Source organism: Oncorhynchus gorbuscha, linkage group LG01, assembly GCF_021184085.1.
Source record: "Oncorhynchus gorbuscha isolate QuinsamMale2020 ecotype Even-year linkage group LG01, OgorEven_v1.0, whole genome shotgun sequence".
NCBI classification, from domain to species: domain Eukaryota; kingdom Metazoa; phylum Chordata; class Actinopteri; order Salmoniformes; family Salmonidae; genus Oncorhynchus; species Oncorhynchus gorbuscha.
Genome location: NC_060173.1, coordinates 74,517,474 through 74,589,562, shown reverse-complemented (window position 1 = coordinate 74,589,562; position 72,089 = coordinate 74,517,474). Strand labels below are relative to the sequence as shown.

The 72,089-nt window shown below is 41.5% G+C and overlaps 1 protein-coding gene and 1 pseudogene across 2 annotated transcripts; one reads left to right on the top strand and one right to left on the bottom strand.

Moving 5' to 3' along the window:
- The first annotated feature begins 34,639 nt into the window (after window positions 1-34,639).
- On the top strand, window positions 34,640-44,900 carry LOC124046698 (annotated as a pseudogene).
- A 763-nt stretch (window positions 44,901-45,663) lies between these two features.
- LOC124042010 (mannose-1-phosphate guanyltransferase alpha-A) lies at window positions 45,664-53,348 on the bottom strand. Of its 2 annotated transcripts, XM_046360273.1 has the most exons (13): window positions 53,221-53,348; window positions 52,275-52,372; window positions 52,089-52,192; window positions 51,786-51,978; window positions 51,595-51,654; window positions 51,382-51,512; window positions 51,200-51,214; window positions 50,255-50,389; window positions 49,256-49,353; window positions 49,112-49,158; window positions 47,404-47,496; window positions 47,032-47,200; window positions 45,664-46,828 (listed from the first exon to the last, which is right to left on the bottom strand). In XM_046360273.1, the coding sequence occupies exons 1-13, from the start codon at window positions 53,258-53,260 to the stop codon at window positions 46,728-46,730; spliced, it is 1,284 nt and encodes a 427-aa protein (XP_046216229.1). In that variant the 5' UTR covers window positions 53,261-53,348; the 3' UTR covers window positions 45,664-46,727. The 2 variants fall into 2 exon arrangements, with proteins under 2 accessions (XP_046216229.1, XP_046216236.1); XM_046360280.1 differs by lacking the exon at window positions 51,200-51,214.
- Between the last annotated feature and the right edge of the window lie 18,741 nt (window positions 53,349-72,089).

Sequence of the window (72,089 nt, the reverse complement as noted above, 5' to 3'; positions counted from 1 at the left end):
CAAGGAAACTTGAGGAAGGCAAGTAAATATTAGTCGTATTCCAGTTAATACTATAGCGAATGGTTCGATTACTAACGTTAGCTCTTCCTTAGCTCTACCTGTCTGACCTTATTAGTCAGCTAATTTTCACACCATATTAATTATTTGATCAGTTATGTCATGCAGGTGAAAGAGGACCCAAAAGCGACTTAACAGAAACAGAGTTTATTAAAGTCCAAAACGGAATAACAGAATTCCTCTAGACTTGTAGAGGGGAAAACAACTGGAGAAGCGGCCACAGACTGCCGGTCGCTTCGGGTAGGCGCAGGCCGTAGTCGACTGAGACACCTGCTCACACGCAGCATCTGATGAAGGCACAAAACACGACAGGACAGGGTGATACACAATCACGGCAAAAACACGACAGGACAGGGCGAAACGCAATCACGGCATGGTGAATACAATACAAGGAACCGACGGGACAGGAACGGATCATAAAGGAATAAATAGGGACTCTAATCAGGGGAAAGGATCGGGAACAGGTGTGGGAAGACTAAATGATGATTAGGGGAATAGGAACAGCTGGGAGCAGGAACGGAACGACAGAGAGAAGAGAGAGCGAGAGAGTGAGAGAGGGAGGGGGAGAGAGAGGGATAGAACCAAACAAGACCAGCAGAGGGAAACGAATAGCATGGGGAGCACAGGGACAAGACATGACAATAAATGACAAACATGACAAGTTAAGTTGGCTAATGTTGCTCAACATTTCTCTGGCTAGATAACGGAGAATTCGATCCAGCTACTGTAGCAATACTTGTTCCACCACACTTTCTCCCTCACCTCAAACTTTCCAACTGCCAGTTGTTTTTCAGTTACAGCTCAGGAAGTAGGCTTCTCACCTACCTCTTCGTTATCGTTCAGGGGACGCGTTTCTGTAGCTGGTAAACTGCCGTTCCATGTTGTAACTGGCCCATTGGTTGTATCTTCTCTCCTCAGTTGAGTGCTGCATTCTGTTATGTGAACGATTGGAACAATACTGGCTCAGGCCTTGGATACAGCCAGTATTGCTCCAACGCGCTTCACTCGTTCGCATACAGCCAGTAGTGATCCAAAGCCCCCCCGCCCAAACTTTTCTCATCGGATCTACACAAATCACGTAGGTCACCTATGTTGGATTCAAAATGGTGAATTTCACAGAAAGGTGACTTGTTTGCGTCCCTGTTGTTGATGGTGGGTAAAGAGAGATTTGCACAACAATGTTTACAAGTCAAAGCCACAATTTCCTTTACCCAAAGTACCAATTCATGCAGGCCGATGTATTTTACAGGAAGTGAGCTATAATCATCAATGTCATGACACAAGCATAATGAAATAATAATAAGCTATAATATATGACAATCATAATGACTCAAAAAACAATACAAAAACAGTTCTACAAAATGATCCTGCAAAGGGCTACTATTGACAAGAATGATCTGTCAAAGTCAATGGGCTAAGAAGGTTTACAGACAGTAATTTGAGATGATGAAGGGGGTTTTGGTTGTGCTTATACAGTAAATGTATTGTTGTGTATGAGAGCAATGGAGGTGCTATTTCTCCTCAATCTCCCTTAAACAACAATTCATACTATGTAAGAACTGCCTTCCTAAGACTTTTCACACCTTCTTTAGCTCCCCCGGCCCAGTCACGTTGTTGACTGATTTTTTTTCCTCTCAAAAGCAGCTCCAAATGTCCCCTCATTGTCCTTAACAACACGCTAGCCGGTTCCATTCAGTTGATACCTTTACCAACAAAGGCATGTTGCCCTACGTCCCTTCCACAAAAAATAGTAAATTCTAACACCACAACCATGTCTTTCCAAGAGTCGTGCAGTACCAGCAAATCTTCTGCAAGAGGACCAAACAGTTGGTGGTTAAGAGGCCCTTACACCCCTTTCGTCAAAGTCTTATCCAGCTGGCCGTTCACCACAGACAGTACAAGCCCAACACCATAAGCACAAAGAGTCTCAGCTTCCCCAGCCCACCATTGCCAGTGCACCTAAGCCGAATAAAGAACTATGGCTGCATTTACTGAACGATCAGTTCTGAAAACAATCAGATGTGATTAAGACCAATTAGTGTAAAAACTGTCTGAATTTGGCTGCCTGTATAAATGCATCCAGTGTGACTCGGCATAAGACTATGTAGAACACACAGGAGAACACACAGGAGGCTGCTGAGGGGAGGACTGCTCATGTCCGTAACGGCGCAAATGGAATGGCATCAAACACATGGAAACAAAATCAAATCAACTTTTATTGGTCACATACACATGGTTAGCAGATGTTAATGCGGGTGTAGCGAAATCTTGGGATTCTAGTTCTGACAGTGCAGTAATATCTAACAAGTTATCTAACAATTCCCCAACAACTACCTAATACACACAATAATAAAGGGGTGAATGAGAATATGTACATATAACTATATGGGTGAGCGATGACCAAGCAGCATAGGCAAGGTGCAATAGATGGTCCTTCTGTAGCTCAGTTGGTAGAGCATGGCGCTTGTAACGCCAGGGTAGTGGGTTCGATTCCCGGGACCACCCATACGTAGAATGTTTGCACACATGACTGTAAGTCGCTTTGGATAAAAGCGTCTGCTAAATGGCATATATATTTATATATTATTATATATATTAGATGGTATAAGATACAGTATATACATATGACATGAGTAATGTAAGATATGTAAACATTATTGAATTGGCATTATTTAAAGTGCCATTGTTTAAAGTGACTAGTGATCCATTTATTAACGTGGCCAGTGATTGGGTCTTAATGTAGGCAGCATCCTCTTTGAGTTAGTGATTTCTGTTTAGCCGTCTGAAGGTCTTGAGATAGAAGCTGTTTTTCAGTCTCTTGGTCCCACCTTTGAGGCACCAGTACTGCCCTCACCTTCTGGATGGTAAGCGCTGTGAACAGGCACTAGGTTGGTTGGTTCTTGTCCTTGATGATCTTTTTTGGCCTTCCTGTGACATCAGGTGCTGTAGGTGTAATGGAGGGCAGGTAGTTTGCCCCCGGTGATGCATTGTGCAGACCGCACCACCCTCTGGAGAGCCTTGCGGTTGAGGGCGGTGCAGTTGCTGTACGAGGCTTTGATACAGCCCGACAGGATGCTCTCGATTGTGCATCTGTAAAAGTTTGTCAGGGTTTTGGGTGACAAGCCACATTTCTTCAGCCTCCTGAGGTTGAAGAGGCGCTGTTGCGCCTTCTTCACCACACTGTCTGTGTGGGTGGACCATTTCAGTTTGTCTGTGATGTGTACGCCAAGGAACTTAACTTTCCACCTTCTCCACTGCTGTCCCTTCGATGTGGATAGGGGGGGTGCTCCCTTTGCTGTTTCCTGAAGTCCACGATCATCTCCTTTGTTTTGTTGACGTTGAGTGAGAGGTTGTTTTCCTGACACCACACTCCAAGTTCCCCCACCTCCTCCCTGTAGGTTGTCTCGTCGTTGTTGGTAATTAAGCCCACTGCTGTTGTGTCGTCTGCAAACTTGATGAATGAGTTGGAGGCGTGCATGGCCACGCAGTCATGGGTGAACAGGGAGTACAGGAGGGGGCTGAGCACGCACCCTTCTGGGGCCCCAGTGTTGAGGGTCAGCGAAGTGGAGATGTTGTTTCCTACCTTCACCGTATTTAATATATGCTATACCATTCCATTAATTAAATTCCAGCCATCACCACGAGCCCGTCCTCCCCAATTAAGGTGCCACCAACCCCCTGTGTTATAACAGGGGTCTCCAAACTTGTTCCTGAAGAGCTACCCTCCAGTAGGTTTTCGCACCAAACCCCAGATAATTAACCAGCTAATTATTAGAATCACATGTGCTAGATTAGGGTTGGAGTGAAAACCTTGCAGGATGGTAGCTCTCCAGGAACAGGGTTGCAGAGCCCTAATTTAGAACCACCATAAAATAAATATGGATATTTTCTATCAGTCTTTGAAATATGTCTGCACTTACGGATTTACATAATATATTTATATAAGCTTTACAGGGCGCTGTAGCATCAAGCAGATGCTAGACATTCAGATAAACAAAAGTTCTTTGGCTATTTGTCAAATTCTAAAACACATGAGAGTGTACACTATTTAAAGCTAACTCAAGAGAACTGGGTATTCAAAATGTGTATATGGTAAAAGTAACTTAAAGATAAGTATGAACAGTGTCGTTCACTGTCCGAATGTGTCTCAGGTGTAGAGACACAAGTGCAGAGAACTGTAGCTACAGATTGTTACACCGCATAATGTGATTTAACCAAATACTTTTGCCAGCATCTTGTCTATTTCAAGAATTCCCTCATTGATCGAGACAGATGGGTGTCCACCCCATAGTGCTGCATGTCATGAAGACAAACCTGTCTCGATCAATGAGTGAAAAGACTTGAAATAGACACGATGGAGGAACACATTGTTGGATTGTTTCAAAGAGCATTTTATAAATTCCAACTTCCCCCAGCAACTGAACAAGGACATTTTCGAGGATGAAGGTGGCATCGCTAAGGTAGGTTCTCCACACAAAACAGTGTCTATCCTGTAAATCCCAGTAATGGATACCAAAAGTATTTTGTTAAATCTGGTGTAACGATCTGTAACTAACAGAACTGGTGTTCAGCAGATGATGGGAATGATGAAATTGCACTTCAAATAATAAACATACAGTAAGTTCAGAGAGTACTTGTAAAGCTGTGGGCGGAGTGTTGTCATGATCAAACTGCCATTCAGCTCCTCATGAGTCATCTGCAATCTGAAATCCAGCATAATATCTAATCCCTCTAGAAGGATACAGTTCACGGGATACAGTTCTGCTCCAATGACATACAAGCAATTCTGTATCTAGAATCCACTACAGGAAGAAGCCCAGGCATCACACATTATTTTCTTTAAGACAAAAAATATATACACTAAAGTTCAAAAGTTTCAGAACACCTACTCATTCAAGGGTTTATCTTTATTTGTACTATTGTAGAATAATAGTGAAGACATCAAAACACATGGAATCATGTAGTAACCAAAAAGTGTTAAACAAAACAAAATATATTTGAGATTCTTCAAATACCCACTCTGTCTTGATGACAGCTTTGCACACTCTTGGCATTCTCTCAACCAGCTTCATGAGGTAATGCATGTAATGCATTTCAATTAACAGGCGTGCCTACTTAAAAGTTCATTTGTGGCATTTCTTTCCTTCTTAATGCGTTTGAACAAATCAGTTGTGTTGTGACAAGGTAGGGGGTGGGTATACAGAAGTTTGGTAAAAGAGCAAGTCCATATTATGGCAAGAACAGCTCAAATAAGCAAAGACAAACAACAGTCCATCATTACTTTAAGATATGAAGTTCAGTCAATATTTAAAATGTCAAGGACTTGGAAAGTTTCATCAAGTGCAGTCGCAAAAACGATCAAGTGCTATGATAAAACTTGCTCTTATGAGGACCACCACAGGAATGGGAGACCCAGAGTCACCTCTGCAGCAGGGGATAAATTCATTAGAGTTAACAGCCTCAGAAATTGCAGCCCAAATAAATGCTTCACAGAGTTCAAGTAACAGACACATCTCAACATCAACTGTTCAGAAGGACACTGTGTGAATCAGGCCTTCAAGGTGGAATTGCTGCAAAGAAACCATTATTAAAGGACACCAATAAGAAGACACTCTCTTGGGCCAAGAAACACAGGCAATGGACATTAGACCGGTGGGAATTTGTCCTTTGGTCTGAAGTCCAAATTGGAGATTTCTGGTTCCAACCACTGTGTCTTTGTGAGACACAGTGGTTGGAAGGTGAACGGATGATCTCCGCGTGTGTATTTCCCAACGTAACGCATTGAGAAGGAGGTGTTATGGTGTGGGGAAGCTTTGCTGGTGACACTGTCTTTGATTTATTTAGAATTCAAGGCACACTTGACCAGCTTGGCTACCACAGCATTCTGCAGCGATACGCCATCCTATCTGGTTTGGGCTTAGTTGGACTATGATTTGTTTTTCAACAGGACAATGACCAAACATACCTGCAGGTGGTGTAAGGGCTATTTGACCAAGAAGGAGAGTGATGGAGTGCTGCATCAGATGACCTGGCCTCCACAATCCCCCGACCTCAACCAAATTAAGATGGTTTGGGATGAGTCAGACCGCAGAGAGAAAGAGAAGCAGCCAACACATGCTCAGCATATGTGGGAACTCCTTCAAAACTGTTGGGAAAGCATTCCAGGTGAAGCTGGTTGAGAGAATGCAAATAAGAATGCAAAGCTGTCATCAAGGGTGGCTATTTGTAGAATCTCAAATCTATTTTAATTGTCAGCCATTTTTCCTGTTAATGCAAGTTATTGCTAGTTTGAACACCAGAGGGTATCTTTGAGAATCATTTGATAGTCTTCCATATTGTAGGCAGGTGGGAGACCGGGGTCCAATTCCCCGACGTGGAGGAAGGAGTAGGCTGTCCTTGTAAATAAGAATTTGTTCTCAACGGATTCCATACGTGTTATTCCATAGTTGTGATGTCTTCACTATTAATCTACAATGTAGAAAATAGTAAAGTATAGAAAAGTCCTGCAATGAGTAGGTGTGTCCAAACTTTTGACTGGTACTTGCTTAATTCATTTGATTAATATTATGGTGTTTCTATTCCATGAAAAACCCTCTGGGTAAATTCAGACCGTTCAGGCCGAGCAGTAGGATTGATTTGAGCGTTCTGGCCTTACAACGGCAGTCAAGCACCCACACTAATGTTGGCTAGCTTACTAGCTACTTCCTGACACAAATGAGACCGCTCTGACCATTTCACTCGCCCTAGCAGTTTTCGTGTTAACCAGAGCATTGGTGACTAACTGTGCCGCTGGAAACAATTTAATTAAGCTTTTTTGCTGACGTTTACTGACACCGGCCATATGAGAACGGTGTATCCATTGAAACGACTATACCATTTAGCTAAGCTAAGAATGATGGGAATAATCAAGTCAATAAACGTTGGGTAGTTAGATATCCTATAGTTAATATACTGTCAAGTTTGATGTATAACTACTAAAGTTAGGTAGATAGCTAACATACCGTTACATACTGCTGTAATGATATGCTATGTGGTTCGTAAGAACAGCGTAGCTAACAGATTGTCGGCCAACATAACGTGTAAGGTACCTTATTTGAAAAGTCATTACTTTATGACATTGAGTAGCAAGCTACCGCGAGGACGCTCTCTATCGACTCTGCGACTTGAGCATGCTTTTGGTGCACAGTCGATAGCACGCTGGACAAGAAGGTTGAGGGTTCGAAACCTGCTCCCTGCTTGTTTCATTTGAAGTTGTGCACAATTATCAGTTTATTATTTGGTTTATATTGCCCATTCATTGTCAGTTAGAAACACAGTAGTGCATTGGGCCCCAAAAGCATAATGAGTGCTCTAACTTCCCTCCCCCTTGGTCGTTAGGGAAAATCTGGTCTGTGATAGGACGGGTGGTTTTCACACCTAGCTCTGCTATTAGACTATTCTTTAGTAAAGGTTGAATAGTCTATAGTTCAGCTATTAGCCCCCCCTCCCCAACTTGCAGCAACTGGATGTCTTTTTGTCTAGAGTGAAACGTTTTTATTTTCCATCAAAAATAATTGTTCTGAAAGCAAAAACGAGGCTTCACAGTACAAAATCGAATATTTTGTAATAGAGTGTAAAACTTTATGCATTTTATTCCCCCAAAATATTATTTGAAAACAAAACTCCCATTTAAATTTTGCTATCAACCACCCTCCATTTTGGCAATTTTTTGAGTGTCAGCCTTTCTTTCCAAAACAAAGGAAGTCATAGCAAACACCTACAAAGAAGGACTGTGTGATGATGGCAACTCAGGTAAGCAGCACTGGGTGTTCTTCCGTCCAACTTCTACATAGCTAGTAGTTATAAACCGAAACTGAATCATAGGAGCTAACATTCTACTATATTACATAGATACATGCATACTGTAGAATTATAAATCATGCAATTATTATTCTCAAACTAACCAAAAACGTTTAGCTATGAACGCCTGTTCTCACCATTTTCAGTTGAATTCATCTTACTTTCTTTCATGGCAACTCATACGCAGGCCATGTCCCATTTGTTTCGTAGTCGATATATAATCATATTTCATGACAGTGTAACGGTTAGCTTTTTTTTACAGAAGGATGAAAGAACACAATATGTCTGTCAGGGAATGCTATTCTGATAGGTCAGATGAAGAGTCAAACCAGAAAGTCAGGGCCATTAATGCAAGGATGCCCCATGGGGGCTTTAGAATGGTCAAAGGAAGTCTCCAAGCAATGGGCCATCGTCTACAATGGCGAGAGTTAGGGAGTCTTTGCAGCATGTAGATGGTGCAGGTATCATTGCCAGAATGATCCAGCTTCTTTGCATTGCTCGGCAAAAATACTCTGTTCTTGCTCCCTTGTTTCTCGTCCACATTGATACAAATCATATATTGATAAGGTACTAAGATGTGTCCATCAAATCTAAGTTACTTCAACTTTTTTATTCTTACATATTCATAGACAAATTTTCAATGAAATATGTATGAAATTGGAGTTGTTCTTCATCAACTGGTAATACAAAAATAATGAAGCAGGTTAATAGGTTAAACATTTCACTTTTAATTCCAATGCTTTTTTTCAAGATACAACATTGTCATCTTTGGTGGTATAGATGGATTTTCAAGGAAGGTAAGTATGTTATTTTGTATGCATATTCCATCACCTAATGAACAACCACAATACCAGTCTGGTGTTAAGATTTCTGTGCTTTATTGATGTATCCTGAAAATGACATCTGCTGCTTTAGATTGAACGGTCATATCTCAGTTATTGATTTCATATCTACAAAAAATAAGTTATTTTCTTTACTTTCAGAGAGCAAGCTGATCAAGGGGTCGGAAATGTAGATATTGCCAGAGGTTCACTGTCCGAGGAACAGGCCGTGGAAGCTTTATTGCTGGCAAAAGTGTCCATAACCAGAGGTAATTAAACTGTTCTGTGTTCTTTTTCTCTCTTCGTCTCTGCCTGTCTTGTTGTACATGGAACCTGTCTCAGATGCATTAATTTAAAAAAAAATTAAGATGTCAGCTGCTAATTTTAAGGTTTACACCACATAAACACTCAGCCATTTTCACTGGACTACCAAGCCCCTGTTGCTGCCAAATGTATCATCACTAATACAGATTTGTTTCGTTTGAGCGTTCCAGATTCAGAGAAGGTGGAGAACCTGCTTTATCAGGAGGATAATCTGGAATCTGGAAACACTGACAATGGGGTCAATGTTCCTGACATCGCATGCCCCCTGTCTACTGAGAATCTTGCTGTACTGCAACGTCAAGTGAACCCTACCACTGACTCCTCTTTTGGTCAGGACATATACATGCATGCTCTTTGATTAGTTATGAGTCTCCAGTCTTTTTAGGTGCAACCCTCCCACACTATGTAGGATATTGTTTTAGCCCCAGTGCCACTCTTAATAATGGCAAACATTTGTATATTTTGGAGGAGGGTGAAAGGATTGCAGGGCCAGCTGTCAAAGTGAGAGAGTAGGCTATTCTGGATAAAGCAGGTACTTTTGTGTAGTCTATTTCTTGTGAGGTTTTCTGTACTCAGATACAGAGAGCTGTGAAAGCCTGTCTGCAGATTAACCTTTTACGACTAGGGGGCGATATTTTAATTTTTGGATGAAAAATGTTCCCGTTTTAAACGGGATATTTTGTCACGAAAAGATGCTCGACTATGCATATAATTGACAGCTATTGTCTGTGAGTGCAACAGAACTGATGCTACAGGCGAAACCCAGGTAAAAATCCAATCAGGATGTGCCACATTTTTTAAAACCGCCTCATGCCAATGACTCCTTATATGGCTGTGAATGAGCTACGAATGAGCTTACGTTTTCTACCTATTACCCAAGGTGTCTACAGCATTGTGACATCTTTTTACGCATTTCTGTTGAAGAATAGCCGTAAGGGACCACATTTTGCAAGTGGTAACCTGATGTCTCCCGCAGAAAATCTTGCGTAAAATACTGAGGTAGCCATTTTTCCAATCGCTTCTTATGAGAAACCAATTGCCTAGACTGATATATTATCAAATATATATGTTAAAAACACCTTGGGGGTTGATTCTAAACAGCGTTTGCCATGTTTCTGTCGATATTATGGAGCTAATTTAGAAAAAAGTTTGGCATTGTAGTGATAGCATTTTCCAGTCGATTTCTCAGCCAAGCATGATGAACAAACGGGAGATATTTCGCCTACATAAATCATCTTTTTTTGAAAAAAGGAACATTTGCTATCTAACTGGGAGTCTCCTGAGTGAAAACATCCGAAGTTCTTCAAAGGTAAATGATTTAATTTGATTGCTTTTCTTATTTTCGTGAAAATGTTGCCTGCTGCCAGCAGAGCCTAGCATAGCATTATGCCATGATAAACTTACACAAATGCTTGTCTAGCATTGGCTGTAACGCATATTTTGAAAATCTGAGGTGACAGTGTGATTAACAAAAGGCTAAGCTGTGTCTCAATATATTTCATTTGTGATTTTCATGAATAGGAACATTTTCTCGGGTTATTTATGTCCGCTGCGTTATGTTAATTTGTTTGAGTCAATGATTACGCTCCCGGATCCGGGATTGCTAGTCACAAGAGGTCCCAATGAAGAGCAGCGGCTCTCAGTCCTGGTCCTGGGGACACAAAGGGGTGCACATTTTTGTTTTTGCCTTAGCATTACACAGCTGATTCAAATGATCAAGTCATCATCAAGCTTCAAGTGGTATTTATGTATTAATTTCTGATGCTATACTTGATATGATCCTGCTATTGTCACATGCACATGTATGTATCTATTCAATGTTATCATGATTTGTTATAAGGGATATTATACAGGAAGTATTATTAAAGAGATGCTTTACATTGAAATCCAGATAGACATGTAGTAGTCCCCGAGTTAATGATCCAAGGTCAGTTTTGCATTCCACCTCCTGATGATTATGATGACTGACCGTGTTAGAATCAAATTTTAAAAAATCTTAATCATGCCCTCGCTCTATCCATCTGTCTCTCGTCTCCAGGTATGTTTTGATGTCCCATCATCGACACCTCACCTGCTCTTAAGATAACCAGACTTGGGCTCCCAGTCTGCCCAAAGTTTAGGAGACACCGCAAGAGACACTATGTAATTTTGATGAACTGAGAGAATACTGCTCCTCTGTTTCACCACTTTCCTTTTCTGTCTTCTACACCTCTCTCCCGACCTCTTCTTCCTATTTTTTTATAATGCACACCATATGTGCATTGAAGTACAGATTGAACTTGTATTTATAATATAATTTATAATTATAATATTTATAATGCATGTATTATGTATTTATAACACCTGGATAATGAACTTTCAATAAAGCTTTTCACATTCTCCACTGGTTGAAATGAAGTATCTCATTGGAATACTACACCTAACCTGTGTCCTCAGATGCAGATGAATGGTGTTAGATATGCATAGGTGTATTTCTGTATATACAGTTGAAGTCGGAAGTTTACATACACTTAGGTTGGAGTCATTAAATATTTTTTTTCAACCACTCCACAAATTTCTTTTTAACAAACTATAGTTTTGGCAAGTCGGTTAGGACATCTACTTTGTGCATGACACAAGTAATCTTTCCAACAATTGTTGACAAACAGATTATTCCACTGTTTCACAATTCCAGTGGGTCAGAAGTTTACATACACTAAGTTGAATGTGCATTTAAACAGCTTTGAGAATTCCAGAAAATTATGTCATATGTTTATAAGCTTTTGATGGGCTAATTGATGGGTCTTCCAAATGGACAATGACCCCAAGCATACTTCCAAAATTGTGGCAATGGCTTAAGGACAACAAAGTCAAGGTAGTGGAGTGGCCATCACAAAGCTCTGACCTCAATTCTATTGTGGGAAGCTTGTGGAAGGCTACCTAAACTGTTTGACCCAAGTTAAACAATTTAAAGGCAATGCTACCAAATACTAACCGAGTGTATGTAAACTTCTGAACCACTGGGAATGTGATGAAAGAAATACACACGGAAATAAGTAATTCTCTCTACTATTATTCTGACATTTCACATTACTAAAATAAAGTGGTGTTCCTAACTGACCTAAGACAGGAAATTCTTACTCTGATTAAATGTCAGGAATTGTGAAAAACTGAGTTTAAATGTATTTGGCGCAGGTGTATGTAAACTTCCGACTTCAACTATATGAATTACAAATCAGCCTTAACTTAAATAATGTTTCTAGTCCATTGCATAGTTACAATGTGTAATCATTGATGTCCCAGGAGCAGGAGTGGTAAACACTGTTGAAATGTATAATTGTAATACATACATGCAGACACAGCATCATTCAAATAATGGAGTTTGATACACCTGGTATTGGATATGACTGAAAAAGAATGACTCACAGAGATTCATACATGAACCACACCTTTATTTGCCAAGGAAGAGTACATCATCAGTGAATATATTCAATGTACAGGCTACAATGTGAGGATCTCATTAGTGGTAATAACTACAGTACTTGCATCCTTCGTACAATAAAGCTATTATATTCTACTCAATCCATTGGCTTCATTATTACCATTGAGACTTAAAAATCGATGCAACAACTATGATAGCTGAGGTTCAAATCAAATCAAATTGTATTAGTCACATGCGCCGAATACAACAGGTGTAGTGAAATGCAACAGGTACAGTGAAATACAACAGGTACAGTGAAATGCTTACTTATGAGTCCCTAGCCTACAGTGCAGTTAAAAAAAATATGGATAAGAATAAGAGATAAAAGTAAGAAGTAATTAAAGAGGAGAAGTAAAAAATAACTATATACAGGGGGGTGCCGGTACAGAGTCAATGTGCGGTGGCACAGGTTAGTTGAGGTAGTATGTACATGTAGGTAGAGTTAATTAATTAAGTAAATAAGTGGGTAGCCGTTTTACTAGATGTTCAGGAGGCTTATCGCTTGGGGTAGAAGCTGTTTAGAAGCCTCTTGGACCTAGACTTGGCACTCCGGTACAGCTTGCCGTGTGGTAGTAGAGAGGACAGTCTATGACTAGGGTGGCTACAGTCTTTGACAATTTTAGGACCTTCCTCTGACACTGCCTGGTATAGAGGTCCTGGATGGTAGGAAGCTTGGCCCAGTGATGTACTGGGCCGTACACACTACCCTCTGTAGTGCCTTGCGGTCGGAGGCAGAGCAGTTGCCATACCAGCCAGTGATGCAACCAGCAACCAACCATGCTCTCGGTGCTGCAGCTGTAGAACCTTTTGAGGATCTCAGGACCCATGCCAAATCTTTTCAGTCTCCTGAGGGGGAATAGGTTTAGTAGTGCCCGCTTCACAACTGTCATGGTGTGCATGGACCATGTTAGTTTGTTAGTGATGTGGACACCAAGAAACTTGAAGCTCTCAACCTGCTCCACTGCAGCCCTGTCGATGAGAATGGGGGCGTGCTCGGTCCTCTTTTTCCTGTAGTCCACAATCATCTCCTTTGTCTTAATCATGTTGAGGAAGAGGTTGTTGCCCTGGTCTCTGACCTCCTCCCTGTAGGCTGTCTCGTTGTTGTCTGTGATCAGGCCTACCACTGTTGTATCATCGGCAAACTTAATGATGGTATTGGAGTCGGGCCTAGCCATGCAGTCATGAGTAAACAGGGTGTATAGGAGGGGGCTGAGCACGCACCCCTGAGGGGCCCCTGTGTTACCGATCAGCGTGGTGGATGCGTTGTTACCTACCCTTACCACCTGGGGGGCGGCCCGTCAGGAAGTCCAGGATCAAGTTGCAGAGGGAGATATTTAGTCCCAGGGTCCTTAGCTTATTTATGAGCTTTGAGGGCACTATGGTGTTGAACGCTGAGCTGTAGTCTATGAATAGCATTCTCACATAGGTTTTCCTTTTGTCCAGGTGGGAAAGGGCAGTGTGGAGTGCAATAAAGACGGCATCATCTGTGGATCTGTTGGGGCGGTATGCAAATTGGAGTGGGTCTTGGGTTTCTGGGATGTTGGTATTGATGTGTGCCATGACCAGCCACTTCATGGCTACATATGTGAGTGCTACAGGTCGGTAGTCATGTAGGCAGGTCACCTTGGTGTTCTTGGGCACAGGCACTATGGTGGTCAGCTTAAATCATGTTGGTATTACAGACTCGGACAGGGATAGGTTCTGAAATAATATGTATACCAAAAGTTTGAGGGTCCATACACAGATCGGCTACATACTGTATTGTAGCTAGCTACACATCCATAGGCATACAGTTATTTTTATCCTCCACTACACAATAAGCAAATAAATAGTTAGCTAGCTATGTTACTTCAGCTGTATTGCATGGCAAATATAAGCAAGGCAAACACAATTGTACATTCAATTTGCAGTAAATGCTTTAGCTAGCTAGATTCTTTACATCCACTGTTACACAAGACGACAGCCTGGTTTGCTGGTTTTCTCAGGAGTCCCTAAAACATTAACAACACAAATGACAAATTACTACTCATGTCATAACACTAGCTAGCTAGCTGGCTAATGTTAGCTAGTCGGCTAACTCGCAAAATAGCGATTTTCGTAAATGTACTTTATGACAAAAAAATCTGCACAAACACTTTCTCTACATTAACTATCATTCCTCTCAATTGTACATTTTTTGCTTGACTCATTATGATGTTATAACTACTTACATTTTCTTCCATTTTCTTCGCATCAAATTCGTCATTGGAACCACTCGATATGATTGGTCATATAAAAACCTTGGGACCCAAATATATAATGAGTGCTCTAACTCCCCCTTGCGGTGGTCTGGAGCAATGAAGCCATGATGCTGGGTACCTCTAAGTGCCGCGGTGTAAACTCACAACTTTTAAAGGAGGAACCACTGTATACTCTATTATACAGTTTGAACAACTGTTGAACCGTGCCAGCATAACGTCAACATTAGGGTAGACTAGTTGAACATGCATGTGAACAGGCACAGATATTACATTTCCAACAATATCTAGGCCAATAAAAATAAATATGGCATAACCCTCAACTTTTGCACAGTGACCAGACCGTAGAAATGAGGCAGACAGTATCAGGCATGCGTAGGCATTTGTATAGTAAAACCAGCTTCAGTTTTAGAGATTTACAACAGTAAATTTAGCTAGCTTGCTGGATATGTGATACTTGTTATTTACATCTGCTTGGAATCCTCTCTTCCGCCATGGCTATAATTTGATGAGATTGAAATGCATACACTATCAGGTATGAAGGTAAGATCCAGATGCAGACCACGTCGAATAAACAATAGTTTAATATACCAACAGGGGCAGGCAACAGACAGGTCAAGGCAAGCAGGGGTCAGTGACCAGAAGTGGGGCAACGGTACTGGGGGCAGGCAGGCTCAGGGTAAAGGCAGATGTCGGTAATCCAGAGGGGGTCAAAGGTACAGGTCGGCAGGCAGGCTCAGGGTCAAGCAGAGTCGCCAGGCAGGCGGGTTTGGAGTCAGGACAGGCAAGGGTCAAAACCAGGAGGGTGAGAAAAGAGAGACTGGAAAAAGCAGGAGCTGAGACACAAAATGCTGGTTGACTTGAACAAATAAGACGAACTGGAAACAGACAACACAGTTATAAAAACACAGGGGATAATAGGTTAGATGGGTGACACCTGGAGGGGGTGGAGACAATAACAACGACAGGTGAAACAGATCAGGGTGTGACATACACGGTCATAATAATAACCAATGTTAGCCTTCATCAATTATGTTACATAGCTAGCTACTCAAATGTATTTACAGTTGCTGATGGTACACGAAAACAATTGGTAACACACTAAGCCGTGAAGAACTGAAATCCTGCAGCGCCCGCAAGGTCCCCCTGCTCAAGAAAGCACATACAGTGCCTTGCGAAAGTATTCGGCCCCCTTGAACTTTGCTACCTTTTGCCACATTTCAGGCTTCAAACATAACTGTGAAGAATCAACAACAAGTGGGACACAATCATGAAGTGGAACAACATTTATTGGATATTTCAAACTTTTTTAACAAATCAAAAACTTAAAAATTGGCCGTGCAAAATTATTCAGCCCCCTTAAGTTAATACTTTGTAGCGCCACCTTTTGCTGCGATTACAGCTGTAAGTCGCTTGGGGTATGTCTCTATCAGTTTTGCACATCGAGAGACTGAATTTTTTTCCCATTCCTCCTTGCAAAAACAGCTCGAGCTCAGTGAGGTTGGATGGAGAGCATTTGTGAACAGCAGTTTTCAGTTCTTTCCACAGATTCTCGATTGGATTCAGGTCTGGACTTTGACTTGGCCATTCTAACACCTGGATATGTTTATTTTTGAACCATTCCATTGTAGATTTTGCTTTATGTTTTGGATCAATGTCTTGTTGGAAGACAAATCTCCGTCCCAGTCTCAGGTCTTTTGCAGACTCCATCAGGTTTTCTTCCAGAATGGTCCTGTATTTGGCTCCATCCATCTTCCCATCAATTTTAACCATCTTCCCTGTCCCTGCTGAAGAAAAGCAGGCCCAAACCATGATGCTGCCACCACCATGTTTGACAGTGGGGATGGTGTGTTCAGGGTGATGAGCTGTGTTGCTTTTACGCCAAAACATAATGTTTTGCATTGTTGCCAAAAAGTTCAATTTTGGTTTCATCTGACCAGAGCACCTTCTTCCACATGTTTGGTGTGTCTCCTAGGTGGCTTGTGGCAAACTTTAAACGACACTTTTTATGGATATCTTTAAGAAATGGCTTTCTTCTTGCCACTCTTCCATAAAGGCCAGATTTGTACAATATACGACTGATTGTTGTCCTATGGACAGAGTCTCCCACCTCAGCTGTAGATCTCTGCAGTTCATCCAGAGTGATCATGGGCCTCTTGGCTGCATCTCTGATCAGTCTTCTCCTTGTATGAGCTGAAAGTTTAGAGGGACGGCCAGGTCTTGGTAGATTTGCAGTGGTCTGATACTCCTTCCATTTCAATATTATCGCTTGCACAGTGCTTCTTGGGATGTTTAGAGCTTGGGAAATCTTTTTGTATCCAAATCCGGCTTTAAACTTCTTCACAACAGTATCTCGGACCTGCCTGGTGTGTTCCTTGTTCTTCATGATGCTCTCTGCGCTTTTAACGGACCTCTGAGACTATCACAGTGCAGGTGCATTTATACGGAGACTTGATTACACACAGATGGATTGTATTTATCATCATTAGTCATTTAGGTCAACATTGGATCATTCAGAGATCCTCACTGAACTTCTGGAGAGAGTTTGCTGCAATGAAAGTAAAGGGGCTGAATAATTTTGCACGCGCAGTTTTTCAGTTTTTGATTTGTTAAAAAAGTTTGAAATATCCAATAAATGTCGTTCCACTTCATGATTGTGTCCCACTTGTTGTTGATTCTTCACAAAAAATACAGTTTTATATCTTTATGTTTGAAGCCTGAAATGTGGCAAAAGGTCGCAAAGTTCAAGGGGGCCGAATACTTTCGCAAGGCACTGTATACATGCCCGTCTGAAGTTTGCCAATGAACATCTGAATGATTCAGAGGACAACTGGGTGAAAGTGTTGTGGTCAGATGAGACCAAAATTGAGTTCTTTGGCATCAACTCAACTCGCCGTGTTTGGAGGAGGGGGAATGCTGCCTGTGACCCCAAAAACACCATCCCCACCGTCAAACATGGAGGTGAAAACAGTATGCTTTGGGGTTGTTTTTCTGTTAAGGGGACAGGACAACTTCATCACATCAAAGGGACGATGGACGGGGCCATGTACCTTCAAATCTTGGGTGAGAACCTCCTTCCCTCAGCTAGGGCATTGAAAATGGGTCGTGGATGGGTATTCCAGCACGACAATGACCAAAACACACAGCCAAGGCAACAAAGGAGTGGCTCAAGAAGAAGCACATTAAGGTCCTGGAGTGGCCTAGCCAGTCTCCAGACCTTAATCCCATAGAAAAGCTGTGGCGGGAACTGAAGGTTCGAGTTGCCAAACGTCAGCATCGAAACCTTAATGACTTGGAGAAGATCTGCAAAGAGGAGTGGGATCCCTCCTGAGATGTGTGCAAACCTGGTGGCCAACTACAAGAAACGTCTGACCTCTATGATTGCCAACGAGGGTTTTGCCACCAAGTAGTAAAATCATGTTTTGCAGAGGGGTCAAATTGCAAATCAATTTATAACATTTTTGACATGCGTTTTTCTGGATTTTGTTGTTGTTATTCTGTCTCTCAATGTTCAAATAAACTTACCATTAAAATTATAGACTGATAATTTCTTTGTCCGTGGGCAAACGTACAAAATCAGCAGGGGATCAAATACTTTTTTCCCTCACTGTATCTATACCCACAAAAATGTATAGTGTGATCAGTATAACATAGAGCCTTCACGAAATTCCACAAAGCAGGACTACATACACTTTTAGATCTCACCCCGCCATCAAATGCCTCAGACATGATGAAAACAAGCCCATAATCCCCCAGGGTGAAATTCCCCTTTAAAGACATTCTAATGTCTGGACCGCCTCACCACTTTCATTCTTTGAGGACTTTTATCATCATCATCATCATCATCACAGTAATGGCCTCTGGAACATATTCACTCAAGTGAGTTCATCATTCCAGATCGCAAACGTTCCAACCAAAAAATAAAATGCACATTAGGGAATAAATCAATTGAATAAATAATGCACACGGTCTAACAGGGTTATTTAAGGACATATCTGCCTCAAGCAGAAGAGACACGGACAGGTTTACCTGATTCCTTTCTATAAGAGCTGCAGTCATTCCTGTGATATTCACTGTTTAAATTGTGCTGTGACATTTGACACACAAATGTATAGAATAAATTGTGATTGTTGGCTGTAATCTCCTTACCATGTTTGTTTAAAATTGCTACATTGTGCTTACAAGTAAATCACAGGCTACACTGACATTTCCATTAGAGACTGATAATGATTTTTTAATCTGAGTCAATTTGCTGATGTTCTCACATAATAATCCAAATTACCCTAAATAGGCCGAGCAGAAATATCTGGATTTCTCTGCTCCTTATCCTCCCAGATAAGCCTAAAAACCGTGTACTTTGTGTAATTAGCTTCCATAAATTATGAATCACAACTAATTAATATTTCCATGTCAGGCTACTGTGTTAACACAATTGTATATTTTTTTCCCCCATACTTAAATTCCTTTCGGCGTTTGACTGAGTGCAGACAAATGTAAAACAATAGAGTATTTATTCACAAGACTGTGTAATAAGTGGAAGTTTAATGTTTCCCAAGGTCTTATTTAGTGTTCAAAAGGGCAATTAAACGCAATACCCTTCAGAAACGATTTTAAAGGTGCCATCAGCAGTACTATGCAAATAACTTACCTTCCACCAATCAAGAGTCTGCACACTAACCAAGGAGTGTTAACTTACTATCTTGAAAAAAATAATATGATTAGGGCTCAGAAATTGTATTCTTTGAGGGTTAGTGTGTAAACAGTAAACACGAGTTTACTGTAAACACTGGCATATAATAAACAAGAGATAGTATAGTATTGAATTAAATGTCAATCTATAGATCTAGACTATTGGATGTTTGAAATGCTAGCCAAAGACTGGGGGTATTGTCCTATAGGCCTATTTGGTCATTTAAAAAAGCATTTGAGAGCCATTTTGAACAATGAACCACAATCTAACAACATTGGCCTCTGGCATGTAATAACTGTTCCCTTCTTACCTTATCAGCCAAGACACCAATAAACAGTCCTTGGAGCTCCAACTCTGAACAAAATGACTTTGCGGGCATTCAGCCACTTGGAATATCGCCATTATTTGTGAATTATATCAAGAAAAAATCCCCAACCGCTTGGCCTGACAGCACCTTAAGTTATGCAATCTAATGCAAGTGGTCTTGTGAGCTCAACCAAGGGAGAACAAACATTTTCAGGAGCTCATCTTATTTGGAAAGTTGCCCAAAACTAAAATAAACAACATCCTGCAGTCTAATGTTGTGCCGTGTCCACAGCTCTACATCATGAGCATGAACTTCAAAATACCAATTTTAACTAAATAGAAACCACAACCATTTACATGTAAGCTTATTACTCCGATGTCCTCATTAGAGTATAGTATACTACACAGGAAATGTGCATGAATACCAGTCTTGTATAAGATACCGTATTCAGATGCATGTGCATACTTCTGATATCCATTATGAATCACACAATGTTCACTAGTTTCTGATCAATGAACAAACACTCATATAATACACACAAAACAAACAACTGCTAGGCCTACAGGCAGGCGCCTGGCTGGATGCTATCCTCAGAAGTCACTAATACACACTTCCACTTGTGTCTTCATTCAACATCTAACAAAGATGCATACAACTCAACCTGACATTAGGTTTAAAATGGGTGTAGAAAGAAGAGCTCTCCATTCAGTCCGGTTTACATTTAGTCCATTCCTGAATTAATTGTTTTCTGTACATCCTCCCCTCCCTATTCACTCAGAATTCATATGGGTCCTGTTTTCACAGGAAAATGATGGTTGCACTCAGGAGAAACATCTTGGATGAAGAGAATGTAATAAATACAACTAAACATGTCTAATGGGAGCTGATGGATGCTGCTCAAAGTAATTTGACAGTCTTACTAAGTGAGCAGTTGCAGCAAAATGTCCATACAATTAACAAGGGTTCGGGTTCCAAGGATTGTATTAAAAGCCCGTCACTAGTTCAACATGCTTGCTGATTCAAGAACAAATTGTAATGTGGTCTTAAGTCACATGAAATAAGAAAACTACATTTGTACACTTAGTTTCACTAATGCCACATATCTCTGAATGCTTATGTAGAAGCCTATGCTAGCGTCATTTAATTAAATGTGACCAACAGGCTCAAATCGATCTTATGTAGCGAGATTTGAAACTGTGTTTTTCGATATTGGATATAGAGGCTCAGTAGAGACTTAGACCTACAAAATGGTATATAATACACTACAGTTGAGGAACAACGGGAAAGTCATTTTGCTTTGAAAGTTGATAAACTTGTAAACTCACTTTTGACAAAATGGCCTTTGAATGTTTTGGTACAACTATTGGAGAGCCCGTCTTTGTATACACCCATTCAGCATCGCAAACACCCTCATAAGCTTTAGCCCCACCCATCTCTTTAAAGGTTGATCCGAATGTACTAACAGCAGCAGTCATGCACCCAAGCCAACCTGCTAGCTACTTCCAGACATCTAAGTGAGAGAGAGAACAGCTCACTGAACATTACTCGCCCTAGCAGAGCTGGTTAGGCTGTTATGTTATCCAGGGCGTTGGTGACTGCAACTGTGTTGTCAGATTGTCAGTTTGTAAATTCACAGCGCTTCGTGTTCAGAGCGCACAGTGGACGTTCTGGCCGATGAGTTTACTGACACCGGTCATATTTAACGGGTGTGGAGCATTCGTAAATTCAGCAGTTATTCTTCACTCTCTGGCACACTCAGATGAGAGTGCTCTGAAATCGGAGTAAATGGCCAGCCTGAATTTACGAACGCACCCAAAATGTTTACTTGCATAGTAGAGTCTTTTGTTAAGGCATGTAGCTACCTAGGTAAACAATGAACCATAATCACAACTCATGACGTTACTACCCTGCATGAATCTGCAGGTAGCTAACCAACCAGGTTCAATGTTAGCTAGCTAAAATTAAGCTGTAGCTAGCCATGCAAATAGCTATGAGATACGAATAATAAGGTCATACATGTAACGTTAGCTAGCAAGCCAGCCAGCTAATGTTAGCTAGGTAAACAATGAACCATAATCACAACTCATGACGTTATTAACCTGAATAAATCTGCAGGTAGTTAACCAATCAGGTTCAATGTTAGCTAGCTAACATTAGGCTATAGCTAGTGTAACAGTATAACTTTAGACCGTCCCCTCGCCCATACCCGGGCGCGAACCAGGGACCCTCTGCACACATCAACAACTGACACCCACGAAGCATCGTTACCCATCGCTCCACAAAAGCCGCGGCCCTTGCAGAGCAAGGGGAACCACTACAGAGCAAGTGACGTCACCGATAGCGCGCACCACCGCTAACTAGCTAGCCGTTTCACATCCGTTACACTAGCTAAGCAAATAGCTCTGAGATACGAATAATAATGTCATACACGTAACGTCTAGGTAAACAATGAACCATAATCACAACTCATGACAATACTACCCTGCATGAATCTGCAGGTAGCTAACCAACCAGGTTAAATGTTAGCTAGCTAATAAAGTAAATGGCTCTTTCTGTTAAAATTAGAAACATGTCATATCTGATAATGTAGCTATTTTACCCGTATACATCATTCATGGTTGGACGCGTCTCCTGTCAGATGCCATGGTTGCCCTTCGTTTGAAGATGTAATCCAGAAGCTATCATACACAAATTCCACTGATTTCAAACCTCAGTCTTTCAGAAAGTGGAGCGCAACATTTGTGCAGTTTTAATACACAATACATTTTTTTAAAGCTGTGTTTGACAGGATTGCCTAGACATACTGACCAGCTCAAATAAAACAGAAGCGTGCTATATGGCAGACCAATCCAAACTCCTCTCTCGGCATGTCAAGCATACTCATTATCTCAGCCAATCATGGCTAGCAGGAAGATTGCTGACTTTTTCTTAGGCTAAACCAACTAGGCCCGTAATTTAACTATTTTATTTGTATTTACAGATGGCATACAAGTTTGTTATTAAGGCACATGAAACTTCACATGTTCGAGAAGGCATTTCTGCCAAAAAACGCATTTCGATTTTTATTTTTACGTTTATGTTGAAATGGCCCTCCTGTGAAGTAGTGACCCGCGACATACACCTAGTTTCCTGAAACGGGTCACAAATACCTAGAACAGGAATGGCAACCAAAAGTTAATATAGAGACATTTGTACATAGACATATTTTACTCACTGGAACCAACCAGTGGAGGAAACCATTTGAAGTGGGTAGAGTACAAGACGAGACATGGTTTGTGTTCAAAGTTGACATTTTCAAGATTCTTTAGAATACATTAAAGCATTACCCAGAACGTCCTCTGTCAACACACTTTCCATCTATACAAAGCCCATTAGTTCATGCATTGCTTAGCCACAGACTAGTGAATAGGCAGCTTTTATTGGCCCAACTAACACAGAAACACACCTCAACAACTGTTTCAACAATCAATATGCCATTCAGTGTTTTGAGTTCAGGCCTGGGTTTAAATACTACTTGAAATCTTTCAAATACTTAAGTGTTTGCAGAGTCTGCCTGGAGTGCCAGATGAGCAGGGTTTGCAACTGTGTCGCATATTCTAGTGGTTCTATTAAGCCAGGCAAGCTCAATCAACCACAGATAAAATATTTGGAATAGTATTTGAACCCAGGTCTGTCTGAAACATGTCATTCCCAAATGTCATTCGTAAACTGACTGGTCATCACTTAATTTTACCACCTGACCACTGCAGCGAACTGAAATGCTGTATGCTGAACATACTCAAATCAAACACTCTTGTTTTCATCCGAGTTCACTGTCAACAAACCAATGTTTTGCGTGCCTTCTACACTTAAGATATGCTTTAATCTCTCTCCTTTGCCTTCTTATCGACCATCCCCAAGTCTCAGACAGCTTTTTAAAACGGCACTTGTAAACTTACCTGCTCCACCTCCCCTGGGTGCAGTCGGTTCATTTAAAACCCATTGAATTAATTATTCAAGGGTATTATATTTCACATGCAATCTATTTCCTGCATCAGCGATGCTGATAATGGCTCCCAGAAGATTTGGGGGTGCCATGCATCCCTTGTTTATTACACACACTGCCTTCATAAAAGCACCACAGATAAATACTACACACTAAAATCAACGCTCAAAGGTCCAGCAGTGTTAGACATGCTCTGGAATTTTGGCGACTACTAAGTTTATTTTCTTTATCTTCCGCTTTAGGCTGGTTGTGTTTATGTGTAGTTCATACATGCATAATCTATGAGCGGAATTACTGTTACCTCAATTTGCCACAAAATCGCTAGTTTGAAAGCAACTGTTTTTGTAGAAGCTGTGTTGCACTATTCCCCCCCCCCCACGTGGGCCAGCCCCTAGCAATTCAAGTTCAACCAATGAGCTTCAGTCCCTCGCCATATGATTGACAGCTAGCAAGATGAACACGATGCACCCACAGCAGAGAGCGAGAGAGAGAAATGACATGCCACACATGTATGACTTAGTACACAATTTTCAGGGACCACTTTAGGCTTGTGAGCGCTACTTTCAGAACTACTACTACCCTTTAAGCAAAGTACACCACTAAATTAAAGTTCTTTACTTAGCGGAGTGGTGTACTTAGCAAATGGTATCATTCCATTTGAGGGATTTGATGTCGACACTGGAATGGCCACCACTCAAGATTGACAGAAGAAGGCAAGACTTTTAAGCAGAAAACTTCAGAATCAACCACCTAAAAGCAACTTTTTCCAATGGCCAAATCATTTAGGGTTAATACCCATGCCCAAGACCCCAGTGTCTTTGCTCAATTATTTTTGGATAACATCCTTGCATAAAGGAATAGTTTGTGATTTTGGCAATGAAGCCCTTCCCCAGAGTCAGATGAACTTGATACCATTTGTATGTCTGTGTCCAGCATGAATGAAGTTAGAGGTAGTTTCGCAAACCAATGCTAACTAGCATTAGCACAATGACGAAGACTAAAGGAACAGCTAGAAATTTAGTCTTTGAACTGACGCTAGTTAACAATTGCGCTTACAATAATTGGCAACTTCCTTCAAACTGCACGCAGACATAAAAATGGTATCCACGAGTTCATCCGACTGTAGCGAAGTAGACAAAGGGCTTCACAGACAAAGTCCCGAACAAACCCTTTAAGACAGGTATTCCAAAACTGGGGTACGTGCAATGCCGTCGGGGGTACGCCAAATAAAAATGTGATTCACTTTTTTTTTCTATACATGTATATAATAATAATAATTTCTTCCCATTTTCAAACAGTCCATTTATATTTTCCAACAGGAATATATATTTGGGTGAGGTTTTTTTTTCTCGACTGAGTAGCGTCGTTTCACTGCCAAAAATAAAATTAAACCATCCAGTATTCAGCGAAATAACACAATGTCAAATACAGGTAGCTTAGTCAAATAATTAACATCCAAACACATTAATCATTACTCTCTTGCGGGAATTCCACTAACGGTCCGTATGTAGCCAAACGTAGCTGCATTCACCAAGAGGCTCTTGCTGCCAAGGGAATGCCTGACACCTTGAAAGATACTTTGGACACTACAATGAAAATGGTTAACTTTGTACATTGCCTTACTCCCATGTTTGTTCACCGTTTACACCTGTCCTTGGGTTTTTGGATGGATAATCCGGGGTTTCAGTCTAACGTCAAGTGAGAGGGCTGCGATTGGTCCCATACCTTTTAGCAAGGCCCCTGAACTCTCGTGTATCTTCTGCGATATGCAATGATATGGGCAACGGCCATGTAACGCTTTTACAACATACAGAAGTGCACTGGTTATCAAGGGCCTTAGTATTGACACGTTTTTTTTTATTGAGAGACGAGCTTAATTATGCAGGTACTTTCCCGAAACGAATGACAACAAACAACTGCATTCGTTATCCCTTTCATGCCCTGCCTCCAGTCCACTTACCGATATTTGAACAAGAGAGCCTCATCGAAATTGCAACAAGCGGTTTTGTATAAATTTAATTTAATCAGAAGCCCACTGTCAAATTTCTGGATCAGAGTATGCTTCCTTGGCAAATCGCGCTGTTAAGACACTGATGCCCTTTGCAACCTCGTACCTATGTGAAAGTGGATTCTCGGCCCTCACTAGCATGGAAACTAAATACAGGCACAGACTGTGTGTGGAAAATGATTTAAGACTGAGACTCTCTCCAATACAACGCCACATTGCAGAGTTATGTGCATCCTATCAAGCACAACCTTCTCATTAACCTGTGGTGAGTTATTCACCATTTTCAAATGAACAAATAAGGTTTTATATGTAAGATGGTTAAATAAAGAGCAAAATGATTGATTCTCATTATATTATTATTTGTGCCCTGGTCCTATAAGAGCTCTTTGTCACTTCCCTCGAGCCAGGTTGTGACAAAAACTCACACTCATTCTTATGTTTAATAAATGTATAGTGTGTGTGTGGCAGGCTTACAACGATGGCAAAAAATAACATTTGAGAGTGCGCTGACCCTGGTGCTAGAAAGGGTACGCAGCTGGAGGTTGAAAGTTTGATGGGTACAGGAATATAAAACGTTTGGGAACCACTGCTTTAAGACATAGGCCTAAATATCTCAGCCGAACACTACTCAACTTGCATCAGTTGTCTTGCCTAACCAGACATTTTTACAAAATACTATTGTTTATTGAAGTGCATTTCCACTGATAGCTACTGGCTGAGACAAACAATATAGCAGAAATGTATATACTGAAGGTATCATTTGATTAAAGATGGTTGAGAAAGTGTTAATGTCCAGCCTGAATGCTTCATAACACTAGACTCTCTTAGGGCCATGTTCTTCCTTTTATTTAGACTGTGTGCTTTAGACTGGATGGGACAACAGTTTAAATGAATTATGAGGACCCAGCGTGAGAAAGGAGGTGGTCAAGACTGTTTAATCACTGAGGCGAGAAACAGAAGCTGCCCAAATGGAGCCTCATTACTAAAATCATCTTTAAAATATGCATGTGAACATGTGACTACAAAAGACTGTAAACATGGTTGCTTAACACAGGGCTATATCTTGTGGTAATTTCAAGTAAGTTTAACCTGTGAATAGTTTATTATACTTACTTATAGCATCTCCCTGAAGTCCAAATCCTCAATTTGAAAGAAACCAATCAACAATGGTGGAACTCATAATATAATAGAAAACAAAATCCCGTAAGAGCTTTAAATGGTATGCTTATGATGGAGCAAAAACTATTTTCTCTACAAACATTAACAGCAATAACGTGTGTTAATCCGAGGACAATCATTTGCAATGTCAATTTAAACCACAAATGATGGCTTTCATAAATGAATGCATGTTTTCTCCAAATGAACGTACCAAATGAATCGAAAGTCTTATCGCCAACTGATTATTTTAAGGGTTTTCAAAACAATGCAAATAGGAATACACTCCGGAGAATAAGATTTAGCATTCAACACAACACCCCCGATCAGAATAACATTTTTATCAACAGGGCACATTTCATTTATGTATGTATGTATGTATGTATGCCATTTAGCAGACGGAGTCATGTGTGCATTTCTATTTGGTCCCGGGAGAATCCCTGGCGTTACAAGCGCCATCTCTACCATGAGCTTCACTCCATTTCTAAAAATCACACTGGAATTATATGCAACGGGTGGAGAGAGAGAGGGGCACAAAGAGAATAGAAGTGTGTGAGAGAGGAAGCAAAGATAGAGAAATAGTGGTGGGTAAAAGAGAAAGAAATGAGAAATTGCTTTATACAAAGGATTCATTAAAATACCTCTAGTCTATGCTCGTTCAAATAGACAGCTAGAATGGGTTGGCAATGTCGGAGTGCGAGTGGGGACTCACCTACAAGATTAAGCCAACATTATCTTTCTCCCAGATGTAGTGTTCCTATTTGCATCACAGAAAGTAAAAATGTACATCTTCTACAGTACCTTTTCGAAAATGTTCATAAAAATCTACTCAGCCTTATGTTGAATATTCAAAAACATTTACAAATGCACTTTTGCTAGGCATAGGCCATATCAATAAAGTGTTTTTCCATTAGTTCTCACCAATGTACTTTTCTTATTTTAAAATGATTGGTACATTAGTGATATGAGGGAGACTAGCCAATCCTTATTATTTTGTAAGTGTTACAGTAACCAGGTTTCCATCCAAAAATTTCATGCAGATAAAAGTTGTCGTTAGAACTTCCTAATGTCGACAAAACAAAATAAGTTAGACAAGGAGGTATATTTAGTTTGTTGGTGAAGTAGATTATGCGAGAGTGGAAACTCATTTATGAGCAAATAATGATAGAAAGAACATAATAATGCAGTAAACTTGGGAGTCACGAGATGTTGTAGCCTACTATTACCACGACATGGAAAAGCATGTTGAGTTCTTAGTCAGATAGAATAAGTTATGATGAACTACATAAGTTATTTCATAACTTATGGTGTTTAAGTGCAAGATGATAAGCTTCAACCAAATGTCCAATAGATAGAAGGTTGGCTATCATTTGAATGATGCTGGGGACATGATCCATGCTTGGGATTATTTACTTTTCTTTTATTAAAAAAGAGGATCTTGGTTTTATCCATCATATAACCAAGCCTGTCCACTGTATCAGCAAACTTGTCTACAGAGCATGCGCCAAAACCAGATTGGGGAAGTATGCCATTTATCGCAACAGTTTGTGACAAAACCATCCTTAAGAGTTGAAAATGCAATGGATACACAATCCCCCTGCCGAGAGCGCTAATGGACACCATGTCACTGTTTGTGTGAGCATTTGTTTATTTGCTTTCTGGAGTCATGCTGTCTGACTCTCACCCATCCTCACCATTTCATTGAAAATAAGAATTTGTTCTTAACTGACTTGCCTAGTTAAATAAAGGTTAAATAAAATAAATAAATAAAAATCTCCCCCTCATGTGAGAGATCGATATCTCCTGCAGCTCATAGCTTCAGCCAATCGGACAAAGGCCATGTGTCTCACCCCTGTGCACGCTCTAGCCATGCAGTCTCTCCAGGTCCTGATTGGCTAGCCAGCCTGCCCCACACTCTCCAGGGGAGTAAATATTGCCAGGTACGGTGTTATTCCAGTCTGTGAGTGTGGGTGTATATATGTGCATGAGACACAGAAAACATACCCATGTTCGTCTTCTCCTGTGTGTGATTAAAGTTCCTGTGTGTGTTAACTCTTGGGCTCCTTTATTCCCCTCTAACCGGGGGCGGTGTCAGTGAGTCACACACCAATAAAATACGTAGAACTGGGTCACTGTCTTTCAACATTAAAAGTCGTGTTGATGGAAACACATCTGGTGGGAAAATGCACATATTTTTCGATGCAGACTTTAGAATATTCTCGTGAAAATCTGCCGCCAATTGGATGGAAACCTAGCTGGTGGTAAACTTTAATTCCTAGGTAAAATCTCTACAAATGTCTCAAAGAGGCTTTCTAATCAGTCTAATAAATGGTGTTATTGACTTAAAGTCAATAATCCAAAATCAATATAAACAGCTAGAATGGGTTGGCAAAACATTCTGTTGAAACTAATAAAGTGTTCAAACAATGTCTGAGATTAGCTCAAAATGAACAAATGCTGAAGGCACACCTGTATCTCAAATTTAGAACTAACCAAACAGGGAGGCTTGAGATCTGACTTATACTCAAGGGTCTCATATCACATCAGAATTTGGGGCTCTAAATTTAACTGATTCAGAGCCCGCTAACTACAGTTTGTGCAATAGAGTAATTCCAAAAATGAGGGGGGGAAAGCCTTTGATACCAGCAAACAGGTCATTTTTTATTGTGAGTCGTGTAACGTCAAACAAACACGACAAAAGGTTTGCACAAACATTATCCTAATCACTGAGACCACACAACCACACACTAAAACAAGGTACTGACATCCCTAGAATGAATAGGCCTACCACAGTGTCCTCTACTGGGCGAAAAAACAATATCCCACATCGCCTTGGCGCTACAGGATCAGTATGCACATAAATGGAGCTACAGGATCAGTATGCACATGTATGAAGCTACAGGATCAGTATGCACATGTATGGAGCTACAGGATCAGTATGCACATGTATGGAGCTACAGGATCAGTATGCACATGTATGGAGCTACAGGATCAGTATGCACATGTATGAAGCTACAGGATCAGAATGCACATGTATGGAGCTACAGGGTCAGAATGCACATGTATGGAGCTACAGGATCAGTATGCACGTGTATGGCGCTACAGGATCAGTATGCACATGTATGGAGCTACAAGATCAGTATGCCCATGTATGGAGCTACAGGATCAGTATGCACATGTATGGAACTACAAGATCAGTATGCACATGTATGGATCTACAGGATCAGTATGCACATGTATGGAGCTACAGGATCAGTATGCACATGTATGGAGCTATGCAAACGCCATCTGAGGGAAATGATAAAACAAAAAGAGCACAATTAAGGCTGCATTATTAATCAAAAAATAAGCCCTGTTCTGGCAACTTTCTAGAGATTGAAACATCAGATTGGTTTGATTTGGTTTTGTATGCCAATGTTGAGAATCAAGAAACAATGTAGAAAATGATTTCATAGCCTGTGAAATGCACAGTCAATGACTATTATGTCATCATCCAAGATATTTCATGCAATCAATACAAAGGCTATAGAAGTAGCCTAACTGGGTCAACAACAGTCTATCCCAGTTCCAATTTATCAAAATAGTACAGTATAATGTTATACATTTGTCTGGGGTTTGCAACTATTTCAAAGTCTTAAAACAATAAGGCTCTCCCAGTTTGCCTTTCTCACAAGGCTTGTACAACATGTTTTTTAGGGTGACGTAGACGGAAACATTTCATATTTTTCTGCAGGAGATGTAGGCGTATGAACAGTCAGGTTAGAGGGAAAATATCATGGTCACTTTGCTAAACGTGTTATCCAGGCGCCAAGGTGTAGAACCTCAAAAGTGTTGCTTCTTGTTGAAAAGCATTAAGGGATTTTGAACATACCCCTTGTGTTCAATCAGAGCAGGGTAGCTGAGATTTGTTAGTGAAGATAACTATAGTTTGACACGGCATCAATATAACACTTATCATATAGGGGCTGTCTGACAGCTGCTGCCAGCAAAGAAGAAAAATACATCTCCAAGGACACCAAGTTCCTACGATGGTTTAATCTTAAAATGTAGAGAGTGTTTAAAATGATGTTCTTATGGAAATGATGCAAATAATAACACTACCATCTCCTATAAATAAGTGACAGCGTTACATTCTGCAATCAAACTAATGGCATTCCTTCTTAAGAATGATGGTGTGCATGCATTAAAGCAGCATACATTAACATCTGCTCATGAGAACATCCACCAAAGGAATTATAGCCCTGCATTAGGCCAATTTACAATTCAGGAATAGACTGCTACGCTGGTGTGACCCCTCTGTATCTGGAAATGTACTGCCAGTACTATGGATATGGAAGAAAGGACTAAAAACCTCACAAAATTAACCTTAGACTAGGCCTACTGAGTAGGTTTACAGGTTCACAGCCAACCTACATAATTGAACACTGGACCCCATTTTATAGTGCACTGCAATAATGCACATTATAACATAATTCATATAGTAAACAAAAACAACGTAGCCCGCATATTTAATTAACCCTTACCTGATTTGGTGGCGGGAAGAGTAAGATGTTTGCGAAGTTAACGTTTCAATCCCAACAAGGCTATTAAATACTGCAATAGATGTTTGTTCATCTCCATAAGAAGTGCTTGTAGGCTAATAAATATCCTACTGTTAACGCAGAGCTGACTGACTGGCCTAGCTTCCAGACCTCGTGGTACAATGCGAGCTGACAGTTCTGGGTCTGGTAATAACTGGTGGGTTTTCCCTGAAATGCCAAGTACCATGACAACAAATTGAAAAATACAGGTTATTAAAATCATAGGCAAGCTAGCCATTGCAATAAATACTGTTTTCCAGCTACACGTGGCAAAATGAGGAATACTGGGTCATTGACTACAAATAAAAACGAATGTGAATACCAACAAAAAAAGTAACTTTTCTTTTTTTTTTAATTGGAGGATATCGTCATAGATTGAGTCTTTTGGGATAATGGTTCCATTTGACAATACGCAAGAGCCCAAAAGCCGGCAGGTGGCGATATTGAGTTGTGCCATTTTACATTATTCAATCTCGCCATCTGCCGGCCTTTGGGCTAGATACCCACTTGGACGTCACTAGTTACCACAGTCAGTCATAAACCCCGCATATTTCTTCAATTTGTCTTAAAATTTGATTTTAAACCTAACCATAACCCCAATGCTAACCTTAAATTAAGACCAAAAATAAAATGTTGGTTATCATGAAGTTTTACTTTGTGGCTGTGTTATTTAGTGGAAACCTACGCACTGGGAAAGAGTTTTCCGGCACCAACCGTTCGTAAATGTTTGTTGCAGCGTTTTAACTACAAGCATATTTATGGTCACTTCGATAATATCCAGCAGCAAGGGCGTGCGCTTTGTAGTTATAACGTTGTATGTTGAGTGGTGAATTCCTAATATTTATTCGTCAAATGTTAATGTGATATTATATCCACATTTGTGGAAGTGTTTTATTTGTTAGCCATCGATATTGGAAACAACTGAAAAGTAGGCTATTGATTATTTAAGCAGTTATGCCATGTTTATCATGGATGTGATGCGGTCATAACCAGGAAGCGAACCGAGTGGTGTGGAACACACAGCCATGATTTTTTTTAAAGTCATAGCACATGGCCTCTTATGTATTAATGCTTTCATACAACGGTTACCGGCATAAAACATCTAGATTGATTCTCAAACTATCAATTTTTCAACAAAACGTGATGTTACATTCACTAACACTGCTTTCCGCATGTATAACATTAACGCTGGGCTCGGGTTGCTGGTCCACGTTTTCTTCTTGTTTAATATCTTCAATATCCTCCTCTTCTTGTTGGCACCATTCTTTAAACGTTAGTGGATAAAACAAATCAAACGTAACTTTAAAATCATCAAGTAGTTGTGATGATGTAAAGATGCCACTTGTTCAGGTGCATTTTGGATTATCCCAGTGTTAGGGACGGGCCAGAAACATAAAACATATATATTCTATAAATAAATAAAAATGTTTGAATTTTCTAACCAGTGTTCATTGGGAAGACATATGAAGTGTTTTTATCAAAAGCAAGCACTTTTGCATGGTTATTACGTAACGATTGTTTTGAGCCAACTACACGTCTACAAAGGCACCCAGGCAAGATTAATTGTACCCTCTTATTGGTTTCCTAAAGCAGAGGTTCCCAACCTTTTTTTGGTTACTGTACCACCGACTGAATTTTGCCCAGAGTATTGCTAAATTTCCCCCCATGTGTATTTTACCAGTAGGTCTATGGTCTCATGAGTCTTCTCAAGTACCCTCTGTGGATAGGCCAAGTACCCCCAGGGGTCCTAGTACCCTTGGTTGGGAACCACTGCCCTAAAACATGCTCATTTGACAGCGTGCTTCCTACCTAAAAGGTAGGATGTAGAGCTATTGTTTGTTTTTAGGCCATTGCCCTATGCTTCTCTGAATTGAGAATTAATTTACTTAGATGCATTCTTTTCTATCATCAGTGAGAACAAGCGTTTCTATTGGACACATTCAGGTAGGCCCCTCCTCATTTAGTTCTGATTGCTTCTATTTGGTTCTGTTTGGTTCCTAGTGAATACACCCCTGATGTTTAACTTTCCATAAGCTAATGCTGCGTTTGCAACCAAGTGGGAAGTGGGGAATTTACCACATATAGGACTGGGAAAAGGAACTTTGAACGGCCCTCCAACTGGTAGGAACTAGTGAGAAAACATGTCTATCATCCTGAGCTCATATTTCTCCCACATGCTGACCTCTGACGTCACCTACCAAGGAAATTATCTTGATAAAAGCATTTTCGGCAGTTAAATGCAACAGCAAAACATTATTTATCAAAAGCAATCTATTAATATGCACTCTAAAAATAAAAGGTTCCTGGAGTATCCTTTAGGGGTTCTTCAAATTGAAACTGTGGGGGAACCCCTATAAGTTCCTCAAAGAACCCCTTTAAATGAATCCTCGAAGAACCTTTTGAATAACATTTTGGCGTTAATTTTTGAACAACTCCCCTCCCCTATTATTATTATTATTATTAATAATAATAATGCTATTATTGTTTTGTTAGTTATCTGTATAATTACAATTTTTTTCATCCTCCCTACACCTCTGATGAATATAACAGGAAACCTGTTAGATCACCATGCACTGCAAAATCATTCTGGCTACGGATACGGAGAACAACATATATTGGACATGGGGCTCTGCTGGGAGTTTACCTCATATTATTAATAATAATAATAATACACACAATAATAGCACAATACTTTAGTTGTCAGTGTTCATTATGATGAACCCCCACCTCCTATGTGGTTCTTGGAAGAAACCTTTGGGGGCAATTTTCAGTACTAAGAACCCTAAGCTTCTTCAAAAAACTTTGAGGATCTTAGAAGGACCCTTGTTGAACCCCTAATTCTTTTTACAATAACAATCATTTGTTTACAAGCATGATAGCTGTACTTTTAGTTTATGGTTTACGCAGCTTGTTGGCCAATCAGCGCTTCGCAATGAGTTCAAAGCACTTGAATATATCAAAGCATTATTTACGACTTCACTACTGGTAAATTCCCACCTCCCACTTGGATACGAATGCAACATTATCCTGGGACTTGTAGATAAGTGAATGCCCAGTCAAATTAATTTTTGTGTGTAGTCTACAGGATTTAAATGTTGGCACACTACTCCACTATGCCATTTAGCTTTTGTTCAGTTCAGAACATTACAGCCCCAAAAAAGATGTGACAAGACAAAATGTTGAATGGTACACAGTATGGCTTCAGACATGTTGTCACTTGAGACACATTTCAAGACGTATTCCATTCTAATGCGTCAAACCAAAAGACATGTTCATGTGTGAATGGTTGTGAGATGTTATGGTCAAATCTTGCAATTCGCATGTACACATTTCATGTCATGGCATATTATCTTTTTTTGTTCTATCATTATACACTTTTGGAACATAGAATGATGTCTAACACAAGCCTTGTCACTCTGGTCTTTTCTTTTCATGACAGAATTCATTGAAGTAGTGAAAAACTATGATGCCACCAAGAGGAAATGGCTACCTGCAGAGCTGGAGCTGAAGAGACACAAGCAGCTGATGGTGAAGTCAGACATAGCCCAGGCTGCCCTGGAGGTTGAACTGAAAAAAATGTCGCAACCAGGTCAATGTGGAGATTAAGAAGCGCTATAAGCCCGAAGCAGACTTTCAGCACTTGGTATGGATCCCTTTGACTTTGTTAGGCTGTCCTATTGGACTTTGAGGTCAAGAATTCATTATCATTAGGTCATTATCATGGTACGTGTCCGATTGTTATTAGCACCATCATCTCAAACTTCCCAACATGCTTCTCATAAACTGAAGCCACTTACAGTTTGTTGATCAATAAATGCATGCTTTGTTTGGTTAATGTTGTACTTTCTGCAGTCTGTAAGATGATGGGATAAACTTTTACCTTAAATGTCATACAGTACATTCGGAAGGTATTCAGACCCCTTTACTTTTCCCACATTGTTAACTTACAGCCTTATTCTAAAATGTATTAAATATTTTTTTCCTCATCAATCAACACACAATATCCTATAATGACAAAGCAAATATCACATTTACTCAGTACTTTGTTGAAGCACATTTGTCAGTGATTACAGCACTGAGTCTTCTTGGGTATGACGCTACAAGCCTGGTACAAATGTATTTGGGGAGATTCTCTCATTCTTCTCTGCAGATCCTCTCAAGTTCTGTCAGGTTGGATGGGGAGCGTCGCTGCACAGCTATTTTCAGGTATCTTCAGAGATGTTTGATTGGGTTCAAGTCCGGCTCTGGCTATGTCCTGTTGGAAGGTGAACCTTCGCCCCAGTCTGAGGTCCTGAGTGTTCTGGAGCAGGTTTTCATCAAGGAACTCTCTGTACTTTGCCCCGCTCATCTTTCCCTCATTCCTGACTAGTCTCCAAGCCCCTGCCGCTGAAAAACATCCACACAGTATGATGCTGCCAGCACCATGCTTCACTGTAGGGATGGTGGCAGGTTTCCTCCAGTTGTGACACTTGGCATTCAGGCCAGAGAATCTTGTTTTCTAGGTCTGAAAGTCCTTTAGGTGACTTTTGGCAAACTCCAAGTGGGCTGTCATGTGCCTTTTACTGAGGAGTGGCTTCCATTTGGAAACTCTACCATAGAGGCCTGATTGGTGGAGTGCTGCAGAGATGTTTGTCCTTCTGGAAGGTTCTCCCATCTCCACAGAGGAACTCTGGAGCTCCATCAGAGTAACCATCGGGTTCTTGGTCACCTCCCTGACCAAGGCCCTTCTCCCCCAATTGCTCAGTTTGGCCGGGCGGCCAGCTCTAGGAAGAGTATTGGTACTTCCAAACATCTTCCATTTAAGAATGATGGAGGCCACTGTGTTCTTGGGGACCTTCAATGCTGCAGACATTTTTTGGTACCCTTTCCCAGATTTGTGCCTCGACACAATCCTGTCTTGGAGCTCTACAGACATTTCCTTTGACCTCGTGGCTTGGTTTTTGCTCTGAGGTTGACTGTCAACTCTGGGACCTTATATAGACAGGTGTGTGCCTTTCCAAATTATGTCCAACCAATTTAATTTGCCACAGGTGGACTCCAATCAAGTTGTAGAAACATCTCAAGGATGATCAATGGAAACAGGATGCACCTGAGCTCAATTTCGAGTCTCATAGCAAAGGGTCAGAATACTTATGCAAATAAGGTATTTCTGTTTTTTATTATTCATAAATGTGCAAACATTTCTAAAAACCTGTTTTTGCTTTGTCATTATGGGGTATTGTGTGTAGATTGATGAGATTCTTTTCATTTTTTTTAAACCACTTTTAGAATAAGGCTGTAACTTAACAAAAATTAGGAAAAAGTGAAGGGGTCTGAATATTTTCAGAATGCACTGTATATCCACACAGCAGCGACAATTGCAACTGATGTGTGATATACTGGTTCACGACAGGAAGTCCAATGCATGCCTGAATGATGAGCAGAGATCTATGCTGGCCAACTTCAACCACAGGGGAGCCAATGTCACCCAACACAAGAGCAAACAATAGGCTACTACAAGTATAGTCATATCCCAGTTCTTTTTTAAATGACCTCATACCTTATTCATTTGGGTTTTGTTTCTATTGATTTCTCATTCGATTATCTGTCATTGACGAGTCTTCATTCCCGTCTCACTCTGATATTAGTTATGATAGAACTGATGATGACACTTTATCACTGAAAATCCACATTTAAACCAAGATTAAATTATTTCATCTGTACCCTTATATGACAGTGTAAAAGCTTGTGGCTTGTGGATGGTCCGTGTATCACTCTTTCACGTATTGTTTCAATGTGTACAGGTCCTGGATATAACAGTGGTAAACCACTTAAGTCGAGGGCAAGAGAAAAAAGGGTAAGTGTGGACCAGAGGAGGCTAGTGGGAGGAGCTATAGGAGGATGGGCTCATTGTAATGTCTGGAATGGATTTAATGGAATGGAGTCAAATGTTGTTTCCATATGTTTGATGTATTTTGTTACCAATCCATCCTCCCACCAGCCTATGGTGTGGACCTCTTGAGGTTTAAGTTATGATTCATTTTGATAGATCTTTGACCCATGTTCTGCACTTTTGGGCATTCCAAGCTATCTTCCATGACACCAAATGCAGGTGCTCCCACTGGAAAGACAGGAAGAGTAGGTGGTCGCTCAGAAGATCACCTTGGGGGAAGACGAGTGGAAAAGGTAAGCAGAGGCATAATGTGGATTTGACCCATACTTTTCATAAAAACAAGGCTGCAACATGGAGGTCTATGGATTGGTTAACTTTAATAATTAGAAAACAATTCACTGGGGTTTCAGTTTCAACCACATGAAAACGATTAACTGAATTGTTCAAGTTGAAAATCGATTCTTTGTCCTTTGTTTCAAAATTGATGCTTCTGGTTTTACACTAAATCTTTTACTAATAAGTATTGGCCTTCACAATGCAAAAGCAGTCCAGTTTCTGAATGTTATTTGAACCACCTGGAGTGGAACTAAGGCCTTTTTACCAGGGAGACAGTTACTTGGTTCAGCCAGTCTATCTTAAGCCCTTGGCACAAAAAACATGAGTTTATTTTTAGTTCAAACATATAGATTCATTTGATCAGCCGGTCGTTAGGTCTTTGACAATAAATCATTAGACATTGTGTGGGATAGAAATAACCTTACTGGATAATCAATTAACAGAGAACCCTTAATATACACCATGATTTGTCTAGTGTTACAGTTACCAAAACATTAATGCGGAATCATCTGATGTGTTCATGGCCATTGTGTCCCTGTAGTTGGGCCTAGTGTGTTGTCACTTCCTACTAGCTGGCGTATTCATCAGGCCCTCTGCTCAGCGTCATCCTCTCAGTGCACAGAGCAGCACACCCGTTTGCTCAGGTTGAAATAGCACAGGACCATTCACATTGTGCTTCCCAAATGGCACCCTATTCCCTATATAGTTAACTACACTATATATACAAAAGTATGTGGACACCCCTTTAAATGAGTAGATTATGCTATTTCAGCCACACCCATTGCTGACAGGTGTATAAAATAGGACACAGCCATGCAATCTCCATAGCCAAACATTGGCCGTACTGAAGAGCTCAGTGACTGTCAACGCGTTACCGTCATAGGATGCCACCTTTCCAACAAGTCAGTGCCCCACTCAACTGTAAGTGCTGTTATTGTGAAGTAGAAACGTCTAGGAGCAACAATGGCACAGTTGAGAAGTGGTAGGCCACACAAGCTCACGGAACAGGACCGTCAAGCATGTAGCGTGTAAAAATAGTCTGTCCTCGGTTGCCACACTCACTACCGAGTTTCAAAATGCCTCTGGAACCAACGTCAGCACAATAACTGGTCATCGGGAGCTTCATGAAATGGGTTTCCATGGCCGAGCAGCCGCACACAAGCCTAAGATCACCATGTGCAATGCCAAGCGTCGCCTGGAGTGGTGTAAAGCTCTCCCCCATTGGACTCTGGAGCAGTGGAAACGTGTTCTCTGGAGTGATTAAACACGCTTCACCATTTGGGAGTCCGACAGACGAATCTGAGTTTGGCGGATGCCAGGAGAATGCCACCTGCCCGAATGCATAGTGCATTCTGTTTTTCATGATTCGGTCTAGGCCCCTAAATTCCAGTGAAGAAAAATCTTAACACTACAGCATACAATGACATTCTAGACGATTCGGTACTTCCAACTTTGTGGCAACAGTTTGGGGATGGCCCTTTCCTGTTTCAACATGACAATGCCCCCGTGCACAAAGCGATGTCCAAACAGAAATGGTTTGTTGAGATCCGTGTGGAAGAACTTGCCTGGCCTGCACAGAGCCCTGACCTCAACCCCATCGAACACCTTTTGGATGAATTTGAACGCCAACTGCGAGCTAGGTCTAATCGCACAACTTCAGTGTCCAACGTAACTACTGCTCTTGTGGCTGAATGTAAGCAAGTCCCCATAGCAATGTTACAACATCTAGTGGAAAGCCTTAACATAATAATGGAGGCTGTAATAGCAGCAAAGGGGGGGACCTCATATTAATACCCATGATTTTGAAATTAGATGTTCAATGAGCAGGTGTCCACATACAGGTAGTGTATATACACTGGGTGTACAAAACATTAAGGACGCCTGCTCTTTCCATGACACAGACTGACTAGCTGAATCCAGGTGAAAGCTATGATCCCTTATTGGTGTCACCTTTTTAAATCCACTTCAATCAGTGTAGAGGTGGCAGGTAGCCTAGCGGTTAGAACATTGGGCCAGTAGCCGAAAGGTCACTGGTTCGAATACCTGAGCCTTCAAGGTGCCCTTGAGCAAGGCAGTTAACCCTAATTTCCTCCAGGGGCGCCTTACTACTAAGGTTGACCATGTAAAACAACACATTTCACTGCACCTATCTGGTGTATGTGACAATAAAACAAGTTTTATTTCATTTCTTTTTTTACTACTTTTAGTGCAGGAAGGAATATGGTATCATCTGGGATGTAGCCTTTCTGACTGCCTTGTCACATTTATTCTCCTCCCACATGCACTGTAGAGATCACTTCACTCTGAGGGAGCAAAGACTACTCAGCACTGTGTGAGTTCATTCAATATGAGTAGGCCCACTCATTAATCTTGAAAATGGCAAGTGTTTCATACTTTTATTCAGAAAGTTGAGACTACGATTGTGAAAGCAACCGTCACAAACCCAGAGACTTTCCGGCAAGAGCATTTGGAAAGGACAATAAAGCCTACCTAACTCAATCCCTGTGGCTCAAGCTGTTTTTCCCCAATTCCCATGCAATAAAATGGTCAATGTTCTTGACTCCCAATGATGAAACCACTGATGACCCTGAAACCACCGTGGAGCTCGACACCATAGCAGAGATGGAAATGACCACCACCACAGAGCCCAGACTCAAACGGGTCTTCCCTCCCACTTTGAGACACTACTTCCTGTCTGAAACAGAACTGTCTCATTGATATCATCTTCTTAAGTTAAACTACAGTTGAAGTCGGAAGTTTACATATACCTTAGCCAAATACATTTAAACTCAGGTTTTCACAATTGCTGACATTTAATCCTAGTAAAAATTCCCTGTCTTAGGTCAGTTAGGATCACCACTTTATTTTAAGAATGTGAAATGTTGATTTATTTCAGCTTTTATTTCTTTCATCACATACCCAGTGGGTCAGAAGTTTACATATTAGTATTTGGTAGCATTGCCTTTAAATTGTTTAACTTGGGTCAAACGTTTCGGGTAGCCTTCCACAAGCTTCCCACAATAAGTTGGGTGAATTCTGGCCCATTCCTCCTGACAGAGCTGGTGTAACTGAGTCAGGTTTGTAGGCCTCCTTGCTCACACATGCTTTTTCAGTTCTGCCCACAAATTTTCTATAGGATTGAGGTCATGGCTTTGTGATGGCCACTCTAATACCATGACTTTGTTGTTCTTAAGCTATTTTGCCACAACTTTGGAAGTATGCTTGTGGTCATTGTCCATTTGGAAGACCCATTTGAGACCAAGCTTTAACTACCTGACTGATGTCCTGAGATGTTGCTTCAATATATCCATGTAATTTTCCCCTCATGATTTGCACTTTTCGCACCAAAGTACGTTCATCTCTAGGAGACAGAATGCGCCTTCTTCCTGAGCGGTATGATGGATGCGTGGTCCCATGGTGTTTGTACTTACATATTATTGTTTGTACAGATGAACATGGTACATGCAGGCGTTTGGAAATTGCCCCCAAGAATTAACCAGACATGTGGAGGTCTGGTTGATTTTCCCATGATGTCAAGCAAAGAGGCACTGATTTTGAAGGTAGACCTTGAAATACATCCACAGGTACACCTCCAATTGACTCAAATGTTGTCAATTAGCCTATCAGAAGCTTCTAAAGCCATGACATAATTTTCTGGAATTTTCCAAGCTGTTTAAAGGCACAGTCAACTTAGTGTATGTAAACTTCTGACCCACTGGAATTGTGATACAGTGAATTATAAGTGAAATAATCTGTCTGTAAACAATTGTTGTAAAACATACTTGTGTCATGCACAAAGTAGATATTCTAACCGACTTGCCAAAATTATAGTTTGTTAACAAGAAATTTGTGGAGTGGTTGAAAAACAAGTTTTAATGACTCCAACCTAAGTGTATGTAAACTTCAAACTTCAAATGTACACAGTGACGCTTGAATAGAAATTGTTAGTACTATTTAGAATATGTATAGAACTTTTAACCATCTGGGCTCTATTCAGTTGATTAGTCCAGAAACGTGTGAGCCATGTCGGAAGAGGATCCAGTTCGGATAGATGGCCATGACGTCCAGGGACTGCTTTGTGGTAGCTCATCCCGAATGTAAACAGAAGTGTCTGAACTACTCTGTCTCTGCCTCATGTGGAGCTCATGGATCTGAAGTACCTCAACTCAATATTCCCAAAAGTTCCAACCTTGCTTTGTTCTGTTTGTTAAAAATAAGCATTTCAAATTAATTTGCAGGACACGTTAGAGAGCTTTGCCCCACCTACCCAGCTTAGGATCCCTCAGATAATTGTTCAGTGCGTGAATGAAATTGAGAAAAGAGGATTGGAGGAGCAATATTATTCTCAATCTGGAATAGTTTCTATTCAGACACATTTATATTTGACTAGTTATCAGCATGTTTGACTTCCTCCTCCCTCTGTTGTTGCAGAAAGGCATTTAACGTGTTCCTGGGGGTGAGCGTATGGTGAAGCAGCATGCCCAGAGTGGATGACATACACATCATTTCCTGAGGAAACTGAAGGAGTCTCTCATCACCTTCAGGCTGCATAGAACCTTAATGGAGGCCTGTGGTATGTGATCACTTTTAATGACAGGGTTGGGTTCAATTCGGAATGACTGAATTTAATTACATTCAAACAATGAATTTGAATTGGCTACACCTCACAGCAAGCATAATTTGAATTGCATTTGAATTGAAGGAAGCAGAATTGAATTCAAAGCAATTTAACTGAGATGTGAAACATGAAAGTTTCATTCAGTTGACAAAAGGATAGGCCACTTATTATTGCAAAGCATACAACAAATAAAGACTATGATGATGTGTAGAATAAATATGCCTTTTGAATTTCGTTTCACAGTCATCGGGGAGTTGTCAAATATTACATCAATAACCATCTACCCTAAATGGGTCAGGTTTTTTTTTTTTATTTTATTTTTTTACCTTTATTTAACCAGGCAAGTCAGTTAAGAACATATTCTTATTTTCAATGACGGCCTGGGAACAGTGGGTTAACTGCCTGTTCAGGGGCAGAACGACAGATTTGTACCTTGTCAGCTCGGGGTTTGAACTCGCATTCTTACCCAACAACCACTTGCTGCCGCCCCGAGGTTAACGCATTCTCCAACACTTGGTTCCTAAGGTTTTGCGAGGCGATTTTGAGATGCTCATTAAAAATCCATCCATGAGCGTTACTGCCAAATACACTGCATCAATCATTATATTCATGTAGATTACATAGCTCAGATACTTTAGTGTGGCTTCAAACCAGAGGCCAAATCACTGTAAATGTTTGAGTGCAACACTCAGAAATCCTGCTTTACACACTCAGGGTCGAGTCCTAACTTCCACTTAATTCAAATTCTCACTTCGTCTCCCAATGACATCAAAATGCATGACTATAAAGTGTAAATAATACTAAAGTGGAAGTTATGCTTTGCCCAACACAATGAACAGTCACAGGGTCATTTATTGGCGTGTGACCAATTCAAAAATGTAATTGTAATTAAAGGAACCCCCTCACCAGAGGAATTTGCCGCCACTATTTTAACGTAATTTCCTGTCCTAGAGAGGAAATGCACGTTTAGGTTCCACCTTCAAACTCAGAATTGACCCTAACCCTGTTTAATGATAATCAATTACCCTATGGCTGTTTATAAACTTCCACTTAAGTAGAATTTTCACTTTAGCTTGAAAATTTGAGTTGAGTGGAAGTTAGGATTCCCCCTGAGTGTGTGAAGCAGGATTTCTGAGTGTTGCACGCAAAGTGATTTGGCCTATGGTTTGAAGCCACACTAAAGTATCTAAACTATGTAATCTACATGAATATAATGATTGATGCAATGCATTTGGCAGTAATGCTCATGGATGGATTTGTAATGAGCATCTCAAAATCACCTCGCAAACCTTTAGGTATCAAGCGCTAGAGAATGTTTACACTTAACCTCATCCATTCAGGGCAGATGGTTATTTCCTTGTTGTAATATGACTCCCTGATAACTGTAAAACTCCCTGATGACTATAAAAATATCAACACTCAATATTTCTCCCAGCCCAGTTTGTCTACTTCCAGCATATTAATTTCAATCTTATATATGGTCTTGAGTGAAGAGTAAGTGGTAATTTGTGGCATGCTGGGAATGAGCCCATTTAAATCAGTCTCTCTCGCTCTCTGCCTAAAAGCAGATTGACTTCAGGACATAACACCAACCCTTTTGTAAATTGCATTGAGATGTCTGAAGGAGCCCAGGGCATTTGCCATCCACGAAATGACTAATGCTACAAAGAACTATGATGTATCTCTAGAGGCCTTCTGAGTCATAATGGAGTGAGTGAATCAACAAAGAGATAATTGCCAGAGGGAGTGTAGATTATTTTGAGGTATAACGTTATTGTATGTCTCAGCATTTTTCTCTGCTGTTCTTTGTCCTAAGGGCCTCACTGATGGGTTGTGTATCGCTTACAGAGATTACAGATGACGACAACAGCGCAGCAATCATTTACCAGGCCATAGCAGATCTGCCAAAGCCTAACAGTGACACACTGGTTTTCCTCATGCTGTATCTACAGAGGTAACACCCAAGGGTGATGGGATACCTCCCTGTGTCTTTAGAGTGATTATTTTTTCTCCCCGAGAAGGTACTATTTCCTCAACTTAAAGTTCCATAAATGACAAATCCCATAACTTGTCAGGAAATTGAGCAAAATTGGACCACTCAGTTGCAGGTTATTGCAAGAGTAAACAGGACGTTTATATTCAATAAGAGGTTAATGTCTTCTTAATAAGTTTATTGCCCACTGTAGAGTCCTGCAGAGCCCCTTATGTCAAATGGGACCAGAACAGAACAATTTGTCTAGGATGTTTGGACCAACCATTATGGGACATGGAATGGCAGAGCCCTTCCCCACGACCCTTGAGAGAAACAATCAAAGCCAAAATGTGGGCACTGTCTTGTGTATAAATGTCATGCAATTGTGATCTTCACTATTTCACAGTGTTTCAGTATTTAAAATAAATAAATATCAAGTGTCACATTGAGTATTTCCATTGATCTGGTCCTTTCAGTGCTGTAACATTTATGCAATGCTACCCATGTAGATGCATGCAATATGTGTAATGCCTCTGCATTTGTGAACCAGGTTACTGTCGATTTCATCATCTCTCTCAGATCACAGGCCGAATGCTGTCGTTCCCTGCTGAGAACTGGAAACGCCACCTCATGGTGTAGAACCAGGTTATATCAGTGATCGATGCCAATGTCAGCCACAGCATAGACAGAGGGCAAACAAACAACCTGACACCAACACTCAGCTGCTGTGTGCTATTGAGAAACTCCACCGTCAATGACTACTCAACAGCCCTTGCCCAAATGTAAACGGGGTGATGTGTCAGTTTTAATGTACACGATGCTGGATTAGGACAAAAGCTGAATCCTCATGGTGCCTCCAACACGTATCTACCATCTCTTCAGATCGTCTGTTTAACCCGCCGACTTCCCCTGAGCTGTGTATATACCCTAAGACTCCTACCCATGGTTCCCTAAAGGGCAGAATGAAGAATGCCTTCAACACGTAAGACCACTTTTATTTAATTAAAATAGTTTGAAATCTTTTAACACTTTTGAAATTTATCAAAATAGTTTTGCAGATGGCATATGACAATTCGCTACCTTTTCTCATTGTCCTTGTTAGAATCGGCTTTTTTGCAGTAGCAAGGCAAAGACTGACACGGTTAAAGTTATTTACGTCCCTCAACTGATATCATTGTGGTTTCCTGACTTCTTTAAATTGGATTAGTTTTGTGTGGATAGTTCAGTGGAACGAAGAACGTTGGTATGTTCTTGGGAAAATAAAAGCACTTCACATTTGATTACATATCTGTGTAAAAAAGTTAAATATTATATGAAATGTTAAGTATTGTAAAATGGAGTATGATAGGGCAGTGTACATTTGAGGAACTCTCAGCACTAATGCATGACGAACACAATTGGGTAGCTGTGATTGAATAAACTGTATTATGAAACATTTCTGCATGATCGTGAGAACCAATGTTTTTTTTCTTAAAATTGGAACTGATGGTTGCAATTTTGTTACAAAAAAACACTTTTGGTAATTAAAAAAAGGTAAACTCAGGCTGAACCATAAGTGATTGATTAAAGCCAAAATCATTCCATTTCAAAATGAGTCACGCAGGAACAACATTTAATGATGGTTAACTATATCCCATTATGATCGTCACAAATAACAAAGTACAGAATCGAAGGCCAGAATCTCCAGGTCACCTGTTATGTTCAAATTTCAAGCAAACATTTCTTGATTGCTATTTAAAAGTGGAAAACTGCGATTGGTACATCCATTTTTGGACTTTTGCAGATTGCCCCTTTAATCAAAAGAAACATGAGACGGTCAACAATGTATTTCAGAGAAGAATGTCAGAATAACTCCTGCAATTAAAATGGTCACGTTTTAAAAATCAAAGCACTCATGTTGAAAGGCCCCCAAATTATCACTCATAATTAAACAGTTTGTAACCAATTCCTTTTATTTTGCAATCTTATAAAAGTCTGCAGCTGATTAGTTTACATTTTCAGGACGCAATTTCTGAGTAACAAAAAGTTAGCACCACCACCTAAAGTAAGTAATGGCAGCAACCCCATGCCAAAATATGACCATTATTTTATAATTTCCCTTACATGGTAGTGAATCCATCATACAGAGCTCATTATAGGGCTAGTGCAGAAATGTAACAGTTAAAATACATTCTATGAAACGTACGTTTCATAAAAGTGGTGGGATGACATTCAGACGTGTCGAAGTAAATCAAACCAACCAACGCTCATAATCAGACTCCCAAAGCATCTAAAAAGATGGTAACATCAGTTAATGGGGGGGATACACAATATCAAATCTAGAACTTTCCAAACACCTAAATAAGTGTCATCTCCTTTTTATATATTTATCTTATGTACAATAACCCAGAGGCAGTGGCATTGTTCTTCAAGCTAAAATCCTTCATTTGGTTTGACACTAAATGAACAGCGCACACAGAAAATTAACTACAATATAATTTGGTTTTTGAAGCTCCGGTTGAGGTCTTTGTATGGCAGAACAATTGAGTTGAGTATGATTACCTCGGCCGGGATAGTTACATTACAACCTGAAAAAAATAGCAATATTAAAACATTGTCATGGTGACATGCTCCAAAAATCAACATGAATCCAATACCCTTTTCACACTATTGCCCTGAAATGCACTGTGCTGGCTCAGAGATTTCCTTTTCAGCTCGTCCTTTCCAGCAACTATGGTGGTGGTGTAACCAGTCCAGCTCAACTCAATGTTATAAGTTATAGGCAACTTACCAAGAATGGTGATTGATGGTGTGAGTTCTCCATCCCTGAAGAGTGTTTCACTATCTATTTTGGCATAGGGGTCATTTGGATTGGGGTCACTGGGAGTTCCTTCAACTCTGGCCCATTTGCCGATAGTGCTGTCCCATCCCACTATACAGTTCAACACACAACTGTGATCCTAAAAGAACCATATGAAAATGGAATTAGGTCAGTGTCAATTATCAATCCTGGTTTAAACAAGTGGACATAATAAAAACATGATCTGTGTGCTATGATAAAGAAGAACAGCCATTTCAGCATTTATTTTTTTGACTGAGGAACTGGCCAATTTTTCAAACAAAAATTTGTCAATGTTAAGGTAGGCCAATAGGAACTGCTTGCCTGTAGAGTAGCCCCATGGAGAATAATGGACTCCCTCACTCGCACCCCAGCCCCGATGGTCACACCTGTGCCTATGGAGACGTTGGGACCCAACTATAGAAAGATATTTATTTAGATGTTTTATTAGGTATCATTTATTGTCTTTTTGTTGTTGTAGCATGTAGTGTCTTTGACTGTTGAGGAGTTGAATTGTATAGTATATACACCACCGTTCAAAAGTTTTGAAAGAAAAGCACATTTTCTGTCCATTAAAATAACATCAAATTGATCAGAAATACAGTGTAGACATTTTTAATGTTGTAAATTACTATTGTAGCTGAAAAAGGCAGATTTTAATGGAATATGTACATAGGAGTACAGAAGCCCATTGTCAGCAACCATCACTCCTGTGTTCCAATGGCACATTGTGTTAGCTAATCCAAGAAAACCCTTTTGCAATTATGTTAGCACAACTGAAAACTGTTGTTCTGATTAAAGAAGCAATACAACTGGCTTTCTTTAGACTAGTGGAGTATCTGGAGCATCAGCATTTGTGGGTTCGATTACAGGCTCAAAATGGCCAGAAACAAGGACCTTTCTTCTGAAACTCATCAGTCTATTCTTGTTCTGAGAAATGAAGGCTAGAAACTGAAGATCTCGCTGTGTACTACTCCCTTCACTGAACAGCGCAAACTGGCTCTAACCAGAATATAAAGAGTGGGAGGCCCTGGTGCACAACTGCGCAAGATGACAAGTATATTAAAGTGTCTAGTTTGAGAAACAGAGATCTCACAAGTCCTCAACTGGCAGCTTCATTAAATAGTACCCGCAAAACACCAGTCTCAACGACGACTCCGGGATGCTGGCCTTCTAGGCAAAGTTGCAAAGAAAAAGACATCTCAGACTGGCCAATAAAAATAAAACATTAAGATGGGCAATATAACAGACACTGGACAGAGGAAGATTGGGAAAAAGTGTTATGGACAGACGGATCTAAGTTTGAGGTGTTCGGATCACAAAGAACAACATTCGTGAGATGCAGAAAAAAATGTCATGATCTGTCAAGCATGGTGGATGCAATGTGATGGTCTGGGGGTGCTTTGATGGTGGTAAAGTGTGAGATTTGTACAGGGTAAAAGGGATCTTGAAGAAGGCTATCACTCCATTTTGCAACACCATGCCATACCCTGTGGACGGCACTTAATTGGAGCCTATTTCCTCCTACAACAGAACAATCACCCAAAGCACAGCACTAAACTATGCAAGAATTATTTAGAGAAAAAGCAGTCAGCTGTTATTCTGTCTATAGTGGCCAGCACAGTTACTGGATCTCAACCCTATTAAGCTGTTGTGGGAGCAGCTTGTCCGTATGGTACGTAAGAAGTGCCCATCAAGCTAATACAATTTGTGGGAGGTGCTTCAGGAAGCATGGGCTGAAATCTCTTCAGATTATCTCAACAAATTGACAACTAGAATGCCAAAGGTCTGCAAGGCTGTAATTGCTGCAAATGGAGAATTCTTTGACGAAAACAAAGTTTGAAGGACACAATTATTATTTATTTAAATTAAAAATCAATATTTATAACCTTGTCAACGTCTAGACTATATTTCCAATTCATTTTGCAACTAATTTCATGTATGTTTTCAAAGAAAACAACATTTCTAAGTTTTCAAACTTTTGAATGGTACTGTATGTAGGTAAGTAGTAAGAGCAAGGATAAGCACTTACCACCGCAGTAGGATCAATATTGGCTGTTGGGTGAATGTAAACATTTCCTGAAAAAAAATTATAATAATTGGTATAAATACACATGTAAAGACAACCAAAAACTTCAAAAAAGTAACAAAAGGCAAGTAATGTACTATAACCTACCACTTATTCTAGGCCCTCCTTCCTTGTTTGTAGCCAGTCTTTCAGGGTGGGTTTTATGGTACTGGTTGAGGTACAAGCGACTGGCGTATATTGCAGACCTGTAATTTTTTATTTACAAAAAGCAAATTGTAAAATGGGGAAATGTAAGATGACTAAAGTTAATAAACTCAGCAAAAAAAAGAAAAGTCCCCTTTTCAGGACCCTGTCTTTAAGATAATTCATAAAAATCCAAATTACTTCACATTGTAAAGGGTTTAAACACCGTTTTCCATGCTTGTTCAATCAACCATAGACAATTAATGAACATGCACCTGTGGAACGGTCGTTAAGACACAAACAGCTTACAGACGGTCGGCAATTAAGGTCACAGTTATGAAAACTTAGGACACTAAAGAGGCCTTTCTACAGACTCTGAAAAACACAAAATAAAGATGCCACGGGTCCCTGCTCATCTGCGTGAACGTGCCTTAGGCATGCTGCAAGCAGGCATGAGGACTGCAGATGTGGCCAGGGCAATAAAATTGCAATGTCTGTACTGTGAGACGCCTAAGACAGCGCTATACACTATCAACAGATATTCTCATATCTGTTGATAGTGATTGCCGCCAGACTAGAGGTACAAGGACAAAAGACACATTATGTACGGTTGTATTGTATTGATGCCATTCGGTGAACACTGTATAGTTCTGTAGCCACTGACAAAGTCACTGCCTTCTGGTTTTTAGCTCTTGCAAGCCTCTCGGGCTGGGGTTTACAGAACATTTGGTGATTTCTAATTAAGATAAGGGCCTGCTCATAGAAGGCCAGTTAGACATTTTCCTGTGCTTGTTGCAACTCCTAATAAAAAAATCTATCCGGCTTATTACCTTTACCTAGTCTCCTTTTTGTTCACCTGGAAATTCCTATTACAGATTCAGAAGATGGTTGAGTATCCTACTCCAACATCTTCAGGTCCCACTGACCACACACATTATTCACAGATTGAGACGACCTACTCACCCTGCAGATTTGATTTGGCTCCAGATGGCAGGTGTTTTGTAGACATAGAGCTTGCCCTGCCCAGCCAGGGCTGTGAAGATGTCCTGTTCTAACCGAATGGCCTCAGCCCGATGCCAGCCATTGGTCTGCTCGTCTCTGTGAGGAAGATACCAATCTATGAGACCATGCTCTTAATATTTATCTCTGGGTGCGTTTGTTTTGCATCATCCAGTAGCCACATTTTAGACCATTCAATTGGTTTTAAAGTGATACCTCCACCCAGAGCACCAGGCGATGCAAAACAAGCGTGATAAATACAGTGTTTTCTAAATGTTAGCTCACAAACGCTTCCGATTGGATTGTGACCGAAGGCTAGCTTGAAGGTCACAAGAAAGTTTGAAAGACTTTAGATGGGTTATTAACAGCACCAAAGTCACCAAGAAGAGTTGTCAAAGAGTCATTGATTCACCAAGTGCCCAAGGATACAGTGGGGACTGTTAAAAGTTGATAAAGCACAGTAGTATTAAAATGGATTGTGAAAGCAAAAGTCATTTGACAAAAGAGGGATCAGAGGCAACATGGTTGACTTGAGTAATGGAACACATACTCAAGGAAGTCCAAAAATATTCTTATATCAAGGTCAATGTCACAACAATCCCTTTGAATGGGTCCAAATTTGATAGTTAAATATCTGATTGTGCGATTTACTACTAACAATTGTATAATTGTGTATGCCAACTCCTTCAATCTTGACAAATGATGATGATGTGCACATCAAAAGATAAGTGAGTGTGTGGAACCTTCCAAAAACACACCTTTGAGAGTGATGTGTCACCCCATGTGCTAGTATTGTGACTCAATGAAGAGATACGCTTTTTAGATAGATATTTTTGTGTGACGTATTTGACTAATGCGCATCTCTACTCTAAAACCACACCGTGCAGTGGCCTAGTTGTACCGACTTACCCCTCGTATGGATATCTGGTGATGGGGACGGGAAACAGAATGATGGCAGGAAAGGGGAAAGGGAAAAAGACAAATGAGGAGAAACAATGATAGGAAATTATCAAATTTGCATGCACCACTCCCATGCATAGAGATCCTAGGATCTCCCACGATAGGTTCCCTGAGGGATCCCTCCCACTCACAACAGCATGTCCTGCTGGTTCTTCTGGAAGACTGCCCCAATGTGTTGGAAGATCTCCGGGGTAAACAGGTAGATTCCACAGTTGATGATGTCACTCACAAAAGTGCTAGGCTTCTCCACATAATGTAAAACCTGAAATAAGAGCAAAACAAATACTTTCTGGGTCAAGTAATAATTGTAAATATAGAAGCGTGACTAAAATGTACTGCATCACCTCATTCGTTTGCTGGTTTTCCACAATACAGCCATAGTTCATGGACTGCTTTCTGTTTGCCTGCAAAATAAAGTAAAATAAAACAAGTGAGAGACAAATAATGATATCCCATTGTCTCCATCAAGCATATTCCCAACTTTTCCCTGTATTGTTGAAGGCCTAAGCCATAGAAATCATGGATGTCTCCTCACAGTTGTTCCCAGGATGACGAAACTGCTAGACTCGCCGTGTTCCTTCTGGAAGTTGAGCATCTCTGGTAGAGGAAACTCAGAGCACACGTCAGCATTCATAATGAAGAACGCCTCAGGGCCACCAGATAGAATCTGATCTCTGAAATGGTAGATGCCGCCTCCAGTGCCCAAAGCAGCATACTCCTGCAAATACCTACATATTTTCAACAAGTTCATCAATTAGACTACTGTCCATCCATATGTTCTAGACTTTGTCTTATTATGACAACATTGACACAAAATTACTATGATCCTCTCCTTTACCTGATTGAGATTTTGAATTCCTGCTGTGCGCTAGACATGAATCTGGTAAGTTCTTCATTTGGCTGGTAAAAGCCAATTAGCAAAATCTCCTTCATATTTGGCACCTATGGGAAAAATGCAAACCATGTTTCTTTCTACCAATGATGAAGAGAGGGACATTTATTATTTTTGTCAGTGCTAACCTACCTTGGCACATTCTTCAACGTGATGCTGAAGCATGGGCACACCAGCCACTGGAAACAAGGGTTTCGGGACCTCAAAGGACAATGGTCGAAACCGTGTACCTGTATGACAAGTAGGGCAAAAGTCACCTGCTCAGTTGATCATAATTACATTTTGATGACCTGTCTATCGTCGATCAGCACGCCAGTTCTTTCTGGAAATAATTAGAAGATACCTTGGGAAAATTAAAGAAGCTATTACTATCCTAGATTATATTATATTATATGGAGTTGAAAGCACCCCTATTCTATTATTTTCTGTTCTATTTTGGTCTAGTGTTGAAAGCCCCAACTTGTGCAATGTGACAATTCAAGTATCTAGCACAGAATGTCTATGCCAGGCTATATTGACAGCTAGCTGTCAGCCCTTTTTCGACAACGCTCATCGGAAAAAATTCTTAGATATGGCAAACTGCACCTGAGGGTTTCCATGTTCACGCCACGTCATTCATTAGCCTACAACTAGGGTGTATTCATTATGCAGATTATCTTGCAAAACGTTTTGCTCCAAACGCTCTTCAACGTGACGGAGAAGCGGTTTTCTTAAACGTACATTGTTGTTCATTTCAATTGTATGGTTTCCACGCGTTGCCATTCAAATCTGTAATAGTCTGCGAAGTGTTTGGCACAAGCACCTATCGATTCGGCTATGCGGTGAAGTCCGCTTATTTTTTATGAAGAGAGACACGACTTCACTTCAACTTCCGTTTATGAACCAAAAGGAACTCAACAGCGTTTGGAATAAACGGTTTCTGTTGCAAAAAGTTTTGTAACAGAATTGTCGTAACGAATACACCCCTAAACTAGCCCTTCAGAGCCAGGCTAGCTAACAGCTAGCTAGATATGTGGCTCTAGATAACAGAACTGGAGGAATTAACATGTATGAACTTAGTAATTTACTTAACACTCACCTTTCTGTGGTCCTCCAATGAGAATCACAGATTTCAGCATCTTGAATTTGTTGTAGCTAACGTTAGCTGTCTACTAGTAATCTGGATCAAATCCTGACTTTGTCTTCTTCCTGTTTGTTTGTTTTTGCTTAAAACGTCATCACGTAAAACGGAGGATTGTGGGAAGTGGTGTTTTGTATACCTTTGTATATCAGAGGCATGTCAAATAATGAGTGGATGAATGCTGTGATGTTATATTCTGCTAGTTGTGACATGAATTATATTTGATTGTAAAACTTTAATGGGGGTATTACATGAATGTATCCTGCTCATCACATTCTCTTCTTCCCACTACTAGGATTCCTTCATGTCTCAAAGTCAGTTCAAATCCGGGTCAAACACCTGCTTCACACTGATACCTGTTGTTTCACATCATATTTATGCATGAAAACTGCCTAAGGTCAAAGAAGATCATGAACTTCAATAAAAGAGAACTATACATAAACAGATACAATAACAGAGGAGTTTACTTTCTTATTTGCTCATTAAAATGTAACCTGCAGTAAAATGATCTCCCAAGTGGTTTCTAAAGCACATCTTTTCCACGTTAACTATAACATATGCAAAACCACAGATAGTGTTTGTATCAAACGGATGGAACACCATACTGTGCAATAATCAAAAAATTAGATATGAGTCTCTTTGGAGAAGTTAGGCCTCTTCAGCACTCAAAATGTGCAATTAGAGAGACATGCTTAGAGCAGCAGTAAGCATGAGGTTGGATCTGCTGCTATTCTTAACTCCGTGTCATATATGACTTGAATTTGAATAAATCTGCACATGTAAAGTACTCTATCTACCCATTTCCCTACCCTTCACAAGAACAAAAGGATTAACCACTAGGGTGCAGCAGCATAATAAGATTATGACATTTCAGGATGTCAGTACTACGTATGTTTAGTTAACGACAATGCAAAAAGTCACCTCCAAAATGTTTGGCACCTATGATAAAGATGAACAAAAAACATAATACCAGTAGTAATCTGTCATTTTCTAACAAGTGGGATTATATTTTTCTCTATTAATGATTCAATGGAATTAAACAAAATTACACATCTCAAATAAAATGAAAAAAGTAGCCAAAAACGAAGTGTCATAATTATTGGCGCCCCTGTTTTCAATACTTTGTGCACTGAGACTGAGATTGGAGAACATATTGGGACAGATCTTAGACCATTCCTCGATACAGAATATTTCCAGATCCTTGATATCCTTTGGTCTGCGCTTAATGACTGCCCTCTTCGATTCAAACCACAGGTTTTTAATGGGGTACAAGTCAGGAGAATGAGATGGCCATTGCGAAATGTTTACTTTGTTAACTAAACCATTTCTTTGTAGATTTTCATGTGTGCTTAGGGGTCATTTTCTTGCTGGAAGATTCACTTGCGGCCAAGTTTAAGCCTTCTGACAGAGGCAACCAGGTTTTTGGATAAACTGACATTTTTGGGCACATTCTTACCATAATTCTGTAAACAATTTAAGATCTTCATACTGTATATCTGGTACACCTGGGTCATTTGGTTTTGTATTCTACATCACTGTAAATATGTGTATATACACACACTTTACCTTTCAGAAGCTTGGGGTCACTTAGAAATGTCCTAGTTTTTTAAAGAAAAGCATATTTTTAAAAACGCTGTGATCTCGTACAAACACCCGTCTCAACTTCAACAGTGAAGAGGCGTTGCACCAGATCTTCAATTTCTTGGCAATTTCTCACATAGAATAGCCTTCATTTCTCAGAATAAGAATAGACTGATGAGTTTCAGAAGAAAATTATTTGTTTCTGGCCATTTTGCTTCTGTAATCGAACCCACAAATGCTGATGCTCCAGATACTCAACTAGTCTAAAGAAAGCCAGTTTTATTGCTTCTTTAATCAGAACAACAGTTTTCAGCTGTGCTAACATCATTTGCAAAAGGGTTTTCTAATGATCAATTAGCCTTTTAAAATGATGAACCTGAATTTGTTTACACAATGTGCAATTGGAACACAGGACTGATGGTTGCTGATAATGGGCATCTTTACACCTTTGTAGATATCCATATCCATTTAAAAAATCTGCCGTTTCATTTAACATTACATTTAAGTCATTTAGCAGACGCTCTTATCCAGAGCGACTTACAAATTGATGCATTCACCTTATGACATCCAGTGGAACAGCCACTTTACAATAGTGCATCTAAATATTTTAAGGGGGGGGGGGGTGAGAAGGATTACTTTATACTATCCTAGGTATTCCTTAAAGAGGTGGGGTTTCAGGTGTCTCCGGAAGGTGGTGATTGACTCCGCTGTCCTGGCGTCGTGAGGGAGTTTGTTCCACCATTGGGGAGCCAGAGCAGCGAACAGTTTTGACTGGGCTGAGCGGGAACTGTACTTCCTCAGAGGTAGGGAGGCGAGCAGGCCAGAGGTGGATGAACGCAGTGCCCTTATTTGGGTGTAGGGCCTGATCAGAGCCTGGAGGTACTGAGGTGCCGTTCCCCTCACAGCTCCGTAGGCAAGCACCATGGTCTTGTAGCGGATGCGAGCTTCAACTGGAAGCCAGTGGAGAGAGCGGAGGAGCGGGGTGATGTGAGAGAACTTGGGAAGGTTGAACACTAGACGGGCTGCGGCGTTCTGGATGAGTTGTAGGGGTTTAATGGCACAGGCAGGGAGCCCAGCCAACAGCGAGTTGCAGTAATCCAGACGGGAGATGACAAGTGCCTGGATTAGGACCTGCGCCGCTTCCTGTGTGAGGCAGGGTCGTACTCTGCGGATGTTGTAGAGCATGAACCTACAGGAACGGGCCACCGCCTTGATGTTAGTTGAGAACGACAGGGTGTTGTCCAGGATCACGCCAAGGTTCTTAGCGCCCTGGGAGGAGGACACAATGGAGTTGTCAACCGTGATGGCGAGATCATGGAACGGGCAGTCCTTCCCCGGGAGGAAGAGCAGCTCCGTCTTGCCGAAGTTCAGCTTGAGTTAAGTTTCCAGCTACAATAGTCATTTACAACATTAACAATGTCTACACTATATTTCTGATTATTTGATGTTATTTTGAAATAAAATTGCTTTTCTTCCAAATCAAGGACATTTCTAAGTGACCCCCAACTTCTGAACGGTAGTGTTTATACAGTTGAAGTTGGAAGTTGACATATACTTAGGTTGGAGTCATTAAAACTTGCTTCTCAACCACTCAACAAAATTCGTGTTAATAACAAACTATAGTTTTGGCAAGGCAGTTAGGTCATCTATTTTGTGCATGACATACTCATTTTTCCAACAATTGTTTACAGGCAGATTATTTCACTTATAATTCACTGTATCACAATTCCAGTAAATCAGAAGTTTACATACACAAAGTTGACTGCCTTTAAACAGCTTGGAAAATTCCAGAAAAGGATGTCATGGCTTTAGAAGCTTCTGATAGGCTAATTGACATCATTTGAGTCAATAGGAGGTGTACCTATGGATGTATTTCAAGGCCAACCTTCAAACTCAGTGCCTCTTTCCTTGACATCATGGGAAAATCAAAAGAAATCCGCCAAGACCTCCACAAGTGTAGACCTCCACAAGTCTGGTTCATCCTTGGGAGCAATTTCCAAATGCCTGAAGGTTCCACGTTCATCTGTACAAATAATAGTACGCAAGTATAAACACCATGGGACAACGCAGCCGTCACACCGATCAGGAGGGAGACGCGTTCTGTCTCTTAGAGATGAATGTACTTTGGTGCGAAAAGTACAAATCAATCCCAGAACAACAGCAAAGGACCTTGTGAAGATGCTGGAGGAAACAGGTACAAAAGTATCTATATCCACAGTTAAACGAGTCCTAAATCAAAATAACCTGAAAGGCCACTCAGCAAGGAAGAAGCCACTGCTCCAAAACCGCCATAAAAAAAGCCAGACTACAGTTTGCAACTGCACATGGGGACAGAGATCGTACTTTTTGGAGAAATGTCCTCTGGTCTGATTAAACAAAAATAGAGCTGTTTGGCCATAAGGACCATTGTTATGTTTGGAGGAAAAAGGGGGAGGCTTCCAAGCTGAAGTACACCATCCCAACCGTGAAGCACAGGGGTGGCAGCATCATGTTGTGGGGGTGCTTTGCTGCAGGAGGGACTGGTGCACTTCACAAAATAGATGGCATAATGATGGAGGAAAATGATGTGGATATATTGAAGCAACATCTCAACACATAAGTCAGGAAATTAAAGCTTGGTCGCAAAAGGGACTTCCAAATGGACAATGACCCCAAGCATACTTCCAAAGTTGTGGCAAAATGGCTTAAGAACAACAAAGTCAAGGTATTGGAGTGGCCATCACAAATCTCTGACCTCAATCCTATAGAAAATTTGTGGGCAGAACTGAAAAAGCATGTGCGAGCGAGGAGGCCTTCAAACCTGACTCAGTTACACCACCTCTGTCAGGAGGAATGGGCCAAAATTCACCCAACTTATTGTGGGAAGCTTGTGGAAGGCTACCCGAAACGTTTGACCCAAGTTTAAAGGCAATTTAATAGCAATGTTACCAAATACTAATTGAATGTATGTAAACTTCTGACCCACTGGGAATGTGATAAAAGAAAAATATAAGCTGAAATAAATCACTCTCTAATATTATTCTGACATTTCATTCTTTAAAAAGAAATTTAACCTTTATTTTACTAGGCAAGTCAGTTAAGAACAAATTCTTATTTTCAATGACGGCAATAACCCCAGTGGGTTAACTACCTGTTCAGGGGCAGAACGACAGATTTGTACCTTGTCAGCTCGGGGGTTTGAACTTGCAACCTTCCAGTTACTAGTCCAACACTCTAACCACTAGGCTACCCTGCCGCCCCCAAATAAAGTGGTGATCCTAACTGGGAGTTTTTAGGGAGTTTTTACTCGGATTTTACTCGGATTAAATGTCAGGAATTGTGAAAAACTGAGTTGAAATGTATTTGGCTAAGGCGTATGTAAACTTCCGACTTCAACTGTATATGTTGTGGCGTACAGCAGGTCAGCCACCAGGGGGAGACTCGTCGAGGCCTGGTGAGAGACGGAGTATACATCACGAGGCGATGGCTCCATCTGCTGGACGTGCCAGGTCTCTAATTGGGGCTGATTGGGAGCTTGTGAGTAATCAAGGGCTGATTGCTCACCAGCTGTGCAAGGCCCATAAAGCTGCCAGAAGGGCAGTAACTCAAGGGAGAGCGGGGGAAGAAAGGACTCCCGTATAGTTGAGGGCGGTTGCAGAGGTATGTGCAGGGAGTTCAGTTTTTGTGCCCAATAGGATACAGCCAGATCCGGAGCCCAGAAGACGGTATCCCGGAGAGGGTCTCATGGGGGAGACCTATCCTTTTCTTTTTGATTTATTATTTAAATAAACACCATTGAAACCAAGCTAATCATACTCTGTCCGTGTCGGATATGTGTAGACATCTTGACCAAACCCCCTGGTCTGCCACAAGTGGTGGAGAATGCAGGCATTCTGATAAAGTGGTCAAATCAGGGTTGACGTTTACACAGCATCAGCATGGACGAGTTGATAGCTCAGTTCGTCCGGGCCCAACAAGCACAACAGGCAGTTCAGGAACAAATGCTGGAGGAACAGTGACATCAAAACACCCGCCTCGTTGAGGAAATCAAGAAGCTGCAAGGAGGAGCGTCTCCTAAATCACACCCCAACCAGTTTTTAATCAAGCTAACGGAAGACGATGACATCGAAACATACCTCTGTACGTTTGAACGGACAGCGCTACGGGAAGGATGGCCAAGGCCAAAGTGGGCTAGTCTGCTGGCCTCTTCTCTGGGAATGCCCAAAATCTGTATTGGGACCTGAACAACAAACAGGCAGCTAACTACGGCGGACTCACACGGGAGATACTCAACCGATACGGGTACAGCCTGGCCCATCGGGCTCAACGGTTCCACGACTGAAGGTTCGTACCCGATGCCTCCCCGCGACCCCAGATGAGCGACATGAAGAGGGCAGCGAGTCTATGCACACCCCATACCTTGGAGGGCCTCCTGGAAGCAGTGGAGACGCATCAGAAAACTGCGGAGCTGGAATGAGTCGGCGACCATTTCAAGGGGATGGAAGTACAGCCCCACCGCTTTATCCCCCAAACTGACAGTTGGCAGTGCCAAAGGACCACAAACCCGTGGAGAGACGGCTGGGGTAGGGCCGACCCGCCACCGACGACCCCAGGTAGATGGAGACCAAAGGAAGTGTTTTGAGTGTGGCGCCCGGGGGCACATTGCCTGAAATTGCCCAGCTCGAGAGGAGTCATTGCCATCAGCTAGCCCCGGACGTGAGGTGGGTCACGCTGTAAACTATGTCACCTCCTGTTGGGCGCACCACAAATCAACTGCACCCATGGTCCCGGTGAAGGTTGACGGACACGACACGGAAGCGATGTTAGACTCCGGAAGTATGGTTACGCTCGTAACCACGAGCCTGCTGAACCAGGACACCGAAGGGGGTAGGAAGATGTCCAATTCCTGTGTTCACGGTGACACAAAGCGTTATCCAAACATATGGACCAACCTCGTGACGCCACCAGGGAGCTGCCAGATGATGGTGGGTGCAGTACCAGAGTTGCCGGTACCTCTCCTATTGGGACGGGATTGTCCGCTGTTCGTGGCCCTATGGGGGAACGAGTTGAGGAAAAATATACGAGCCAGCCGAAGAAGAAAGCGGGGACGACCCATCGCCTATGCGGCCCGGGAACTTGCAGATGCCTTGGTGGAAGAGTGAGGTAACATCTCACAGCAAGAACTGGCAAATCTGGTGCAGTCCATGAGAAGAAGATGCACTGCAGTACTTAATGCAGCTGGTGGTCACACCAGATATTGTTACTTTTGATTTTGACCCCTCCCTTTGTTTAGGGACACATCATTCAAATTCTGTTAGTCACATGTGTGTGGACCTTGTTCAGTTTATATCTCAGTTGTTGAATCTTGTTATGTTCATACAAATATTTACACATGTTAAGTTTGCTGAAAATAAACGCATTTGACAATGAGAAGACGTTTATTTGGGCAGTCTACAATTATATTTCATACAGGTATGGTCATGCGAAATTGTCCCAAAGACCTCATTGAGTTGTTTGATGGCCATTTTGAAAAAAGGCTTCTGTGGGGTTAATGTATAAGTTGTGTGATGGCCCTGTATCTACACATCTTTTCAAAGCCCTGTTCTTGCTGTGTGTGCGCAATTTGGTGCCTCTATCACCAAAGTTACAATCCAAAAACATAGCGGCCCCAATACATGGAATTCAATGGCTAAACTTCCAACATTCTAATGTCAATGCTCAATGGCACAATATGGGGGATTTTTAACTAACAGTGGTAGCTGGTGCTTTACAAAGTTTGTTATTTTATTGGTCATTTGAAAGGTAATTTCATGGCCTTTCAGAACCACTTGTCAAACTGGTAATTCTGATATGCACCCTAGAGGTCAAACGACAATGTTCTTTTGACCAGAACATTCTGAAAATGAATGGGATGAAGGGATGAAAGAAAGAGTGATAACACAGAAAGCTACCATTGCTGCACTGCTATTACACATTTACCAACTCTCAGGACATAGACTTTCAAACAAATCACTTTGCAACATCGTTGGCCCAAGTGAGCCCGACGGTCCAAATTTGGGGGTCTGGCTCATGGACTATTTGGTTTAGATATTAGATACAAGCATCATGAAACTGATGGGGTCACCTCGGTGTCATGATAGGGGCTGCACCAAATGATTGATGTATTATAATAATTGATTATGCTTATGTTGTATTAATAGAAGAGGAATGGCTATAAGACCTTCCCCCCACTACATGTATAGGGTCCTGGACCACAGATGAGCAATATATGCATCATAAGGTTTAATAGTGTTCCACAGTTCTTTTCTAGTCTCTGCCTCTTAAGAAACGGTCTGAGCAGATGTGTGAGCCATTGCAGTCAAAACAGGGTGTCTGTGAGAAAGCACCTCAAGGCTAAAAGAGATACATAGATAAAGACCCCTACAGGGGAGTAAATAGATATGAGACAAGTCAGACATACCACTGTAAGCCACACGTGAATGGAAAATTACTGCAGAGCCCTTAGAAAACACAGGACTATTGTTTTCTCCTTTAGGTTTATATAACTGTATATGCATGGGTTTGGTCTCATGAGTAGAAGGTGTTGATGTAGGCAGTTACATCACTAGGGGTTGACTGCAAGTATATTAAAGCAACTTTGACCTTTTTTATTTTGCAGAACTTACTCTGAAACATGTGTGCTGTGTTTCCATTGTCAACTTCTGTATGCAATTTCATTAATAAAGGTTTGATTGATTTACTTAAAGAAGATATTGTCTGATTGCCAATTTCACCAATAAGCCAATGATTGACAAGGAACAAGCAACCTACCCCAACAAAACCTTTCACGATAAATGATTTTGACTTGGTGAAAATGCAGTTTTTGAACATAACTTGCTCACCACTTTTGCTCATTTCTTCCTTCACAGACTCCATGAAATGACCTCTTATTAAATATTTGGTTAAATTATGCATTTTGTGTATGGTTTCCTCGAAACAAGGGCAGCTCAACTTACCCCTATGACTCAATTTACCCCAATCTCCCCTGATAAGGTCCATGATGTAGTTGACCTTAGGTGTTTTTAACAACGCGGGTGCATTTACATACAATTGAAGCAACACTAGTGTATTTGGTTGCACGAAAACAGTCCATGGGAAGCCAGAAGTTAAATTTAATTCCATTTCAACTCACTGTGCCGGTGGGCATGGTGGTTGGTCATTATGATGGGCGGAATTTGAAACAAAATATCTAAAGGATCAAATTATTAAAAAGACTTTCCAAACCTGGGTCTGTGGTAGACCCACTTCCTCTCTGCTTACCTGTTAGAACTAACATATCTATCTGATCATACCACCATTATTCAAGTGCCAATGCCTTTTAGCAAACTCCAGGCGTTAACATTTGTTGGTTGCTCTCAATAGGCTTTTTTCTGGCAACCCTTCCAAAGAGACTATTTTCATGGAGGTGGTGTCTACTTGTAGATTTGGAGACATGATGACCCCAAGATGCAACCAACCCTTAGATTTTTCTTGGCCTCTGGAAACATCTTCCTCACTGTGTTTGGGGACAAGATACACTTGCGTCCTCTACCAGGCAAGTTTACCACTGTATTGCCCTAATAGTGGTAAGTGGTATATTTAAGCAACAAGGCCCAAGGAATTGTGGTCTATGGCCAATATACCACAGCTAATGGCTGTTCTTATGCACAACACAACAGACTGCCTGGACACAGCCCTTAGCCGTGGTATAATGGCCTTATATTATAAACCCTGAGGTGCCTTATTGCTATTATGAACTGGTTACTAATGTAATTAGAGCTGTAAAAATAAATGTTTTGTCATACCAGTGGGATACGGTCTGATATACCACGACTGTCAGCCAATCAGCATTTTCATGGCTTGAACCACCCAGTTTATAATACATTTAAAAAATGTACCAAATTGGCTGATCTATGAAGGTCAAGAACCATTTTTGTTTGTGAGTTCTTTGCCTTTCACCATGGTGAAGGATGACATTGGGAGAATCTCAATTATGTACTCATTTACATTACATTTACATTTACATTTAAGTCATTTAGCAGACGCTCTTATCCGACTTACAAATTGCATTCACCTTATGACATCCAGTGGGAACCCATTGTGCATCTAAAACTTAGGGGGTGGGGTGAGAGGGATTACTTAACCTATCCTAGGTATTCCTAAAGATTTGATTTGACTCCGCTGTCCTGGCGTCGTGAGGGAGTTTGTTCCACCATTGGGGGGCCAGGGCATTGGATAGGAAGCCGATTCTAGATTTGATTTTGGATTAGAGATGTTTAATATGAGTCTGGAAGGAGAGTTTACAGTCTAGCCAGACACCTAGGTATTTGTAGTTGTCCACATATTCTAAGTCAGAACTGTGCAGAGTAGTGATGCTAGTCGAGTAGGCGGCTGCGGGCAGCGAATGGTTGAAAAGCATGCATTTGGTTTTACTAGCGTTTAAGAGCAGTTGGAGGCCACGGAATGAGTGTTGTATGGCATTGAAACTCATTTGGAGGTTAGTTAACACAGTGTCCAAAGAAGGGCCAGATGTATAAAGAATGGTGTCATCTGCATAGAGGTGGATCAGGGATTCACCAGCAGCAAGAGTGACATCGTTGATATATACAGAGAAAAGAGTCTGCCCTAGAATTGAACCCTGTGGTACCCCCATAGAGACTGTCAGAGGTCCGGACAATAGGCCCTCCGATTTGACACACTGAACTCTGTCTGGGAAGTAGTTGGTGAACCAGGCGAGGCTGTTGAGTCTGCCGATAAGAATGTGGTGATTGACAGTCGAAAGCCTTGGCCAGGTCGATGAAGACGGCTGCACAGTACTCTTTTATCGATGGCGGTTATGATATTGTTTAGTACCTAGAGCATGGTTGAGGTGCAACCATGACCAGCTCGGAAACCGGAGAAGAGGAGAAGGTGTGGTTGGATTGGAAATGGTCAGTGATCTGTTTATGAACTTGGCTTTCTAAGTCTAGAAAGGCAGGGCAGGATGGATATAGGTCTGTAATAGGTCTTTCAGAACATTTGCTATCTGGATTTGGGTGAAGGAGAAACTGGGGAGGCTAGGACAAGTAGCTGCGGGGGGTGCGGAGCTGTTGGCTGGGATTGGGGTAGCCAGGAAGAAAGCATGGCCAGACGTAGAGAAATGCTTCTTGAAATTCTCGATTATCGTCGATTTATCGTTGGTGACAGTGTTACCTAGCCTCAGTGCAGTTGGCAGCTGGGAAGAGGTGGTCTTATTCTCCATGGACTTTACAGAGTCCCAAAACTTTTTGGAGTTAGAGCTACAGGTTGCAAATTTCTGTTTGAAAAAGCTAGCCTTTGCTTTCCTAACTGATTGTGTGTATTGGTTCCTGACTTCCCTGAAAAGTTTAATATCGCGGGGACTATTCGATGCTAGTGCAGTCCGCCACAGGATATTTTTGTGCTGGTCGAGGGCAGTCAGGTCGGGAGTGAACCAAGGGCTATTGAAAGTAACGCAGGCATTGTTTGACAAAGTAACCGTAATAATATTAGCCAATTTGAAAAGGTAATTTGGTACTTTACTCCGTTACTCACAAAAATGATCTGATTGGGTAACACGTTATTTTTAAATAGATTACCCCCAACACTGATCCCAGATTAAAATCCCACCCACAGCTCTAATCTGGAACGCATTTCAATGTTGGAATCTTCCTCTGCTAACTTCAAAGACACTGGCAGGGTGGCTATTTTTCGTCTCCTACATGTAGGTTTCATAAACATGGGCTTATGAGGAGTGATATATACCTTTTAACATGTTCGGCATAGACACAGTAGATACACTGTCCATTGCACCACCAAAAAGACCTGTACATAATGGGAGCATTCAGAGAAGTGCGAAGGCATTCTGACAAAGCCTGTCCTGTGGACCACTGATGAGCCTCTCTTCCACGTCGCCCAGGATGGTGAATACCTTTGTGATTTGATGCCAGTAAAGGAATAACAATGAGGATGGATTGTTCTCTGTACCGTACACAGCTTTTGCCCTCATTGTTGTAGGATCCACTGATGTTTGTTTTCCCTGGAACAGATATAGCCCTTGGTTCTCCCCAGACCTGACTGCCCTTAACCAACACAAAAACATCCTATGGCGTTCTGCATTACCATCGAACAGCCCCCGTGATATGCAGCTGTTCAGGGAAGCTAGAAACCATTATACACAGGCAGTTAGAAAAGCCAAGGCTAGCTTTTTCAAGCTTCCTGCAACACTAACTCAAAAAAGTTCTGGGACACTGTAAAGTCCATGGAGAATAAGAAAACCTCCTCCCAGCTGCCCACTGCACTGAAGATAGGAAACACTGTCACCACTGATAAATCCACCATAATTGAGAATTTCAATAAGCATTTTTCTATGGCTGGCCATGCTTTCCACCTGGCTACTCCTACCCCGGTCAACAGCACTGCACCCACCACAGCAACTCCCCATTTCTCCTTCTCCCAAATCCGTTCAGCTGATGTTCTGAAAGAGCTGCAAAATCTGGACCCCTACAAATCAGCCAGGCTAGACAATCTGGACCCTTTCTTTCTAAAATTATCTGCCGAAATTGTTGCCACCTCTCTTTCGTGTCGTCTGAGATTCCCAAAGACTGGGGCGGCAGCGTAGCCTAGTGGTTAGAGCATTGGGCTAGTAACCGGAAGGTTGCGAGTTCAAACCCCCGAGCTGACAAGGTACAAATCTGTTGTTCTGCCCCTGAACAGGCAGTTAACCCACTGTTCCCAGGCCGTCATTGAAAATAAGAATGTGTTCTTAACTGACTTGCCTGGTTAAATAAAGGTCAAATAAAAATGTAAAAAATAAAAATGGATAATTGGATAAGAAACTTGGATAAGAAACATTACTGTGCAGCCGTATTCATTGATCTGGCCAAGGCTTTCGACTCTGTCAATCACCACATCCTCATAGACAGCCTTGGTTTCTCAAATGATTGCCACGCCTGTTTCACCAACTACTTCTCTGATAGAGTTCAGTGTGTCAAATCGGAGGGTCTGCTGTCCGGACCACTGGCAGTCTCCATGGGGGTGCCACAGGGTTCAATTCTTGGACCGACTCTCTTCTCTGTATACATCAATGAGGTCGCTCTTGCTGCTGGTGAGTCTCTGATCCACCTCTACGCAGACGACACCATTCTGTATACTTCTGGCCCTTCTTTGGACACTGTGTTAACAACCCTCCAGGCAAGCTTCAATGCCATAAACTCTCCTTCCGTGGCCTCCAATTGCTCTTAAATACAAGTAAAACTAAATGCATACTCTTCAACCGATCGCTACCTGCACCTACCCGCCTGTCCAACATCACTACGCTGGACCGCTCTGACTTAGAATACGTGGACAACTACAAATACTTTGGTGTCTGGTTAGACTGTAAACTCTCCTTCCAGACCCATATCAAACATCTCCAATTCAAAGTTAAATCTAGAATTGGCTTCCTATTTTGCAACAAAGCATCCTTCACTCATGCTGCCAAACATACCCTTGTAAAACTGACCATCCTACCAATCCTCGACTTTGGCGATGTCATTTACAAAATAGCCTCCAATTGGCTGGCCCTCGCTTCATACTCGTCGCCAAACCCACTGGCTCCATGTCATCTACAAGACCCTGCTAGGTAAAGTCCCCCCCTTATCTCAGCTCGCTGGTCACCATAGCATCTCCCACTTGTAGCACACGCTCCAGCAGGTGTATCTCTCTAGTCACCCCCAAAACCAATTCTTTCTTTGGCCGCCTCTCCTTCCAGTTCTCTGCTGCCAATGACTGGAACGAACTACAAAAATCTCTGAAACTGGAAACACTTATCTCCCTCACTAGCTTTAAGCACCAACTGTCAGAGCAGCTCACAGATTACTGCACCTGTACATAGCCCACCTATAATTTAGCCCAAACAACTACCTCTTTCCCTACTGTATTTAATTTATTTATTTATTTTTCTCCATTGCACCCCATTATTTTTATTTCTACTTTCCACATTCTTCCATTGCAAATCTACCATTCCAGTGTTTTACTTTCTATATTGTATTTACATTGCCACCATGGCCTTTTTTTGCCTTTACCTCCCTTATCTCACCTCATTTGCTCACATCGTATATAGACTTGTTTATACTGTATTATTGACTGTGTTTGTTTTACTCCATGTGTAACTCGTTGTATGTGTCGAACTGCTTTGCTTTATCTTGGCCAGGTCGCAATTGTAAATGAAAACTTGTTCTCAACTTGCTTACCTGGTTAAATAAAGGTGAAATAAATCAATAAAATAAATAAAAATGTTCTCTTGATACAGTGGAAAGTATTCAGACCCCTTGACTTTTTCCACATTTTGTTACGTTTTAGGCTTATTCTAAAATTGATTAAATTATTTTTTCCCCTCATCAATCTACACATGGGGGCAGCAGTAACCGAAAGGTTGCTGGATCAAATCCCCGAGCTGATAAAGTAAAAATCTGTCGTTCTGCCCTTGAACAAGGCACTGTTCCCTGGTAGGCCATCATCATAAATAAGAATTTGTTCTTAACTGACTTGGTTAAATATTTTTTTAACACACAATACTCCATAATGACAAAGCAAAAACAGGTTTTCAGTATTTTTTGCAAATGTATAACCCCCCTATTTACATAAGTATTCAGTACCTCATTGAAGCACCTTTGGAAGCGATTACAGCCTCGAGTCTTCTTGGGTATGACGCTACATGCTTGGCACACCTGTATTTGGGGAGTTTCTCCCATTCTTCTCTGCAGATCCTCTCAAGCTCTGTCAGGTTGGATAGGGAGCGTCGCTGCACAGCTATTTTCAGGTCTCTCCAGAGACCTGAAAATAGGTAACACTACAGGTAACACTTAGCACAGGCCAAAGAGTTGAATCTTGATTTCATCAGACCAGAGAATCTTGTTTCTCATGATCTGAGAGTCCTTTAAGGTGCCTTTTGGCAAACCTCAAGTGAGCTGTCATGTGCCTTTTACTGAGGAGTCGCTTCCGTCTGGTGGTGGAGTGCTGCAGAGATGGTTGTCCTTCTGAAGGTTCTCCTATCTCCACAGAGAAACTATGGAGCTCTTTCAATTGACCATCGGTTTCTTGGTCACCTCCCTGACCAAGGCCCTTCTCCCCCGATTGCTCAGTTTGGCTGGGTGGCCAGCTCTAGGAAGAGTCTTGGTGGTTCCAAACTTCTTCCATTTAAGAATGATGGAGGCCACTGTGTTCTTGGCGACCTTCAATGCTGCAGAAATGTTTTGGTACCCTTCCCCCAATCTGTGCCTCGACACATTCCTGTCTCGGAGCTCTGTGGACAATTCCTTTGACCTCACCGCTTGGTTTTTGCTCTGACACTTACTGCTGTATTTAACATTCAGCCAAAAAAAGAGCTTGCGTCCCTCCTGGAATAGTCTATAGGTATAAGAAATGCAAAAAAAATCCAGAAAGCTATTCAAGTCTAGCTTTTACTGCATGGCACTACAAGAGCTAAGTAGTGTTTTTTTAAAGAGGCCAGTAGAGCACAGGTACTTGCGTATTGCACAAGAGACAAAGGCTATAAGTTAAAAGCTTATTATGCATAACCCATCTTTAATTAGATACATATCAGGCTAATACTCCATTGAATTTATTACCTGAAAATGGTAGGCTAGGACATATATTTATGTGGCAATATATCAATCTAGAACAGGATATTCTATTTTGGATGCAATTTTAATGGAGTTGATGGAGAGAGAGTGCTCAAGCATGCACTGATTTAAAGCAACGATATTCGAATGATGGGCCTTTTTTAAACTCTGCAGCTACAATTAAAAATAAAACGTCTTTACAATTAAAAATAAAGGTGAGGCCAGGGGTTTTCAAACTGACCCCCGAAAGCCAGATGGAGATGGGTAAATTAGACATGAATTATATTACTGTAGCATAGGCTATGCTGCAGCAAATGTATGCCTACATGTCACAAGAATAAAAAATTCCAAGATGAGATAAGTCTACATGCATTGTGAAATGCGCTGGCTGTCCCCACCCTGAGCGTTGATTCATCATACAGAGGCCGTAGAGAAACTCATTTCATTTCACGCCATGGTGTTCATATACAAATCATTTACAGGTTTCTCGCAGTTATTTATCTCAGGAAAAGATAACCGCGTTCCCGCCATTCAACCCTAATTGACTCCGCCTCTAGCGTTGCAGTGGTCATAGACCCTGCAGACCCACAGAGAGTTGAGGTGGGTGATGGGTCATGGTTATGCCTACTTTGTAAATATTACTTTTTCTCTCTTGAAATAATACTCCCTCTTGAAATAGTTGGGACACTATGAAGTCTATATCATGTTAATAAACAACACAAATGGTGAGGTAGGAATACTACAGGCTATACAGTGGATTTCAGTAAATAAGTCACCATCCATAAGGTTATTTGGGCGATTGAGGAAACCCAGAGTAATACACTTTTAGATGCTCATCCATAAATTTACCTCTGGAAGGGCTTTTACTGACTGTCATAATGCCTCATCAGTCGAATGAAGCACAGCAACTGGACGCAAACCATAGTTTGCAGTGCATCAGTACCACTGTCATGGAGGACGTAAACTCAAGCACCGAAGTAACAACTGAGATGGAACCAACAACAAGGGGAGCTCACCCAGCCTCCCAGACCTGCAGTCGAGATGAGACTACCAGGGCACAGACCGTATGTGAAGTGGCCTGGCACCAGTGACAAGAAGTTGTGGGAAACAGTGAATACTGACCTTACCTTGATCCTCGAGAAACTTCGAGGCACAGTGGAGAAGAAATTGGAGAGGATGGGGGACATCATCTATGAGTACGGGGCTGAAACCTTTGGAGTGCAAGAGGCAAAAGGCGGGAGAAAGGTTCCAACCCCACCAGTTTCCAGGAGGCAACAAGAAATCAAGCGCCTCGTTCAAGAAAGGCGACAGCTTAAGAAACAGTGGAAGAAGGCCTCTGAAGTGGAAAAGGAGGGCATAGAGGCACTTCAGGCTGACATCAAAACCCGGTTGGCATCCCTCCGTAGAGCAGAGAACCTACGGAAACGCAGAAGGAAGAAAGAACAAACTAGAAATCGATTCGATGTTTAAAACGGGAACATTTTTCATCCCAAATTTTTAATAGTGCCCTCCAAGTCACGCAGAATCTCGATTGTGAAGGGAGTACTCTCTGACCTGAAATTCTTCATCGGAGATGACCAAATCCCAACAGTGTCTGAGCAGCCAGTAAAAAACCTTGGAAGGTGGTATGATGCAAGCCTGAAGGACAAAGACCAGGTGCAACAGCTGCGCAAAGACATCAGTAGTAGCCTACAGTCCATCGACAACACCCAGCTACCTGGAAAGTTAAAGGCCTGGTGTCTGCAGTTTGGTCTCCTACCCCGGGTGTTGTGGCCCCTAGCAGTGTATGAGGTTCCAATCTCAACAGTGGAGAAGATGGAAAGAGGAGTCACAGGCTACTTAAAGAAGTGGCTCGGAGTTCCATGATGCCTCTATGGAGATGGTGTCCTCAAGCTGCACCTCACCAGTCTAACAGATGAATTCAAGCGTGCAAAAACCACGCTCCAGATGACACTGAATGAATCTCGAGACCCAGTGGTGAGCAACAACGCGCCGACCTTGGCAACTGGGCGCAAATGGAGGCCAGGAAAAGCAGTCCAGGAGGCAACAGCAGCCCTCAGACATGCTGACATTGTGGGTCATGTTCAGCAAGGGAGATGAGGCCTTGGGCTAACTAGCCATGCTACTTGGAGTAAGGTCACTGCACTAGAGCGGCGGAAGATGGTAGTGCAGGAAGTACGCCATCAGGAGGAGGCTGCAAGGTGGGCCAAGGCAGTCTATCTTGCCAAACAGGGACAGTGGACTCGATGGGACAGTGTGGAGAAGAGGAAGATCAGCTGGAAGGATCTGTGGGCCATGGAGGCGAGGCGGTTGAGCTTTTCCATCAGAGCAACATATGACGTCCTTCCAACACCAGTTAATCTTCACCAATGGTATGGTGAAGATCCGGACTGTGCCCTCTGTTTCATGCCAGCCAACCTCAGGCACATTCTCACAGGTTGTAAAACAAGCCTCACCCAAGGACGCTACACTTGGCGTCACAATCAAGTCCTTAAAAACCTTGTGTCCACCTTGGAGGACAAGCGAGCTGCCACCAACTCCCTACTACCCCCAGCAGCATCACACCCCTTACGGAAAACCTTTGTCCGCAAAGGGGCTAAACCACCGAAGAGCGTCTCTACACAATTAGAGCGAGACCAGCTGCGTTTGGCCCGCGACTGGAAAATGCTAGCTGACATTGGCCGGCAACTTGTGTTTCCTCCGGAGACCACCACCCTAAGACCTGACATGGTGCTCTGGTCCCGTTCGCTCAAGAAGGTCTTCATCATTGAGCTCACAGTACCCTGGGAGGACTCAGTAGATGAGGCTTATGAGCGAAAACATCTGCGCTATGCCGATCTAGCTGCCGAAGCACGGCATCATGGCTGGAACACAGAAGTCCGACTAGTGGAGGTGGGCTGCAGAGGTTTTGTGGCAACATCTACAACCAGACTGCTTAGAGACCTGGGAATTAAGGGCCAGAGCCAGCGTTCGGCAATCAAAGCTGTATCGGAGGCGGCAGAAGGCAGCAGTCAGTGGCTCTGGATGAAGAGGAAAGACCCCAGCTGGGCCCCGAAGTGAGAGGGCCAGGTGACTCAGGGAGGAGGACGCCCCTGCCATGCATAGTCCCATGGGATGTTGGCTATCAACAACAAGGAAACTCCTATGACTAATTGGAAATGGGACGCAAGCTTAGGATTGATCACCCTGTCGCTGGCTACCTTTGGGGAGGGTGTATAGTGTGAAAGGCCGAAACACCCTAGGAACCAAAGGTACACTACTGACGATGCGCTCCCCAAATTTCACCAGGCTCACTGTTCATGAACTCTTGGAAGTGCTTGCACAAAGGATAGTAACATCTCATCCTGTGTTCTTGGGATCATATATGGCACCTCCTCTTGGCTGGAATGAAACCCTCTTTGATTGGATGTAGCCAGCTCTGGTGCCAATCTGGCCTATGTCCCATATGCATACAATGATTGCTTAGTCTGAATTAGGCCAGGGGTTTTCAAACTTTTCTTGCAAAGAGACTCCCGCACAGGCAAACCAGTGACCCAGGACCCCCATCATGTCAGCAAGAAAAAAAGAGTCACGTCTTGTCTTATCATTAGGTGAATGATACTGGCAAGTAGAAGTAATCAACGTTTTAAAATGAATACATTTGGTAGA

Excerpts from the sequence above, each read along its gene's own strand:
- LOC124042010 (XM_046360273.1), bottom strand. The coding sequence starts at position 53,260 with ATGCTGAAATCTGTGATTCTCATTGGAGGACCACAGAAAG. Across the intron at positions 49,354-50,254 it reads AGCCAAATCAAATCTGCAGG|GTCTGCAATATACGCCAGTC; the intron begins GTGAGTAGGTCG and ends AAAAAATTACAG. Across the intron at positions 46,829-47,031 it reads ACCATCAATCACCATTCTTG|GTTGTAATGTAACTATCCCG; the intron begins GTAAGTTGCCTA and ends TATTTTTTTCAG.